At 35.6% G+C, this 72,089-nt stretch overlaps 1 protein-coding gene across 1 annotated transcript; it reads left to right on the top strand.

The window, feature by feature from the left end:
• Positions 1–13,106: 13,106 nt before the first annotated feature.
• On the top strand, positions 13,107–53,854 carry AHR (aryl hydrocarbon receptor). The gene is made up of 11 exons (XM_081079257.1): positions 13,107–13,290; positions 24,147–24,334; positions 38,378–38,481; positions 38,810–38,899; positions 40,982–41,105; positions 41,898–42,028; positions 43,850–44,052; positions 44,813–44,922; positions 45,610–45,751; positions 47,397–48,630; positions 51,088–53,854. Exons 1-11 carry the CDS (start codon positions 13,226–13,228, stop codon positions 51,229–51,231), a joined length of 2,535 nt encoding a protein of 844 aa, XP_080935383.1. The 5' UTR covers positions 13,107–13,225; the 3' UTR covers positions 51,232–53,854.
• Positions 53,855–72,089: the final 18,235 nt, after the last annotated feature.

The following is a 72,089-nucleotide window of genomic DNA, read 5'->3' as shown; positions in this document are numbered from 1 at the left end:
ATCCCATAAGCAGAGAGCTGGGGAATAATGCATGGGTCCTCAAGAATATCTGAACTAGTAACAAGGGAGATTTGCCTTTTAAGTCCTCTTTAAGTAGATAGCCATCTGATTCTACCACTTCTTAAAATAGATTTTTTTAAAAAGGTCAACTTTTAGCACTTGTGCTTTAACAGGTGCTTAAATAACAAGAACTTTAAGAGGGAAAAGCTGAAGGTGAAAGAAGGACCATTAGTGTGATCCTCAGCCATGTGCTAAGGGCAGTAATATCATGGTAGGTATAGGATGAGGAGGAACAATGCTAAAATAAATGCCTAAATTCTAGCCTTCTTGCTTATTGTTTTCTTTATTTTTTTTTCATTCTTCTAACGGAAGGTGTTCATATTATTTAAATGTCTGCTCATCTTGTAAACCTTGAATCTCTTACGTTCAAGCAAATGTCTAGCAAATGTTAGATTCTCAACAACAGCAGCAAAAATGTTAAATTGAATATGCTTTAAGGCCAAAGATTGTTTTTGTATATTCTATTTTTTCTCCTTTCAAATCAGTACCCATTACAAAATTACAGATCTACTTAAAGAGAACTGGAAAGTTCCAGAGTTAGCTGTCACACAGATACATTTTCAGGTTGGCATTTATTTGATCTAACATCATTTAGGCACCCTTTACAAATCTAGCTTTGACACATGACATTGCCAGTTTCCGAGCTCGTGCTTCACTATGGACACAGGTATTGCCAATTGTTGTAATGTTGATCAAGGCAGCTACTGACTGTATTTAGCAACTGTTCCAGTAAATCATTCTCCAGCTGTCTGGGAGTCACAATCCATAGTCTTAAATAGAGATATTCGTCATTGGTCTTATTAGCTTCAGGTTATATATGTCATCTGTTGGCTTTGGATGTATTCATTGGTATAGGCAAATGTTTTTCTCAAAATGTGTTTTTTAAAACAACACACAAATACCAATTCATATTTTGTTCTGCAAATGCAGAATTCACAAGCAATTTTGTATTTTAACTATCATCACAGTATCATATTTTCATTTTTGGATCACAGAGTCCAACTGAGACTATGAGAGATGTGTGGAAGTCTGTTTGCCCTGTATCGTGCCCTAGTCGTCTCTAAGCCATGTGCTCCATGGAAAGCTGCTATGGAAGATGGGAAAGCCTGTAGCTGTTGGGGAAACTGTAGCTGAGAGTCTATTTCCATGAAGTTGAGAGAACAAATGATTGGTTAATGTATATACAATCAACTTAATGGATTTGAAGCTGTTTTCACTCTAAGCACAGATATGGTAATTTAAATAGTTACAGAAAAGAAAGTGGAGAGGAGAAATGCTATATTGAGATCCCACACAAGGAAATTAATATGTAAGAGACAAATGTTAGTGCTGAGGTGGGGAAAAGGAAAAATATGATTACTTTCATTATTTGGAACGACTCTCAAATTAGGGCTCTCTAAGGAAAGTTAAAGATGAGTAGCCCGATCTGGATCTCTTAGCTCCGAATCAGCCAGAGCAGCTCCATATTCACCTGTTTCTCATATTGGGATAAAGCACGGGGCTTTAGACTGACCACAAACTGTATGACATTTTTTTATTCATTTGATAAATGACTCCTCTAATTTGAGGAATCATATAATTTGAAAGGAGAAATAATTCCCCTCCCCCCCCCCGGTTCAGAGTTTTGGGAGTAATTTTCAATTTATGGAATATTAGAAGAAAATACCAATTTTTCAGAAAAATACAAAAGCATATAAAGTGGCATGTTTATTTCTAAAATTGTTGGTCAGTGAAAGCCCATGGCATAACATGAAAGTGGGGTCCTGTAAAACAATTCCAAGTGAGGATGGATTGATATGATCTAGGCATGCAGTGTCTAGTAGTAAAACAATAGCTTATAGATTTAGAAGATTCATTATAATAAAGTTTTATTGTATAGTTTTTATTAGTTCGAGGGTTTATTTTCTTAATGTATTTATTTTTGAAAAGATAATGTAGGGGACAAATCCTAAGAACTACAAAAGGCATACTGAAAAATAAGTCTCTACCTCCATTAACCTCTCTTGACATAACCAGTCTTACTAGTAGTTACTCATGCTCCCTTCTAGAATATATTGTGTATATATATGTGTGTGTGTGTGTGTGTGTGTGTGTGTGTGTGTGTATGTGCTTATAATGGAGATTTTTTTAACTAGGAAAGAATATTCCTTGAATAGAGGATACAATTATATGACTTGTATAGATTCTTTATTCTTGAGGGTCTTAAAAACTGTGAAGCAATAACATATTTTCTGGCTCTCCAAAATCAAACAAAACAGTGATCTGTTGTGGTTGAATGCAAGGTAAAGCCCCTCTGTAAATCCTTGTCTGGGTGAGACAAAGAGATTAAGGTTATAAAACATGGAAAATATCTTTAAATTAGAAAGATAGAAATACATACATTTTAGGAAGATAGAAATACATGCATTTTAGGAAGATTTTTCTACCACTGTATCTACATAAACCACTGTGTCTAAATATGATTTTCCAATAAACTTAGGAAACAACATCATTGGGCATTCTATGGGCTAGTCATTTTAATGGTAATGAGAAACATGCATTTAAAAAATAACATGGATACAGTATACTTTGCCTAATGTCACCTCTTAGTATTTGAGTAGTATATTTGGAGAAAATCTATGAAATGTTTAACCATAAAATTGTCAACACTGCAAGAAGCTTTTCCTTGTCCAATTTAAGATTGCCAGATAATTGGTTTGAACTTGGTTATACGGATAAATAAGGACTTTTATCCAAATGCTGGCCATTTTCCATATAGAGGTTCCAGACTGGGTATCCAGGGATGTTTCCAGAACACTGCAGAACAAACCTATTGGAGAATTATTCTGTTTCAGTCAGAAAGGTGAGGAATCCACAAGTCACTACTACAGAATTTATTGAGTTCAAAAACACACCGCTGTCTTTACAAGGGACGGGAAAACCACCATTGCTGCCACTGCTTAAAACCCTTGACCTTGTATGCTGGAATTTACTACACAAGTCATGTCTTCACAAGCTCAATCTTAGTAGCAGAAAACTGCTCTCTAAAATATTTGCTATAAGGCAAGCAGCAGGAAGATGGCTTCCACTTGACCTCTGCCTTGCAAATTTCAACAAGTGCACTTAATTGGCTGACCCTAATTTGCATCTGCAACTTTAAAAGCACAGGAATCTGGGAAATGAAGTTTTTAGCCTTCCAGCATCTGCAGCACAGAAATGCACACTCTGAAGAGAATGGTTGCCAATTGGCCACATCCACCATACTGCCATTCAAAGACTAGTCATTTCTTATCCAAGGTTACAGAACTAGTGAGTGCTAGAGCAACAAACTTGAATTCAAAGATTTTTGGCTCCTTGCCCAGTTTTCTTTCCACTACATCAGTCTACAGCACTGAATACTCTCTGAAGACATTTGCCAAAGGAGACATGTTTTCAAATCTTGTCCTAATTATATTTCTCACTGAACCATTAATTCAGGCATCTGTGAATATTGTTACCATTTAGTTTTCTGTCAAATCTAGCTCTTTTTCGAAACTCAGACTTAATCTTATTTTACAGTACTTACAGTTAAACCAACACTGCAAGGGTTTAATACCTTGGAGTATTTTTCTCAGCAGGCTTGCTGCTTAATCCATTTAATGTCAGAACAACACAAACCTTATTAAAACGAGGGAAAGGACATTATTTGAAACTACATTAGTGGCTTGCTTTCTGCTGGATAAAACCTGCCAATATAACAATATTTGTACCCTATCTTTATTTTAATTTGTGTTTTCTGCTAAAGATATATGGGGAAAAAAAACATTAAAAAAAAAAGAGTTGGGGGATGTCAAATCCTCTTGAATTTTAACCATGCATAGAAGAATGAAAATTCTCTTAGGGAAATCTATATAAGTTTGTACTTCTGTATGAAAATAAAAATATGAAATATACAAATATTTGGATATAAGTGGAAAAAATTTAATATATTTGGATATAAGTGAAAATATTTGGATATAAGTGAAAAAATTTTAATGTATCAGTAATCAGTAGTACTCATATCTCACTAATATTAATTAAATATTAACTTTAGTTCCAAATGCATTTTAAAGCATCTTTGATAATATATTTTTATGTGCCCATTTAATAACCTAAGTACAGAAATTCTTTATACATACATTGAAGAATATAAATTACCGGATACATTTCTGTTTAGACTTATCAACAGTACTTTGTTATAATTAAATAAGTTAAATTCATGTTACTATATAAAAAATTCAGTTCTTGCTGAAGTTAACATTTGACTGAGCTGTTCAAGAATAACTACAAAGAGTCCAAGGTTGCTTTTAAATCTTTCATATACTTTCCATAAACTATCAAACCACTCTAGCAGGATTTAGGTTGGTGTTTTTCTTAATATAGGTTTATGGTGACTTTTTTGTTTCCTTTGGTGGTGGTTGGAGTGGTGTGGTGATTTGGCTCAGAGAATCATGTAAAAACTTGGCATCAATCTGTGCATTCATAAAAACCTGAGCTTACATGAGTAAATATGGAAAAATGCAATATCTAATAAATGTTTGAAAACGCTGGTTTCTGAAGAGTTTAGCTAAGAATTATTTACATTATAAAATAATCTAGTTGGTATTTCTCTAAATACCAATGTACTCCAAAATAACTATTTGATTTCCATGCTTTTTGTTCAGAAACACATTTACTTTATGGGATTATTTATAGACTCAGATAACCAGGTTGGATTCAACCCAAAGCAGGGACTGAAAGAATGTAAGAAATTTGTCCAAAAACTGGGAATAAATGGAATCTTTCTAACCCATTTCCATCAGGACTCCTTGCCTCTGCAACGGCAGATGGGAAGTCAATCTATGTCCAGGCCGGAAAGCAACTGAACTAAATTTTACAAGGGAAATTCTTCCACCATTCCTTGGGAGGGAAGGGTGGAGAACAGGACACTCCACCCTCAGCAATATCCCCTTGGTTAATAATGTAACCAGATCTTCTCTATCGTTATCAACTTACCAATCAGGTAATGGCAGGTTTTTCCAATGCTTTATATAGAGTTTAATTGAGGAGGGTCCTAAGATCCTTACTTATCAAAGATTTTCAAAAAACGGTTATTTTAAGCGTGCATGCCTTACAGATATAAATCATGACTGCTGATGTACTATCAAGCCTTACACAAATCAGGGAGTATATGCAAGAAGGTGGATAAAGAAGAAATTCCAAATTTATACTATAAGAACATGTGAAACATATTTGTGAGGTATTAGAAGCTATTAGTATTTTAGTATATGTGACTGGTGCATACAACAAAATGAATAATTTGTGGTTAACATAAGCCAGCTAAATTCTTGAAATGCACAACTAACTATGCAGATATCTCTCAGCCCACAGATACTGCAAAGTAGGGGTCTGGGCTTCTAAGTTTGCTCTTAAACTGGAGAAGTGAAGACATTTCATTTGAGTCTTTTTTCACTTATCTTCCATCTGTTTCCTGGAATAACAAGAGTTAGAGCAACCTCTAAAGCTTTATCTTATGTAAGAGCTGGGTGATTAATATGTCAGTCGTGGCCTCACCTCTCACTGAAACAGTTATCAGGCTTCAGATAATTATTCTGTCTCTGAATTTTAAACTTTAGGTTAAATTGCTATTTGTTTTTACTCTTATTTTTTCTCTTTTTATTGTGAAAATTTTCAACATATGGAAAAGTCAAAAGAACAATGCAACAAATACCTATATACCCTTCACAATTTTGTGTTTATGCATATATATTATACATATAACGTATATATGCCGGACCGTTCTCAGGTTGCAGATGCAAATAAGTAAACATGAAAAAATATACTTAAATGTTGCCACATGAATTTCCTGAGAATAAGGATCTTTTCCTACATGACGACAATTAACTATTATCCTTAAACATCCTGATACCCAGGCCGCGCCTACATTAACTAAATTAAATCAGATGTTTTAAAGCTCCCAGGTGATTACAATGTATATAAAAAGTTGAGACCCCGGTCTACAGATTGATTAAATTCAAGTTAAACATTTTCAAGAAAGAATGCATTGTTTTTCTTTTTTAATATGCATAAGAATGAGCTAGCCTTTAAAGTTTAGCAGATCTGAATTATAGATTTTAAATCAGTGTCACAATAATTTACATCTCCTTAAATTTTATCACGTTAATGTCATTTTCTCTTAAAATATTTCTTTAAATATACTTGACATTTATTTCACTTTCTTCCACATCATTATTTAAAATGCATAAAATACTATTGTTATGTAGATCCCAAATGTGTATGTATGTGTGTGTATATATATATATATATATATATATATATATATGTATATGTATATATACACAAAGCTAAATGTCTCAAAACAAAAAAATTTATACATATATCTTATTCGATAAAATGTTTAATAATTCATCTTAGCATATGAAACATTAAAGCTTCTTCATAATATTTCTCATAATCAAATTTCACATGTATAAGAATAAAAGGACCAGCAAGGAAAATCAAAATCTAAACCTAATACATATTAATATTTTGACAGATTATGTTAAAAATCTTCATGTTTCTTACAACAAAGAATTATCCCCAAGTACATAAAAATAATTTTGACTGATAACAAATTTTCCCTACATTTTATTGTAGTTTCCTTCTCAGTGTTAAGATTAGCATTAGTCTAAAAGGTATTTCCAAAATTCTTCAACACCTATCAATTACTTTTTTTTTTGGCTTCAACTATGACATTGTTGTAGAATAGAATATCCAAGCTAGGAAAGAAAGCATCAAGCATTAAGAAATAGCCTTTAGATATGTATGTCTATTTTTTAGGATTAGAGTCAAATTAAGCTATTCATGAACTGAATATTTTTAAGTGAATCAAACCAGTTCAGTGTAAATTACATATTTTTGACTGGAATTGAAGCCACAAGACCTGAATTCTAGACTGTGATGAGAGGGGACTTTTTTTCTCTGGGACTCAGGTGTCTCATCTGTTAAATGCAGGGTTTAGCTATTCTGAAGATTCCCAAACTTTCCCAGTTCATGGCACTCATAGTATCTCAGTAATTTTTCATGGTGTTGCATGTTAAAAAACAAATAAACAGAAAACCATAATAATTCCATTTATTAACTAATTATGTCCAAACTTATTATGTACGTATGTTATAACAACTTAGCTGCTTAAAATAATAATGCGCATACTTAAAAAAGTGCACATCCTAATAGGACATGCACATCTGTTGGGCACTTTACAATTTCTCAAACCTTGGAATTGGATTGGAAACTACTATCCTCATTTCCTGTTCCACAGTCATTTTCCCATGGACCTTCCTTATGTTTTATAACAGCAACTTACAAAAACCCAGCGTCATGAAGGTTTGATGCTATCCAAAGGAATGAGCATGAATTAATGCTGAAGTTCTGAACTACCTGAAGCTAATGGTTTACATGGTGTCCAACTGATGTTACTGGGTCGGCCTCCAAAATTTTAAATATCACATGATGATGCCCCTTTGAGCTTGTTTCAGTACCCTTGGAGTGCTTCTGTAGTTTGCCATGCACGGTATGCTCTCTAAAATATTTGCTATAACTGTAATGTGTGATCTAAGATGTAAATGCAGAACGTGAGGGAAATAAATCATTCTGAGGGACTGGGGTAAGTTACTATGGGATTGAAGAGGAGATAAAAATTGTGATAAATGTTCTATTTGTATGGAATGCCCTCCCCTCCCCACTTCACCTACAAAATGCCTAACCATGTCTCAATTCAGCTCAAACTTCTTCAGGACCACCTCCCCTAACCAAGTCAAATTCAACTATTACACATTCTGAAAGTACTCATTTTCTAGCACTTGTCACAGTTGCAATTATACATGCATTTGTAAAACTACTTGATTAATTCTTGTGTCTCCCATTACAACATAAGCTCTTAGAGGGTAGGAATATGTCTGATACCACAGTGGTTCCCACAGTGTCTAGTATATGATAGGAACTAAAACTTTGCTAAATGAAACTTTGCTAAATGAAATGCATGAATGCATGTACTGTGACAGAATAGGTATAGCATTCATTCTGATTGTATTTCTTTATTCTAGACAGCTATTTAAAACAGCATTGCTAAAATGTATTTCTTTTTTTCATAATATTTAGCAGGAATAAGGAACCCATAGACATACTTCGGCATCTGAAACCTCAGAAAGCAATCTCACCTCAACTAAATAAAAGGATAACATTGCTTTTGATAAGGCAAGTCAAATATTCTTAAACTTTTATAGACAAATTAATTGTTATAAGGAAAAAAACTCATGTTACTACATAAAAATTGCTAATAGAAAATTTAAAAATTTAGCGATGGCCACAAATCAAACCTCAAAAACTATGTTCTATAATTCTGATATTAGGAGCAGAGAGTGATAGTTTCTAGAAAGTGGCAAGTCACTATGCAACAAAGATTAATTTTATTGACACACTAAACAAAAATGTTAAGGGAAGTGTATGGTGTCACTATTAGAATAAAATGAATTCTAAAAATCTTATCAACATTCTATTTTAATCTTGGTTATACAAAGATTCATTACTTAACTAAGAATGGAATATAACAAAGCATTATATGATTTCTGGATAATGAAAATAATCTTAAAGTCAAACAGAATATAAGGGTATGTAAGTAGAACAAAATAAGATAATGATTGTACCAAATAACAAAAAACCTTTAAAAAGGTGGATTTAATCACAGTGGCCAAGATATGGAACCAACCAAAGTGTCCTTGGATAGATGACTGGATAAAGAAGATGTGGTATATACACAATAAAATACTATTCTGCCATCAGAAAAGATGAAATAGTACCATTTGCGACAACATGGATGGACGTTGAGATTATTATTCTAAGTGAAATAAATCAGACAGAAGAAGTTGAGAACCATATGATTTCACTGATATGTGGCATATAAAACTGAAAACAACAAAGGAACAAGACAAACAAATGAAGAAACAAAAACTCATAGACACTAAGAATAATTTAGTGGTTACCAGAGGGTAAGGGGGTGGGGGGTGGTAGATGATGGTAAACAGTATCAAATAAATGGTGATGGAAGGAGAACTGACTCTGGGTGGTGAATACACAATGTTATATATAGATGATGTAATTCAGAATTGTACACCTGAAATTATGTAACTTTACAAACACTTGTCACTCCAATAAATTTTAATTAAAAAAAGTGGATTTAAAAAAAAAGCAACAACACTTAATTATTATAAGGTTGATTGATGAGACCTCATACATACTAAAATCTGGCTCTCTCTGAGGCTATCATTTTCCTAAGAGTTCTCCCAAATGGTGCCTAATTATTTTCTCTCATCACACATCCAGGTTACAGGGTTGATGTCCACCTAGTTCCCCGTTGCCACTTCCCAGAACACTTTTACTTTATGGTCCTGTAAAATTAAAACAAAAACCATCAACCCATCAACCACAAAACACACTATTCCTTTGTAGCTCATGTTGTAATACCCTCCTCATCACATCTCCTTTATCTTTCTGATCCTAAATTACTAGCCTACTGCATCTCACCCACCATTCTCCTCTTCCCCAGCTTTTTCAGAGGAGTTCTCCTCAAACTTTACGTACATTTGAATCACCTAGGGGACCCTGTTAAATTTAGACTATGACTCAGTAAGAATACCCAGAGATTCTGCATTTCTTATCACTCCCATGAGAAGATATGGACCACTTTGAAGAGTAAAGCTCTAGAGAGGCTATTTCTGCTATTATCTAATCTACTATAATCCTAATTCCCTATTTCTTCTTTGGCGCTTATTCCCTCCTGTTTTTAATATCTATGGTTCCTTTACTGCTCCTTGTCTTTCTTACAGTCAGTCTCCTCTCTCTGAACTACTTAAGCATCACCCATTAAAAAAAAAAAAAAAATCTAGTTTAACTCTTTACTCCCCCTAGCTACCATCCTAGGTCTCGCTCTTTCACAGCCCAAATTTTCAAAAAAGAAATTGTGTTTGCCAATGTCATTTCATCTTCAATTCAATTCTGTACCCACTTCAGTCAGACTTGCAGGTCCATTAGTCCACCAACATAGTATTCCCAGAAGCCACCAATGACCCCATGTTGAGAAGCCAAAAAAGACATTTTCAGTTCTCATCTTATTTGAACCTCTCAACAGCATTCAATACTGTTAGCCACTCCTGACATTTCTCTACCTTTTCCTCCATGACACAATAGTCTCCTTCCTCTTCTGTTACCATTCTAGCAAATCTTTACAATCAGTTTTACAGGACCATCAACTTCTTCTATCCAGCTAATAGTACATATTTAAGTTCTTTGGGGTTCCATACTTCTTTTCCAGTATATATTCACACCCTACAATTTCCATGCTTTCAGCACCTAAATGCCAATGACTTCTGAATTTGTCTCAAGCTTATACATCTTTCAGTTACAAATCTGTATATTCTATGGTCTACTCAATATCTTCTCTTCGATGTCTCAAAGGTATCTCAAACATGAAATCCAAAGCTGTTAATTTCCCACTAGTACATGCCATTGTCACATAGCTAGATACATAATCCAGAAAACTATTATTATGTTTTTGACACGTCCTCTTCCCTCACTGTCATAAATACACTCCATTTTCGAAGACCTCCCAAATATCTATGGAATCTATTCAGTTTTCTCCATCTCCACAATCACCCATCCTAGTATCAATAATTGTCATCTCTCGGTTGGGCTACTGCAAATTGTTTCCTAAGGAGTGTTACTTTTATCCATTTCACTCTATTGCTCCCTCTTTAATTTGTTCTACACCCTGCACATATGGTGATATTTTTGAAACACAAATTTGATCATTTGTGCCTGTCTCCGCTGATCATCCTGAACTTATTTTAGTCCTTCATACCTGCCCTCCTTCTCGTTAAAGGGATGTTGCTTGTACTATTTCATTGGCTTGGAATGCTCTTGCTTTCCCTTCCCTTCTCCTAGTATAGCCTACTTTATCCTTCAGACCTCAGCTCTATCATCATTTTTTAAGGGAAAGCCTACCTTTGTTTCAATGAGTAGGTCAGATTTATCTACTAGAAAGTCATACTGAATCATGTACTTCTCCATTACAGTACTCCCCAAGAGCATGGTAAACTTCTGGTTTGTTCACCATGGTCTCCCCAGTACTAGCACAATTCCTGGCACATTGGAGTTACCCTCCCAAACATCTATTGATTGAATTAATGTGTAGAGGGGATATCAGTTGAGGAATCCTGAATGGTATGGCATTTGAGCTGGTATTATTGAAGAATAAGGTGGAGGGAAATTAATTAGGGATATTGCAAATAACAAAATTTAATAGTTTTTGCTGGGATATTTAGATATAAGTGGTAGCAGAATTGAAAATGATTCATGGGTTGATCAGGAAAATGGTAGAGCCAATGAAAAAGTTTCAGCTAAAGAAAATGATGAGTTAATTTATTGATGCACTGAATTTGCAGTAACAAACTGACCAGGTGGAAATGGCTTGAAGACATTTTAAAATGTAGGAATGGATGTGGTATAAGATGTCACCCAGATATCTTGATCTGGATGCCTTTCTGCTCCTGACAAGCAAATATACAGTTAACCGCACAGAAAGAGTCAGAAATCCTGGAAAATTTTGAGATTACTCTCTGTTCCCCTATTTACTTATCCTTTTCTTTCATCTGTATTTTCTCTCTTTTCTCCACCCCACTGCCACTTCCCTGGACTTGCACTGGATTATTTCAACAAGCTCCTAACTACTCTCACTGCATCAAATCTTGATCTCCTTGTTTGCAGTTTCCTCCCAGGGTGACTTTTCCAAGACACCAGAAAGTCAATCTCCTAGTAAGTGTCTTTAAAAGGCTTTCATTACCTACAGAATAAAATATAGACTCTTTACCAAGGCTTTATGGTTCGATCCTAAATTCCTGAACTTCACTTCTAGCTCCTCTGTCCAACCATACCAGACTACTTATTATCTTCCAATGCCTCACGCTTCCCTTCTTCCTTGCTTCCTTCTTTTCAACCTAATTGAAACAAAGTTATTCCGGCTAGGAAAAAGATATTGTCTAGTATAGAGACCAAAAAAAAAAAAAAAAGGAAAAGAAGAAAAAGAAAAAGCCAAGGAAACTGCCAGCTTTCAAATTCCAACTCAAATGTGCACTTCTGTAGCCTTCCCCTCTAGGAAAATTGAGGCCCACAGGTTATGTACCAGTTTACTGCAAATCCTAGCCAAAAGTTAGCTGAGTCACTGCTAACTTATAGGTGAAGTTAAGCTCACTATTTGGCATGTCTACCCTTCAGACAGTATAGCTAGGAAGAATTTGGCTATATGTAATTTGTTGTCACATTTCTTTCCAGGCTAGAATTGTGGCCACAGAATCCTCCCCTTGACCTCAAGAAGATGGCTACGGAGAGACATCGTTACGTCTCACGTCACTACGTGCTGGGAAGGTGGGGCTCTCAAGGGAGGGGCGAAGGGCGGGGCCAAGCAGGGTGGGGCGGGGCTAGAAGGGGCTGGGCGGCTCTAGAGAGCGAGAGGTCGGGGGCACTTCTGCAATTAAGCTGGCGCGCGCAGCGATAGGAGGACCCGCCGGGAAGGGCCACTCGACGTTCTGTCCCGGGCGCGTGCCCGGGACCACCGGCTCAGACCAGGCGCAGCGGCATAGCCGAGCGGAAGCTGGTGGCACCGGGAGTGGCGGCCAGAGCCCGAGCTCCACAGGCGGGAAGCACCCAGGATTGGGGAAGCCCCTGGAGCCGCGCGGCGGCGCCTCCCTGACCCAAGGACCCGCGACGACGGTCCCGGGGCGCGGCGCCACCGTGCGCGACCCAGGCCGGCATTCCAAACAGGCGACCCGGGCTCCTCCTCGACCCGGCCCGCCTCACCTGCGGGCAGCGCCGCGCCGCCTCCGCGGGTGTAGACGGCACCTGCGCTGCCTCTCTCACCGGCCTCCGCCCGTCGTCCCCCCGGCGCCAGGCCCGGGCCGCGCACCTGGACGCGCGGGGCCGCGGGAGCCGAGGCTCAGAGGGCGGAGGGCGGTGTCTCCCCACCGCTCCGGGACGACGCAGGTGAGGCGGGCGCGGCGGCCGTCGCAGCCGCAGGCGGGTCCCGGAGCCCCGGCCGTGTGCGCCCGCTCCCGGGGAGGAGCCGCCGCGGTTGGGCACCATGAACGGCAACGGCGCCAACATCACCTACGCCAGTCGCAAGCGGCGGAAGCCCGTGCAGAAAACGTGAGTGTCCGCAGCGCGTCCTCGGTGCGGGGCCTGGCGCTCAGGCGCGCGGGTGCGAGAGGCGGCCCCACCCCGCCCCCAAGTCCCCGAGGCCTGGGGATTAGGGCCCTTCCTGACACCGGCGGTGGAATCGAGACTTGGGGGCGGGTCGAGCGACCCAGGCCTTAGATTCCCCCCCCCCCAGGTTTTATTGTATTTTAAAAAATGATCCCCGTCGCCCGTGCCCACGAACCCTCTCCCCCCCCAGCCATTTGCAGCTGTTCTCTGTGGTCCTAATTTGTTGACAGCTCTGGTCTGCCCGGTGGGGCTGGTGGATGATTTAGCATACACTCCTCTTGAAATCCCTTTCCGTGTTTAATAACCTCTTCGGTTAGAGGACGGTCATACTTCTCATTCCTGGTAAGGCGAGGTGTTCTAAAGAGCTGAACGTGTGCCGCTGCAAGAAGGGAGCCTCTGAAGGTATTTCTTGGTCCGGTGGAATTGGCTTTTCGTTGCCCTTTTATTTACTAATTTGGCAGTAATTTTGCAGTGCTCAAGATGGTCGTCTCCGTAAAATGTATAGAGATGGTAGCAGGTGTGAGTGAGTCTGGTGGGCAAGGTCCAGTGGGGGGATTTGATTTTGCAGCTGTCTTTTTGGGGAGTTACCGCTTTTGCGGTGGTTTTAGGGTCTGTACAGTACATAACAGATTTGGAACTGGACTCAGTGAAACAGACGTTTTCATTCTTGATATCTTTCTCTAATTCCCCTTTCCCCCTACTTCAAAGTTTGGCCAATTCTAATGGAGCGATTACAGACAGAATTTTTTGTTTGTCTTGGTGGGATATTTGTGTGAGATAGCCAATACTTTAAAATATTTTTTTTTCAGAAAAATAAATCCTGGTTGAGACAAATTTACTTTTGTGAGTTGGCTGTATTCATGTGTTTATTCCCTGTTATCTCTGACTTACTTTACTTCACATTTTTCAAATTTTCATAAACAATTTTAAGAACACATTAAAGATTTACTCAGAGCAAACTAGAAGTGTGCATTTCGCTTAAAATTTAACTTAGACCACTAATCCAAACCAGAAAAGTAGTTTAAGCTTTATATTTAAATCCACTAACTGGTGTAAAAGTTTAATTATTCTGGAGTTTTAACTTTCTTTTAGAATTTCAATATGAAGAGCATATTGAAGAACATTCAGGTCTAGACTTGGCGTTAACAGAGGATATTCATCTATAAAATCGACTGATTAAAATTTAGAAGTCTTATGCTGCAGAGTGGCTGACAGGAATACTGCCGAGTCAGCAATTTTCTGTCTTGGCAGTTCTGGGACATTGATTTACGAACTAGCAAAAGTAGAGTGATTTGTCTAATTTGACTTTGTCCTTGATGGCTAAAGTTGAGAGGTATTGCAAATGCCTATTCTATGTATTTATTAATACAATAGTACACTTACCATAATTTATAATAGAGACATCATGGGCTTTTTTTACATATAGTCAGAAAACTTGAAGAGCTCCCTAGTGGATTTTTAAGTTACTGATTTTTTTTGTCCTGTGTTACAAAAAGGCTTAGATGGCTTAAAAAAAAAAAAAAAAGTCATATACCTTATTTTTGTATTCATTTTTATAAAGTTTAACATTTTTGGCTTATAGATAACATTTTATTAAAGATCTTCCCTTTAAACATACTGCATTTTCCTTTTATTTTTATGTAAGCTGTATCTTTTATTTTATCTTAATATTTTAATATACTTCCTAAGACTTTAATATAGTTGCATGTAATAATCTCTTGTAATACAGTGTTGCTAAAGCATTTTCCACATTACCCCTATTTTATTTAGTATAGATGTTTATCAGATATTTATTGTGCACCATGCATTGCTTCTAATCATATAAATGCCTTAAAATGTCACTTTATTGCTCCATAAGAAAAGCCTAGTGCTGGCATTTACAGAATCACTTGAAATTGTTTACAAATTATTTTTTCCTGAGTGAAAAACGGTTAGCTTTATAATGCAGTTAATTAAAGTTCATTTTAGGAATATGGCCATAAAATCTAATATTAAGTTTAATGTGGATATTTTTAAGTTAAATTACTATTTGTAGCTAATGGGGTCTAAAATAATGCCAACATTGTCAGAAAAACACATCTTTGCACTGAAAATGCTTTTGAGATTTAACTTTGACCTCTTAAGTGAAAGCCATTTTATTTTACTTAAAGAGAAAATATGTTGTAGCATAATTATAGAGCTGTTGATAAGACAGCTATCTAAATATACAGTTCCATAAAATTTTGGAATCAAGTCGGTTACATAATTTTAACCTGAAGCTCTTCCAGTCAATCTTCAATTTAATTAATTAAACAAGATAAACTCCCTCTAGTGGCAAGTCTAACATTGAGAATTATCTTCGTTAGTAGGAAATACATCTTAAATATGTTAAATTTAATCCCACTAAAGTATGTTGTATATAGTAGACACTCAGCAAATGTTTCCTTTGTCTGGGAGTAATAAAAGGAAATTAAAGGATCTGAAGCAACCTTGCATCTGATCCGTGTTCTTTCCTACCTTCAAGAAGACATTTTCAAAGATAACGTTAGGAATAGATTCTATTATAACTTTCCTTAAAATGTGGTTCTATACTTACACACTCTACCCAAAACAAAAAACAATTTTTTTTTCTTAAACCGTGTTCTTATTTTGTTTTCTTTGGAGATGATAGCGTTTTTGTTAATTTGTTTAGTAATATTGTCTGATGAAGATAGGTGAAAAGTGCACTGTTGAATTAAGTAGAATCTGTTTTTCTCTAGCGATAATAACTTTGGATATAGTTTTGTATTTTTGAAGTTTTATTAATACAAAGTTTTAGTGGTACCTCACCATATTTCTAGAAAGTTAGTACTGAATATTTGCAAATAATAGGTGTTGAGTAAATGACTTCTACACTTAGAAATGATAGGAGCAGTAGTGGTTGGTGATCAAGCTAGCAATCATAAAGTATCAGAACTGGAAATAACTTCTGAGCCTTAACTAATCCTTTTCACTTTATTAACCTGCTAATGATGATAATATAATATAAAAGCATTGTCTTCTTGCTATTTTTGCTTAGTTGCTATTCATTCTATTTAAATCTAGGAACCTCATTTATATAATACCTACTTAGAATAAAATTATGCAATGTTTTTACGGAAATGTTGCGTATGAATATAGTGTGATACCATTTTCCAAATAGCTTCTAAAATAAAAGGATAGGTCATTTCAGTTACATAATTATTTCTTCACCATTATTTTTCTTTCACATATGTAGATAGCTTATACATAGTGATTATAAAGGCTCTTACATATTGGTACTATAAAATGAGTAAGTGAAAATGTATAGTTATCGGTAACATTTATAAAGAATAGATGGCAAAAGAGGAAACAGTGAGTTATAAATTGAAAGAGCACTAGGTCTAAACTAAAAGATGAGGTCTAGTTTCCTTGCCTTTTTAGATCTGGGCAAATTCTTGACCATTTTAGCAGGACAGTCAATTCTTACACTGCCACTCTCGCAACTAAAATGAGTAGAACAAAAGCATTTTATAAACTGTAAAGACTGCTGAAGATATAATGAAGCAGAAACATAAATTGTATTCTTTTCATAATTTTCGCTTAACATTATCTCAGAACAGTCAATTCTCCTGTGAAACAGTAAGAGGCAGTATGTGATTATATTCTCAGTTATGAGTACAGCTGAAATGTGCTACTTCCCTGAATAAACTTACATAGTACATGCGAATTGGTGTATGTAATTAAGACAGTTACTTAGAAATAAACACCATGCAGATCTTTACCAGTAGTACTTTTTTACTTCCACACTTCTTTAAAATGGATTTTTTTGTGTGGTTTAATAAATATAACAAAAATTGTTCATTAGACTTACTATGATACAGGCAGGCACTGTGCTTTGCATACATCACTTTATTTCATTTTTCTAATACTACTATTGAAAGGTAAGTTTATTTCAGTTTTATAGACAGGGGCCTGAGGTCAGATTCAAAATTGTCAAGTAGGAAATTAAAACGCTGAGTTTGAATATCAGATCCTAGGCTTTCTTACCAACTTCATAGTACTGTCCACGTGAGGAAGTTCAGCAGTGCATATGGTACATCCATGTCTTAGGAATTTCCTATTGTCCACTGTTTGTTCTCAAATAGTTAATGTTCTTAAATATGTTATTTACTGCTTCCCAAACATGATTTTAATATTTTCTCCACATTTGCATTTATGTCCTTTCCTCTAAGTCTTTTCCTTCTTTCTTTCTGATTTGCTCCCTCCCTTCCCTCCTTTAAAACATTGCTTCTGATAGCTGCATAATACTCCATTCTGTTAGTGGTCAAATTTATTTAACTGTTTTTTATTTTAATGGAAAATTCTGTCATTTCCAACCTTTTAGTATTTCAACTAGTTTTTCAGAGAATACCGTTGAGATATGTGAATTTCTATGCAAATTCTTAGTCATTTCCTTAGGAAAAATTCCTGTACATGGAATTTGTGTACATGGAGGGTACACAGGTATGTATACTTTGAAGATTGAGCAAAACATTATGCTCTGAAACATAGTGTCACATTGCTCTGCAGTAAGTTTACATTCCCATTGGTAGTCTGTCCTTGCATTTTTCCTTAAAAATGTTAATTTTGACAGTTGACTTTCATAGATAAAAAATGATGGAGTAGGTAATTGAACTTATTATAGGGGTTGTGTGTGTGTAGAGTAGTAGTGTGGTGTTTGCAGATTTTTCTGCCTGATTTGCTTTGTGTTATATACTATTTTTCAGTTGTTTTCACTTTACTCCTTTTTTATGATTGATACGTTGTTTTGAAAAGTATTCCTATTAAATAATACGTGCACATTAAAAAATTCAATAATATGTATGTAATGCTGCAGTTTAGCGTGTTAGGTATGATCTGTTTATGTTTTATTGTGAGAGTTAGGGTTATTAGTGCTATTTCATCTCTTCTTCATCTTTGTTCATCCTCCCAATGTAATGTTATCACAATTTTAAATTCACTTTCAGTGTTTCATTATTTTTTTAAACTGTAAATGTTGCTTACTACTGAGCTAAGTAATACTATGATTACACTTTCCCTCCTGTTCTATGTTGTCATTGATTTCTACCCATTTTCCATCTTCATATTTATTTGCATCTGGGTTTAGCTGTCTCAGGTTTATTGAAGACAGACTGTGTTTCTGTCTCTTGTTTTCCTTGTTTGGCATGATTTTCTGAAAGAGAAGGGTGCATGAAGACAGCTGTGTTCTCTGACATAAAATCAGAAGTGACTTAAATGTCTTTAAGATCTACCTGATGTCAATGCCGCATCGCCATGAAACCTTCCCTCATTACGCTACCTGAACTCTTGAGCGTCACTCTTGTAGCACCTATGTTATTGAGCAATACATTATGTTTGATTTTGTCTTGTTACAGAATGTATCTCCTCCTAGTGGAAAATGTAAGCTCTTTTAAGACAGGACTGTCTTTTGTTTTTTTATCTACCAGCGCTTCCTAGTACCATGCACATAGTAGGTATTTGAGAGTTACTTACTCATGTAACAACTGACCACTACTTAAGACTTTTCTGCTAATGTTTTATAGTAGATAACTTTTATGTGGGTTTAAAGAAAAATGCTTTAAAACACTGTATGTTCATAAAAGAGGAAAAAGGGAACATTCTTAATGATTTATTTTTTCAGGATTGCGGAAGTGACAGTGATTTCTAGGGCATATTTCACGTTTCAGGTTTTCACTGCTCAAGTCTTGTGCTAGAGATTCTATGTTGTTAGTATCGCGTCACCTCTCCTTAGATAAAGAGGGAAAGGGCATAACCCATCACAAGCGCAGAGGAGCAGCAGAAGAGTGGCTGTAGAATTCTGACTCATTGAAAGTGACATCCAGCCAGGATTCTCAGAAGTTTTTGTAAATTTTCCCCTCCCCTCACATGGGGAAGTGAAATATCCAGCTGTATTCAGCCTAACAGGAAACTGTAATGTTACTTGTGCCACAGATCACCTTTCCAATATTCTATTAAGAAAATTATTTATGACTATAAACATTCAACATTTACATTCAGAGATGAATACGTATGCACTAAATCTGTGTGGAGGAAATGAAGAATTGGTGGGTTTAAAAGTTGGGCTTACTTGGGTGTAGTTGGTATGATAAAGAGATTTATTGACGAATACTTCAATTTCCAGCTGTGGGATGGAGAGTAATATCATATTAGATGCAGAGAAGGGGTTGCCTAAGTTCTGAGAAATATGAATGAGCGGAGATCCGGGTATAGGAGCTGGAAATAAAGATAAACAAGTTACTGGTAAATAGAATGATGCAGTGGGACTGGATGAGGTCGCTCAGAGGAGAAAGCTGATAGAGCAGGCATGGTGCTGTGTAGGTAATCTCTTGTTAGACAATGTTACTTTAATCTCATAGGATGACTGAAACTATATCTTTGCATGTCATTTGATGTTTTCTGATAAATGTCATGAAATACAAATATTTACAATTACAGTAACTTACGATTAAACTAGGTTGTTAAATTTTTCAACTTTGTTTCAAACACTGGATACAAGTGATGAACCTAACATACATTTTAGACTGGAGTATTAAAAATTAAGGCTTGAAACATAATATTCAAACTGGAGTCAGACGTGCTGTTGGGCCTGTCACCACCAGTACTCACAGAGTTTAGGGCTTCTAACACGGAAGCATGGCATGCAGTCAGCTGGAGTCATGATTTCACAACAATCCTGATTACAGGTTGAGGCAAGATTTTTGAGGTTAAGGTTTGAAAAATCATAAATTTTTCCTTTGCCTGATCAACATCTTTCAGGAAATGTCTGAACTTCAGAGCTCCCAAATTCAATCTTACTGGGACATTTGTGTACATTTCAAATGTAGTCTTTTATTTAAATAGATGAGGCTCGGCTGTGTATTTTGGCATAGATTTGAAGACAAAACCAAAGTAAAAGTACTAGCATAATCTAAGTCAAGTGTAATTGATATAAGATTCCTCTCTATTTTTAAGTATTCTGTGCATTTTCAGTATGTGTAGATGAGTATGAAATATTTTCACAAAATAGTTCTGAATATTTCTCACAAAATCAGTGAAAAAGTATAGACTCATTACTTTAGTTTTAACAATGTTGGATTTGAAATGCCAGGTCCAATGGGTACTTCTTAATCCTGACCTTAATTCATCTGAGCATTTTTTGTTCTCAAAAATATTCTACCCTGGTTCTTTTTCTGTCTGGCGTATCAGTTCTCCCCTCTTGTCTTTGCCTATGTCTCTTCCTCAGCCTTGCACCTAAGTGTTGGTAAACAAAGATAGAAAGACAAGTCTCTTTTCTTTTTGTTTGGTTACCTTCCATTAGGAAATATAGTTGTTATCCGAAGCTACAAACCTCAGTCCTTTGCAACCTCGCCTCACTCAATGTTTTCCTCTCCCTTACTTCCTATACCTCGTTGGTCAGCAGGTCAGTTTAATTCAGTGGATGTTTGAGTCTGGCTATGATAGCACAAAGTGATGTGTTTAAATATCTCAAGCTGGTCTTCACTTACTGTCCCTACTGTTAACTACCTTAGGCTCCTGTCATTTCTTTTCTGGACATTTCTGGTCAGCAAACATTAATTGAGAGTCCACTCTATGTTAAGTACTATGTTAAGTACTTGTGTTAAGTACTATGCTGAGTACTATGTTAAGTACTCTATGTTAAGTACTATGCTGAGCAGTGAGGATACAAAAATGATTAAGTTTTCATAGTAATAAGAGCAACAATTATGTATGTGGAATATAGGTTACATAACGTGGGAGATTTGATCTCCTGTGCAACATTCCTGAAGGTGCATCCTACCTCGGAGCTGTGAACTGTTTTGCGTTGCGTAAAGCAGCAGTGTTTTCTAGTGCAGCGTTCACTATTGCAAAGAGCCAGCACATAATAGGCAGCAGTCCCACACGGAGGAATAGTTTGAAGCCTCTTTCTCACACTGTGGTTCTTTCTCCCTGTGTCCTATCAGCTTGTCTCGCTTCAGTGTTTGTGTGACTCTTCTCCCTGGTGTTTTATAATCATTACTGGAGAGCTACCAAGAGTGCAGGACTGAATTTCATTTTTAATTTATGGGAAGTGTTATCTGCACATAATTTTCCTTAATGGAATGGTTGTGTAATACATTTACATAAGACACTTAAGGTACAGAAGTCACACTGGAGGAGTCCATTGTGATTAGGTCAGGGAAAACTACAAAAGTGATGTAATCCAGCAGGGCTTTGAAGCTGGTGAGACAGAGCAGGGGAGAGGCATATATGAAAGCACCAAAGTACATACTGCTAAGTAATTTCTTAGCTTGGGAATATAATGGACAAGGAAGGCTTTGGCTGGAGGCAGTGAGGCCAGGAAATAGGGGTCACAGAAAGATCAAGAAACGTTTGTTTGCTAGGCTAAGGAACGTGGACTGTGGAGCTACTGAAAGGCTTGAATCAGAGGAGTGACTTGGATCTGTATTTTAGGGAGAAATGGAAGCTTCAGGGAGTTCTGCCCGCATTCCAGCCTCTCCATCACCAGAGGCAGCTTCGTAAAACACAGGACCAACTAACTGGTCACGGAGTCCTAGCAGAAAGCTTAGGATGACTCCCAGACACCACGTCCAATTCTTGTACCGTTTCTATGCGGAAGTGTGCTGTGTCCCCTACCTTGGACATTTTGTCACCAGACATCCACATGACTCACTCCTTTGTCATATTCACGTCTATGCTGAAACATCACATCAGGGAGAACTCCCCTGGCTGTCAAATCCAGCACCCCTGTCACCCTTAGTTCCTTCTCTTGCTTTATTTTTCTCCTTTACACTTACCAGCCCCCACACGTAAGTGTTTCTGTATGTGTCGGTCCTCCTGCTGGAATGCAAGCTGCATGAGAACTGGGGCTTTAGTATGTTTTGGTCACTGCTGAGTGGTCTGTGCTTGGCATGTGGTGCGTGGTCAATATTTGTTGTGAGCATGTGGTTCCAGTCAACTTCCTTTCCTCTTCACTCTCTTGCACCCCACGCTTCCCACTTCAGACAGGGGGCTTCCAACAGTTCACCTTCCCTCAGGCATGCCTCCTGTTAAAGTCTTGTGCCTCTTTCAAGGTCCATCTCAGGCACCACCGTTTTGTAAAACTCTTTAAAGCAGTTGTTACGTGTACTTAGCTCCCGTAACACCTTTTCAATATGTAGAAGAGTGTTTTCCTGGACTACCCAGGGTATAACAGGTGCAAGTAAATATTTGTGTTAACAAGTGATTAGCCAATAGAGACTTACTCAATGAGATAGACATGCATTATAGTAAAAGGTAAAATTCAGTTGATTAATTGGAGAAATGCAGTCATTAGGTGTGACTTGAATTTATATTAATAGATGCAATATCATTAGAGAAAATAGCTAGAGAAATAGTCAACAATTTTAATTAGGTATATAATTATATACAGTCTGGAAATAGTATTTACTGACTTATTTTGTATGTTTCACATTTTACCAATTTGCTACTCTTTTGGAGAAATAACATGAACTGTAAAAATAGAATAGCCAAGTTCTGAAGCAATTACTTGTTAGGGAGAGTATAAATACATGTTAACATTTCATATTTACTTTTTATCATCTTTGTGCCTGCAGTATTACTTCTTTATGTATAACATTGAAAACATGAATTATCTAGAAATGCTCTGGTTGAATCAAATTAATATCACTATGCTCAGGCTAATTTCTACTTTTTAAAGATACTATAATTTAATGAGAATTATCAAACACGTCTTTGTCTTCTCAATAAAACTGGAAAAATGTCTTTATTATAAAAATACTCCGCATAAATCTTTATTTTTCTGGCAAATGGAAAGGTGCAGAGACATGATCTAAAAATGACTTTGTTTGGTTTTTTAATATCTTCTCTGTATTTCAGCATAGGTGTCTGATGATCTATCTGTAAATTCACTTTAATGCATCTCTGCTGTGAAACCCTGGCTGAGGCCTTTGTGTGAAGTAGTCCAATTTCTCATTTCTGAACTCAAGTTCTACTCAAGTTCACCTTTTATCTCAGATGAAAAAATTATACTAAATGTTGGTGGTTCATTGAATTTTCTAATTGAATCACAAACTATGAATGCTAATAAGTAGAACTACTGACCAGTCAATCATAAAAGCAAAATTTGCCAGTAATTGTAGTTAACCTCTAGTATTTGTCAGTTAACAAATATAAATAACTAAAGTCAAATTTTTTTGTTTTAATATTGGAGGACCCCATTAGATGGCAGTAGGACCATCTGGAGGTTGCCAGAGTGCTTTAAGAAATTGTCACTGACAGGATGAAAGTGTTAAATATAGGAAGCTGGGAATGATGAAGATGAGATTTTATTTCAGGTTGCTTTCATTTATTTACAGCATAATGATACCAAGATGATGCTTCTTGTGGAAGATAGCAAAGGAAGCATAATTTTCACATAATTTATTATAGATTTTTTTTTTCTTTTCCTTACAATGGCTGTGTTTGAGGGGGAAAGAAATCCTAGTAGATTTGTTAATTGGGAATCACTATACCACAAATGTATGAAGTGTATAAGATGTACTCAGCATTTTCCTCTGATGGGTTCATAAGCTTTTAATAAAACATTATGAAGAATTTTACCCATCCTCTTGTTTTGTTTAATTAAGATATGAAAGGAACGTTCTGAAAGGATTTCTATACACTTCAAGTAGATTTTAGATATTTGTTTTATTAGTGAAATATTTGAAGCGATCCTATAATGCAGTAGAAATTTTTGCTTTATATACTTTAAAGTATTTTGTGGCATTTTGTTTGTTTTGCAGTGTCAAGCTAACCCCGGCTGAAGGAATCAAGTCTAATCCTTCCAAGCGACACAGAGACCGACTTAACACAGAGCTGGACCGTTTGGCCAGCCTGCTGCCTTTCCCACAAGATGTTATTAATAAGCTGGACAAACTTTCCGTTCTTAGGCTCAGTGTCAGTTACCTAAGAGCCAAGAGCTTCTTTGATGGTAAGACAAAAGGGTTTCATTTTTCTATAATCACTTATAAAATGCTTAGATTGAATATGGCTGTTTCTGCTTCTGTTCTGAAAACAGCAAAAATTAGCCATATGTGAAAAGTTTTGCTTATTGCTATATAGTAATGCTTAAGTAGAAAAGCCAAATTTCTTAATATTTCAGAAAAATAGTTTTCTGATTCATTCGTCAAATAGATGTTGCCACTAAGTGATATGTGGTGTCATTGTTTGAAAATTATATATTTGGATGTTATGCTCATGTTAAGTATGTCAGTTTCCAGTTCTCCTACCAATTCAGTTTTTTAAAGTATCTCTTTTTTTAATGAAAAGATTAAAATGTATATTAACTACTATGATATATTTTTGCTGGATTTCCTTAGGTATGTTTTTATAGATAGGTCATTTCATTTATCTTTTCAAAATTATGTATACTTCTACTGCTTTATATTAACTGTATGTTTACTCCATGAAAATGTAATGTTTTTTCTTTTCCATCAAAAAGAGCATTTCATTATAAGTTTGTAGAATTGGATTTGTCTCCATTGTGCCACTGACAAACTATTTGACTTTAACCGAACCAGTTAGCGTCCCCGTATCTCAGTCCGCTGTAAAGTTTGGGATTTGAGCGAGGTGATATTTGTTACCTTGTAATCACACATATTTCCTGGCATAAAGTAATTTAAATGGAACTTTTGTTTGAAAAAAACGTGTTTCAATATGTCTTCTCATGTAAAATAATTTTTTGATTTCTCTTTTTATCTATTTATATGTCAGAAATAGATTTTCTTTTCAGGAATCATTCAGTCTTAAATATATCATGTTATGTTGCAAATGGTATAAAGAAGTAATCATAAAATCTCAGTGGCCTCGCTCAGTGCTTCTCAAACTTTCATGTGCTTACAAATCACATAGGGATCTTGTTAAGATGAAGGTTTTTATGCGGTAGGTGTCGATGTGGCCAGAGACTGCTTTTCTAACAAGCTCTGAGGGGGTGCTCATACTGCTGCCCTCGACACTTTTACAGGTACTCGAGTTTGTGATTTGTGTTTAGAATATTGCAAAACAGTTATTTCCGTTTAAGTTTATATTTAGGTGGCTTGATGTGTTTAGTCTGAGCATCTTTTATGTTTTTGTTCGTTTGCTTGCTGTATGTTCTGTATTTTGGATAAAAGCTATATATTTAAATAGTTGTGATCTGGGCAGTAAATACTGAGTTGAGGGTAATAATTCAGGGGTTCATAGTAGACCCTTAAATTTTCTCTGGTCTACATAAAAAGTCTTTGGATTTTCCATTTTTCATCTGTACCAGACTCTTCATCTTTTAGATACGTTAGGGATATTCACTGGTGTGTGTGTCTTTTATCAGCTGTGTAGTCGTTCTATGATAGAGCTGGGGCTAGAACCCAGGTTTCCAGATTCCTTATATTATTTTTCCTGACCATATCTCAGTTACTTCTCTTTTCTGGGAACCACTTACATAGCAAACCTGAGTACTTTTCCCTAGATCCACGATTCTTAAAGTCCAGTTCCCAGACAAGCAGCATTAGCGTCGCCTGGGAACTGGGAGGCATGCCAGATCTTGGGCCCCATCCTACACCTACAGAATCATCAAGTCTGGTGTTGGTGCTACATGCATGATGTGTAGGAGCCGTTGTGGTGGATGGTGACCTCAAGCTCACCCCCAGCATCATGGAATGCTGTCCTGATCCTCAGCATTTATTCACTTGCTGAGCTTACTGCTTGACCTTGTGCTGGGGAGTGGCGTGGGGGGGTTCTATGACATGTGAGATGTGCTCTCTGCCCTTAGAGCGTTCACAGTCTGGAAGCCGTGGAGGCGTAAGTTTTTGACTCTGGTAAAGATGTATTCACGTGAGTCATTTTGCTTTTCTGTTTCCTCTATAATGAGAAATCAAACTATGTATCTTAAAAAGAGGGGGAAAAACATATGGGTTGTTCCCTGTTGAGAAGTGGTGGAGTAGAACTGAAGCTGTTTAGATAGTGTGTAGCCAGTGTGCCACGTTAGTAATTAGTAACATAATTACTGCTTTCTAAGCTGTGTGTGTGTGTGTGTGTGTGTGTGTGTGTATAAAGTATTTTCTTTGCTCTTCATTGATGAATTTGTTCACCTTTTGTTCTGGTTTTGTGTATTTGACAGTAGGATCTTTTTACCCTATTTGCATCGTCCTTTATCAATTATATTGTCTTAAACTTCAGTTTCTTTGCATTACTAGGTTTTAAACTTCAGTGTGCATCAGAAACCTGAAAAAGCTTGTTAAAATGCACATTCAAAGGCATGCCCCTTTTATGCTGATGCTAAGTAGGTTCTATGTAGAACCCAGGAATCTGCATTTTTAATAAGCATCCTAGATGAGTCTGAGGCAGTGATTTAACTTGGCCTTGATTATGCCCTGAATTACTGTTTTTAAAAATTGTTGTTTTTTTTTTTGCCTTCAGAAAGACAAATCCAAATGTACAAAGTTTAGGAAGACTATAAATGTGTCTGCTTGGATTTCAGTGGAGTGTGTACCCTAAGCAGTTTCTTGGGTTGTTCAATACAAGAACACAGAGGTAGATGGAAGGTGAGGGAAATAATAAGTAAAAAAAAATCCCAAAGTCTTGTCCAGACCACCTGTGGTCTAGGAAGGCAATGCAACCCTTTGAGTGAATAAAGAGAATAAAATTTCTAAAGTAATCGTCGTCACCTGAAGAAATACTGAATGCGATCAAGGAGACTTGGAGCGAGCCCTCAGTGATGAGGGCTTTGGTGCGCAGTTAACACTATCAGGGAAACAGCACAGTGAAGGGAAGGGAAGCTCCTAGTGAATAACAGGATGCAAACAGGGGGTGTGTGAATTCCTGCGGAAAGAACAATATAAACGATCTAACAATCTTGTTAGAAAGGAAACTCGTTTTACTGTAACAATAGATATTTTTCCAAGAAAATACATCTATTTATTGCGAGTTTAAATAACCCAACTTGGATGGATCTTCTTAAACTTTGGAGCCATGACTGTACTCCTTGAGCAATACTTACGTTTTTAAGTACATTAATATTTATCCATTTCTAATTAATTAAAACACTCTAAAATATAACTTTGAAGTGCTTGAGCAAGACTTAACTGTTTACCATAACTGAAAAATGGCTTCTTTGACACTATTACATTGAAATTATTTTATAATAGATCTTGTACCTCAAGATGGGGCTTTATTCTAAACACTGCAGGTTCTGAATTCACAAAGAAACAGAGGGGAAAAAACATGTATGCCCTCAAACAGCTCAAGGTCTGGTGTCTCAGAAACTGCAACTACAGTATGTGAAATTCTTTAAAAATGTACATATTAAATATTTTTAATGCAACATTCCAGGAGCATTTTCAAGGGAAGTAAAAAGATTAGAAGTTTTGTTATTAGTTTTGTTTACAACTGACAAATAATTGAAGGAATGTTTGAATGTTTTAATCCTTGAAAACTCTTGAACTACATATATTCTAGACAGTAAAACTCAGAGAATTGTTTTTCAGTTTGTACTCTTTGTTTATGTTACAGATGAAATATATTATACAAATTTTTATAATATAGTACTTTATTTGGGGGGTGCATTTAAACATGCCATGCATTGCCTATTTCTCTCACTAGAATGGACGTTCCTTGAGAGTATTTGTTGTGTTTACTGTTATGTCTTAAACACTTAAAACAATGCCTATCCCATGGTAGGCACTTGGTAAATATATATTAACTTTGTTTCACTAACTTACGTCTGAAAAACAATGTAAAATTCATGTTGAATATTCTAGATGATATGTTTAGAAATACATTTCTGGGGCGTGGTTTAATATGTTAATTTTTTACTATTTTCAGATAATCTTTCTGTTAACAGCCAGTTTGCAGTTATTGGTTACATGAGTTCTTTTATTCTCTCTCTATAAATACCCAGATCCAAGAAATGATTTGTTTTATTGAATTGTAGCAGTAAGAAAATTTTTACATCGTTTCTGATTTGATGGATCATACAGTGAAACATGTAGAAGTATTTAAGGACTCAACTGTCAAAGCTATGTACGTCGTTTATGAACCAAGTAGTATCACTGCACCTTTCTCTGTGCTTGTAGTACTTGTTGCCCTTTGCTTCCTGGAGCCTCACTCTGCTCGCTTTACAATTATCGTCTTGTTCCTGGGCCACTGCTCCTTTTCTTTTTTGCTGGATGTTTCTTTTTGTATGTCCCAGCAGTCTGGCAATCTTGTCACATTTTTATTTTTGTCAGTGTCTGTGGGGTGTACAACTACAACTCTGGCTTTTAAAAAAATCACTCCATTTGTAAATTTGATAGATGAACAGTCCCAGGATAAGGCAATACTTTATTTTTCATTTCTACACAATGGACACACTTAGACATGTTTTAAGATTAATAATATATTAATAATAGAAATAATAGATGAATTAAAACAGTAGAAGCCGTTTAAGTTCTGTTCAGTTTCTTTAGTACCGCTGATCTTCTGTGTTACCTTCTATGCTTCGTTGCTTATTTTTAGTTTTTAAAGGCTTTTCTAAATTACGTTACTTTTGAAGACTTTCTGGAGAGCCTTTTCTGTTCTTAGCAAATAAGTAGCAAAAATCCAAAATGGCTGTTTTCGGATGTTAGCAATTAAACGTGGTCAAGTGTAATTTTTACCTCTCAAGATAGATTAAATCCAACTAGCAGGAAGCCTGAGGACAGCTAAGTGGTCCAGTGGACCTATGACCTAACAAGTCAATGTGCATTTCTGTTCTGAAATACATACTGAGAGTCTCTAAAATCCTTAACATTATGTTCAAACTTTTTCACCAATTACCAGAAAGTTAAGATGAAACTATCCTTTTTTTTTAAATTAAAGAAAAGTGGAACATAAAAGGAAGAAACAAATCACAAAATGAGTATTAAACTCAAATATCATTTTACCTTTGAGATTTAATTAGTTTAAATAACTTAACGACTGCTATCAATAAATCATTCATTAAGGGAGATTAGGATTTGAGTGGTTACAACCCAACCTTTGAAATTGGTTGATGTTCCTATATTGTGTCTCTTAGTGCTAGGATCAAACAGTGGGCATGGGGCTTGTTTACCACTCTGAAACAGTTTGATAATGTTTTATTCTTAATAAGAATAATTTCTGCATATAAAAAATTTGAATTAGATTTCATTATCACCTTTTAAAATACTCATCATCATGTGTTTAAGTTATTCTCCTTTTTGACAGCAACACCCAAAATTAAAAATTTCGGAATGACTAGTCCATGTTCTCTGTCGAGACACAGGTAGCTAATGAGGTAAAAAAAACAGAAACATTTTCTTTCTGTGAGACAGTAGGAGGAGTCAATGGCGTGCATTATTTGATAATTCAGTAAAGTATTCATAGTAAATATTACACCATTTAAAATATAATCATGCACTGTGAAATCTTTTACATCTTTCATTCTGTCTGAGTCATGGGTTATTATTTATGACTTTTTAATAATTGAGAGGTATAAATTTAATTTGTGGAAAGGCAAACTTAGAGATAAGAAAAAGATGATTTTTATCTAGGTTATACTAAGCCTGACAGACGTTCTGAATTTGCAGTTGTCATAGGGAATAGTTATCTGGTTATTTTACAAACTAGGTAATGCAGGGGGAAATCTGAGTCTTGAATCATTATACATGCTTAAAATAATCACCATTTTATAAAGTGTAGTATCATGTACATATTAGAATGTTGTAAATCTCATGAAGCTTAAAAATGCCATGGGAGGAGAGGGTGAAGGTATAACTTATATTATGTATGATCTAACATTTATTCAACCTTCTTGTTTACTGTGGATCTTTGTTGACTATTTTAAATTAAAAATTACATGTACTGCCGTCTTAGTCTTCCTTTGTTAAGTGCTTTAACAGATCATTTCCAGTTCATTAGGTTTTTAAAGAGAGCCATTGTGTTTATTCATTTTTAGCTTGCATGTTTCTCTGGATTTTAATCCTGTTCTGGTATCTGTGTAACCAGAACATTATCTTGAAAAACAAATATATATGCAGGTATAGATGCCAAGAATGAACTTGAACAAGCAGTAAAAATGAATTAAGTAAAAAGCCTTTTGAAGGGTTGATGTTTTATAAAGTCTAATGGGTTTGTATCTGTCACTGTACAAAGTTGTTACCATATTCCCTATACTGTACAATAATATATCCCTGTGCTTTATTTATTTTATAACTGGAAGTTTGTATCTCTTATTCTGCTAATTCTAGAAATGTTCAAAGTCAGTTTGCTTGCCTAAAATATCAGCATATTTGAAATCATTAGTGTTCAGTTTTATTTACCCATGGTATTATACATCTTAGATTGTGTACATCTTAGATTGTATTTTTCCTTTCCACAATTCACATTCTAAAACTTGAAACTCTAATTATAACATTCACAACATCTTCTATAATTAAAATTATAAAATTCAGAGATTCTTTTAAATTTTAATTTATGAACTTTAATCAAATCCTTGCAAATAGAAACATGGATGAATAAATAGAATAGTAGAACATTCTTACTGAGTCAGGTTGAAGTATTCAAATCTTGGCTCTTACATTTAATAATGACCTCTTTGGATCTGGAATTTAATCTCTTTTCCTCACATATTCTAGCTTACAGTATGAAATTCATTAGATTCTATGATTAAATTTAATACAATATTTATATAGGACATTCATCTCTGAGTGTTTTTGTTCGCTTTGACAAGCATTTAAAAAAAACAAAAAACAGTGAAAAATACATACCAGATTCAAACTGTAATTCAAACTCATAACAAACTCCTTTATTATACGTTTTGCTTCTTTCCTGTCTCTTTTAAATTTACTGCTTTAATGGTTTTTTTCTTTGATCATTACTAGTGTAATATGACTCTAGGATCCTTAATTGCTTGGCTGTGAACAGGTCCAGTTGGTCATAAATTTATGCCTTTAACTTTCTTTTTTAAAGGAAGATTACCATTGGGATAATATTAAAGCCAGCTTATTTTCAGCAATTTTTTCCTTTTCTGTCTTTTCCAAATACAGGTTTTAAATGTCTATAATTAAATCATTTTATTTTTGTGTGAGGCTGGTTAATGAAAATCAACATCTTCATGTTATAGTGTTTTAGAAACTATATTCACATGTGATATAAAATGAATCATTATAAGGTCTATAATGAAACACAACTAATCATTTTTGTTTAATCTTGTTTAATTTTATGTGTTATTTTTAAATGCTGCTCTTTTACAGCCTTTTGACTTTTTTGATCCACCAGTTCTAATCAGAAACTCAAATTTCTTTATTTGTTCATAGCTGAGACTTATAGTATAGTTGGAATAATATTTTAAACCATGAAAGTGAATAAAATATTCCAGGGGAAAGTATGTAGAATAAGAGGAAAAAATACCAAAGATGAGATGTTTTAAGGATGGGCAGAGGTGGAAGAAAGCAAATCTGTGTGTGTGTGGAGTATGAAACTATGTGAAGGTGATAATGAGTTCACTTTAAAGATGCCTTAATTTGGTGTTTTAAGTTCTAAATTAGAAGGTGAAAGAGAAAATTGCACATGAAAGTGTGAACAAAAATGGAATTAAAGTCCATACAGAAAAATAATAAATACTAGAGGAGATAATTTTGGGTTTGTGTTTTCCATAAAAGCTGTATAGCCATTCAGGGGTCAGCAGTGAGTGGATGAGAGGTGATGAGTTGTCAAATTGGATTGAGTTAATGAACCTAAAATTGTCTGTATTGAATTCTTTCAGTTTGCTCTAGCCTTAGATCTGTCCACATGATGTGGGGTGCTTTTTATGGTCAGTTTTACAGAATATTCCAGTGTCGATTAGATTATTGATAGTGTCTAATTTCAAGTGTTTATGTTATGGAGACAGGATTCGCACGCTCTCATGGTGACGGGAGGTTGTGTCATGTGACCAAAGCACTGGCAGCCAGGAGACATGGAGACTGGTTGTTAACTGATCTTGTGGCCTGAGATGAGACCTTTAACCTCACTGCTCCACGTAGTCTTCATCTTCTCAGCATGAATAATAAGCATGCTTGCCTGTCTGGTGTTTTAAGTTTGTAGTGCATTTATCCTGAAAAGAAGAGAAGGAAAATTTGTGAAGGAAAATTTGTGATTAAAATTGTTATATAAATTGTAATTGTTTCTTGCAGAATACTGCTATTTTGCTTCCTTTAATGGAGAATTTTGTTGTTGTTGAACATGCATAGAGGTCTTAAGGGACCTGATATTAATATCATCTGAGAATCCCTTAGTTGAATTAATTTTGTATTTTGATTTAGAGGTAGAAATTTGCTAATAAACGCTTTTCAGCCTTTTGATAGACTATGCAATAATTTATTTCCCCATATCGTTTTCATTTTTAGAAGTGGCACACACTCAAATCTAGACTCTTTGTTCAGGGAAAAGTGACATAGCTTGATTTGGCGAGCATATATAAACTATGGATATGGCATGCTTACTACTTGTTGTGTTTGTATACATATAGAATTTTTCATCATTGCCCTATGTTTCAGGCTTAAATTACATGCTTCTGTTTTCGTTATAAAATTGGGATTACAATTATTTCCTGAAGACATTCATATTAATAAGTGCACTCTTTAAACAGAGGAATGGTAGTTTTAGAAAATATGAGGGAATGAGATCCAGAACATTTATGTTACTTCTTTAATCCTGATGTTTTAAGTCACTGGTTTTCAACATGTGGCACCTGGTCCTCAGGCTCACTTGGAAACTTGTTAGCAATGCAAAATGTGGGACCCCATTCTAGATTCCGGAGGGTGGAGTTCAGCAATGTGTTTTAATAGCCTTCCAGGTCATTCTTGTGTCTATGAAAGTTTGAGAATCACTGCTCTCATGGATTAAATTCTGCTGGTTAGAATGCTGGTTTGAATTCCACTCTTGTATTTGTGAAAAGCGAAATGCAACTCAGTTCCCCACTGAAAAGGTAAATTAATTTCTCTTGTTGGTTGTATTAATTCAGAGACCTAATATATAGTTACAGTAGAATTTCATATAACTAAAGGTAAAGCTGGAAAAAACGTTAACTAACATCTTTGGAAGTTAGTTTCCACTTCATTGAAAGTAGGAATAGGTCTAAATTTTAAGGACTTTTTCAGCTTCCGAATGATGTTTTTTAGATTTGCTAAAAAGACAGTAACTACCAGTTATGTAACCTGTATCCATTCATAAAAATATAAACTAACATTCACATTTTAAAAACCTGAATTTACTTTATTCTTTTTTTCTACCTAGAAATGTCTAATATATCAGCATCATCAGAAAGCACTGAACTGTACTAGCCCTAATCATTGTCTCCTGGAAACTTGTAACAGTTCTAATTTCAGTTTGCTGCTTCTTTCCCTCAAAATAACACTTCATTTAAAAAAGAAAATTTCACATTTTGAAATGAAATACCTTTTGCCTCAAAGTATATAGAAGAAACTCTTAGGTACACTTAATATATTATTTGGAAATTATTTAGAAATACTGATCCATACCAGACTAAACTGGGGATGTTTTCCTTATATTTAAGGAATATACAGCATTACTTAACCCTATCTAATTTATAAAAATTTATGTAGTTGGTTGAATTTTATAATAAGTGATAGCTTTGCCCTCTTTTATGCTTATATCAATGTGGGAATGAATTTTTAACTTTTCCTGCCAAAAGTAATAAAAGGGATGGCAAATAATACTATAAAATAAATTGAATTTATGTCAACAATTAGAGATTTAAAAGGTTTATGCTTTTCCCTGCCAAGACATTTATCTGTCATCTTTCTTTTTAAATGCAAACTATAATAACAAAATACGAAATATATTTTACCACATGCCAATATTTCTTCCTCCTGAATTTCTCTCTTGAGCAATTTCACAGCATGTTTTTTGAAGAGAAAATATTTGACTTGTAGGGAGAAATGGAAATCTGAGCTTAGATGTATAAGGAAGAAAAGTGCCATATTAGGAAATATGGATATGTTTACATGCATGTGGGGATAAGATTTGAATCACTCTGAAATATGACAGTTTGATAACGCTATGATATATTTGTACTTAAATTCCATCATCAAGTTAAAATTTTACTTGTAGAATTGCTTCATCAACCTTTTAGTGAGGAAATAGTTGAAATGTTTTGGCAGTTTAATATCTTAATATTCCACTGAATGCTTAAAGTCACATCTTTACACTTTGGAAAGTGCGGTATTTCCACAAATTAGGGGGATTTTAACAAATGTCTATTCAGTACAGCAAATGCTCTCCAAATATCCCCAGTATCTTTTTCAGATACTATATTTTGTTTCTCTAAACTGTCATGTGGTGTAATGTTTAAAATATCCTCTGTATCTAATTTTTTTAAAATTAAAGTTTATTGGGGTAACAATTATTAGTTACATAGATTTCATATAAGTTTTTTAATTAAAGTTTATTGGGGTGACAATTATTATTAAAGTTACATAGATTTCAGGTAACTTTAATAATATATAACAAATCTGTAATAAATCATCTATATCTCATTGTATGTTCACCACATGCATATAATTTTTATAATAATTTACAGTTTTGATGTACTTACAAATCTCTGTTGTAGATGCATTGTAGGCATCATAGCAGTGCTATTAGATACTCATTAATGCTTCCTCTTTACAGATGAGAAAACACACAATTATTCCTGGTGTGCACTTTTAGTGTCAGCCTTCCATTATGGTTTGAGGGTGTGTAAACTGAGCATATGGCCCATTATCTCTGTCCTTGACTGTCAGTTATAGATTCCGGGCATTACCCAGGTACTTCATATGTTATTTTAGCACTCACAAGAATTTGTCTCCAGAGGTATCACTGTTGTCATTTAAAATGAGGAAAGTAGAGGTCAAAGATAGTTAGCATGGGGGAGAAGTCTGGTAGGTGGTTAATAAAGCTCATACACTTAGGTCAGGCTACCTAGGATTTGCTCTAGCTTATACCGCTTAAAGCTCTGTGTCTCTGGGGAAGAGTCTTAACCTACCTAAGTCTCAGTTTCCTAATATACTGAAAGGACAATAATTTCCAGTCTCATATGTCTATTATGAATATTAAATGAGATATAACACATGGAAAGGGCTTGGCATACAAAGTGTGTTCAGTACGTATCACATCTTATTACTAAGGAAATTATTTAAGGCCACTCAGATACTGCTAACAAGTAGCGCTGGTGACAGTGCTCCAGGTCACTGTCTTACTCGTCTATTGCTTTGTTATCAAGGCAAGAAATGTATGTGTGACAGTGAGTAGTGTTAATACAGCTTCTCGTAATTCTAAGAAGGGGGAGGTGGTGGGTATGAGATCAAGAAGGAGAGGACAAACTTCATGGAAGGCAAAAATTACGTAGTTTGAGTCAAGAGGCCAAGACATAAGATAGATTTTCCAAAAAACTCACATTGGTATTTTTTTTAGATGAGGATGGAAAGGGAGTCACCCTTCTGGACTCATTTACTTAAATTGTTTTACTGAATATTAACCTTAAACATGAAGGCAACAGAAATATTTCTTTATTTTGGGAAAAAACCTTCAGTGATCCTTTCCCAAAATGCAGTTGTCACTTTTCCTACTTAAGCAGTAGTTATACATATTACATATTATCTTTCCAACATTTAGAATTGTAAGCAGTATTGTTTAGAAAGTTTGTTCTTTTTTATTTTTTTTCCCTCTCTTTCAAGTTCCTGAAATACTTTAATTAAATCCCATCCTGGTACTGAATATTTTTGACATTCTTTTCTAGTCCTTTATTTCCATAGCTTATATGCCCTACTTAATGGCAGTCTGTCTAATGTCTAATTACATTGGCTAATATCCCCAGTACAAGGCCAGAAACAAATTGTAAATTGCTTTGAGATGAATGGTCTCTTTCATTTCTTATTCAGCTTCTCAGTGGTTGATTAACTCTAGTTGGAACTGACATCAATTGCATTGATCAAAAATTAATTTTGAAAGGTTCCTAATAAGATCATTTAGAGATTTTAAGTTCGACACTGTTAATGTCTATTCATTTTCAAGATTACTTTGCTCCTTTCAAAATGTAAAGGTTTTGATATTGCTGTTGTTTCAGTAGCAAATCTTATTCATATTTGGTATAACTCTTAAATAGTGCCTCATACTGGAGATTTTGGAAAAGTAGTGGAGTGTGGTTAACCCTGACCTTGTAAGGTTTTATTGCGTTCAAGCAGATTTGGCCATTAGAAAGCAAGCAGCAACAACGAAACAACAGAATAGAAAGGGAGAAAAGGACTTTCTCTCTTCTGGTTTTCAAAGAGAAAAGGTTAAGCATTTCATTTGGTCATGGTTAACTTGGTTAGATCAATTAATTTACCTCAAACTATTTTTTGGCCTAAGGAAATCTGTTCTCTGGCCTGTTGCAATTGTTATACTCAGAGGCCAAGCTTTTGTCCTCTACTTTCAGAGATAGGTTTTCAAGTTCTGCAGAGGCAAGAATATCGCATAAGAGTCCAGTGTGACACATGCAATTGACGATTTACCACAATGTACACTTCAAACATGAACATGTTTTATATGTGGTGCTTTGTTCAAACTCAGAGAAAATTTGGTTATTCGTAAGTCTCCAGTTTGCCCCCAAACCCCATTATCTTTCTCACATAAATCTAATGAAATAACTCTTAAGAATAATGTCAAAGTCAGTTTTGTTTAGTGGTTTCTCTCATTTAAATATCACAAGTTAAAAAAAAGATCAGAAAGATAATATAATTGTATCTAAAAGGTTATATTTTATAACCAGGCAAGCCATTAGCTATGGGAAATGTGGCTAATCATTAAAGCTACCATTTATTGAACTACTCTTGAGCTGCTATATGTCAGGAGCTTCACATGTATTCACATTATTCTTCACAACAGTCCTGCAGGATGGTTTATTTGTTTGTTTCAGTTACCACTTGACATACGAGTATTAGGAAACAGCCATAAGAGCTCACACATTTATTAAGTGGTAGAGCTAAGATTCGAACTTATTTCTGTCAGATCCCAATATTCAAATGCTTTTACATAAGATAATATTGAGAGTGCTTGGTAGAATTCTCAGTAAATGACAGCTATTATTTCTTTTCTGCTGTGTTGCCTCCTAGACTACTAGTATACACACACACGCACACACACATACACATGCACGATGAGTGAGAGACATGGAAGGGGAGGAGACAGGAGAGATGGCATTACAACATGCTCCTTCCAGCAGTAAGCATCCCACCCACCATGCTGTCAGCCTTTCCTTCATATGTATTATCCACAAGCAGTTAGAAGATAGAAATGAAGGAGAAGCCACTTTACAAGATGTCTAACATCTAGGAATAAATATAAAAATTAATGTGTGTATCTTTTTTGTGGATAACCTGAAAACACTAGTGGGACCAAAAGTACAAATTTGAACAAATGGAAAAACACACATATACTTAGATAGAATTATTCACCATCATAAAGATGTTAATTCTCCATGAATTAACTTATAAATTTAACATGAACCTAGTAATAATACTACTAACAATTTTTTACCTTACAACTGGACAAAAGGATTCTAAACTTAATGGAAGTATATTTCTTAATAAAGCATTTGGTTGATTCTTTCTCCCCACCACGACTAATTGACTGATACTTATATAACTATGTATAGATATTAAAATTTTTTTATAGGTTATGTGCTGAGGAAACTTATTCTCGTAAATAAGTAGATAGGAGTGGGAGGAGTGTTTATAGCAGCGCCATGCAATTCTTTGAAACTTTTAAGTTATATGCCAAAAATCATATAGTGGACTGATCAAAAATTGTTTTAGGAATCTGTCAGCTGAATTGGAAGTCACCTGTTGGCATAGGATCATTAGTCATTATAGTGCTAGTAGACACCCATGTTTCAAATTGTTTTTTTGTTTGGTGTACACAGATTTCCCAACAAAGACGATTTAAATTGCTTATTTTTAAACCTATCTACTGTATCAGTTTTTCCTTTTTTTTCCCCCTGTAGTTGCATTAAAATCCTCCCCAGCTGACAGAAATGAGGTCCAGGATAACTGCGGAACAAAATTCGGAGAAGGCCTGAACTTGCAAGAAGGAGAATTCTTATTACAGGTAAATTTTAGTAAAGATGTAATGCCTTATAATTAGGATAATTGTAAATGGAGAATTAGTCAATCGGTCTTTTAATTACTTCCAGTTTATTTAGAATTAGAACTCACCCAGTGTTTCATGCCACTTTTGTCTGCACTGCGATAGTGGTGTAATGCTACACTCCATGGGTGTGCGGTATGTCTGTGTTTGTGAGGTGTGATCATTTTAACCATTTTAAAGAAAAGACTTTTTAGCAATAAAAGTAACAGCCTTAATTGAAGTAAATATTTATGAATGGCAATATGGTTATTTAGTCACATTACTAATTTTGTAACTTCTTTCCTTGTAGGCTCTGAATGGCTTTGTGTTGGTTGTCACTATAGATGCTTTGGTCTTCTATGCTTCTTCTACTATACAAGATTACCTGGGATTTCAGCAGGTAAATATATTTTTCTTAGGTTAAAAATATTGCTTTTAAAAATTAACTTTGTTTTTTATGTATGTTATATTTTAAGGACACAATTGATTATATGTATATATAAAGTTTCAATTAAAATATATGCAATAGAATAAAAATTATCTTTTTAGCTAATATATTTTTATGCTATTAATAATTTACTACATTGTAATTTCCTTAAATGTGTATGAGATTTATGGATATCGTGTGTCTTCTTTCACTTATTAAGGAACTCTTACATAAAAGACGATCAGGTTAGGGGTGGATAGGGCTTGGATGGAGGCAGGCAAGAGGATATTTGCCATCTAATTCGTGTGGCTATTGTAGGACATATGACAACTATGAAATGAATGAGGTGATATAGAAAGGTACAAGCAAAATACACTGGCTTATACCTTTAATTCTGATTTATGCATATTGTGGAAGCTTTCCTGAAGGAAATGGTATTTAAGCTAACCTAAAGAATGTGTAGGATTCAGGTGGGTGGACAGTTGTGGAGGAAACAGGGAAGAAAAGTCGGAAGGTACTATAAGCAGTAGACTGGAAGTCCTTAAAGGAGGCGAACATGTCTGGTTTGTTTAATGTTATTGAATGAATAGTGCATAAGTGGCGTGGTCAGTAAGGTGTTTGGCATATTTGAGGAGCAAGAACATCAGACGTGATGTGAAGACAGTTTGTAAGTACACTTGGAAGCCAGCTATCCTTATGTATCAGTAGTTCCTAATCTCTGATGTGCGTAAGACTCACTTGAAGAACTTGATAAAACTTCATAAGATGTTTGCACCTCAACCCCAGGTATTCTGGGGAAATGAATTTGCATTTCCTACAAGGTGATGTCAAAGCTGCTGGTTTGACTAGTGCCTTTTACACTGTTGTATGAACTGAAGCTTAATCTGGGGTAGGTACACAGTGGAGGTCACTGCAGGTTTTCGTTAAAGGGGTGCATATGCTCTCATCTGTGTTTCAGATGAAAACTCTGGCAATTGTGTAATGGCTGGCCCAGAGATGGTTTAACGCTAGACAGTCAAGTTTGTGGGGAGGTTTCTCTAGATAGCTGAGGTAGGGGCATCTGGCTGCTTACTGCTACAGTTTCTGAAGATACTCCTGAAGATAATTTTGCTGACCCAGACTTAGAATTGCTTTCAGCCTTTTTAAACTTTAAAGAAAATATACTAATATCTATAGGAAAGCCTTTTTGAAAGTTAATTACCTAATTATCTTAATTATTATTTAATAATGTGATTCCTATAACAGTTAAGAAATCAGAGATTAGCTATTTCCCAGTCTATGTTTTTTTTCTCATTGTACACGTAGCCTAGATATTCTTTAAGAAAACATTCACGTCTGACATGGGTGGTGGTTTAGGGACCATTTAACTGCAAGTTGTAACTCATTACTGGGTAATGAAGTTGATCGAGCGGGTCGGGTCACCGTTAACCAATTTTTTTAGTAGCTTAGAATAGACTAAAATAGAACACAAAGTATTATCACATATGAAGTGTTTTGTGAAACTTCTTTCCATCTGTGTATATGCACACACATGTGATGAATGGAAAATATATTTATTACCATGAGTTACAGTAAAAAATAGTTAGAAAAATGCTGGTGTGAAGGGCAAAGGTCTTGGCAATGTAGTAAATGCTGAGAGGCAGGAGGGAAAGGAAGGAGTCTGATCTGGTAAAGGTATCATCCCCTACTCTTAGGGAGTCTACTTTGAGTCATCTACTAATCTAACGAAAGCCATTAGAGAACAGTGAAAAAAGTACATAGCGAATACTATTAAGCTTAGAGAGAAGTCAAAGGCAACTAACTGGGTGTTCAGATAAGGTTTCATGGAAGAAGTAGGATTTAAAAGGTCAATAAGGGATAAAAAATAAACAGAACTTGATATGTTATGATTAAGGAATGGGGAGGTGATTTATTTGACTGAAAAACATAGGGCAATGATGGCAAATACCTTGTGGCTTACCCATTACAGTGCTCATCTCTTTCTAGCGTTTCCTATCTTGTATCTTGTTTTTAAAAAGTTAGTACTTTTTGTTTTCTTGTATCTTTTTTCCTTAGTCTGATGTCATACATCAGAGTGTATATGAACTTATCCATACTGAAGACCGAGCTGAATTTCAGCGTCAGCTACACTGGGCATTAACCCCTTCGCAGTGTACAGACTCTGCACAAAGTATTGATGGTAAGAATGTTTCTCAAAAGATAGTTTTAGTGTTTTTAACATAACTGTGGAAGGAGGCAGATAATCTTTAGGGGCATAGAATTCCATGGTAAAGGTAGGAAAGACGTGGAAAGCCGCGTGTGTGTAGTTGAAGGCCAGAGCCAGGTCCCAAAGAGGCTGATCTCAGGAATGTTTTGTGTTTTTCACTCCAAAAAAATGAATATTTTATTATTTATTTGGTTTAATTTTATTTATGTCATTTCATTTATTTTGCTATTTTATTTGATTATATAATTTGATATTAATCAAAAATGAATAAATCTAAGGAATATTTTGACAGATGATAGCCATTGATGACTTTCAAGTGAGAAAGTAGTAATATATTTAAAAAAAATAATTCATACTATTGTGAAAGATTTGAAGGAATGTACTAGGTTGATACCAGAATGTGTGTAAATTGTTCTGTTTAAAAGACACAAAATGAAAAAGCAAACTAATATATACAACTTTAAAAAAAATTTTCTCAATGAAAACTGTTTTCAGAAGTCCGTGAAAATGTTAAAAAGAAAAAAATGGTATTAGAAAATGTGGAAATTGTTGACACTGATAGGTCAATAGAAATAAAAACAAAACTAGGTAAAAGTGATATTCAGTAAGTTTTAATTTCTTTTCAATAGGTTTTTTTCTGAAAGTGATTATCTTTTTGTATTCAGACTCCATTTTACACATTAACACAAATTTCAGCTATCTGGATAGAACACTTAATTCTACAGCAAAATGGAAAGTAAATCTGAATTGCTATTATTTCCACAGAAACTAATGGCCTCCCACAGCCAGCAGTCTATTATAACCCAGACCAGCTTCCTCCCGAAAACTCTTCTTTTATGGAAAGGTGCTTCATATGCCGACTAAGGTGTCTGCTGGATAATTCTTCTGGTTTTCTGGTAAGGTGCAAAATCTTATGATCGTGGTAAAGGCATCATTTCTTACTTTTAGGGAGTCTACTCCCTATGTAGAAAATAAAAAAGAAAGATAAATGAAACCAATTTTCTTTGGTTTTAAAAATTTATCAAATAATTTGATAAAGGAAAGTAACTTTTTAAATCATTATTTCAGATTTTTGAATATTTCCTATAACTGGAAAACCCTATCCTTTAGGATGCAATTAGAAAGATTGAAATAACATAGAACCTTGTATCTTACCTACTTTCAGTACTTTTTAGGTACGTGATTGAGAACTATGTAGCCCTTCTTTAATAGCAGAATGCTTACCCTCTTCTGATTTAATGCCAGCTAGATAGAAAAATTATGGCTTTTTGTACATGGCTGGAATAACTGCCATATAGAAAAATGGTTGTATATTCATGATTGTAGAATCATCAGTGGTATGAGATGCTGTTGTATAGTCTCCACACCTGCGCAGGGAGAAGTTTAGGCAGGATACTGAGTGCAGGTGGTCCTTCTCTCCATTGTCTGCACCCTTATGGAAGGGTTTTTTTCTCATTCAAAAAAACAAGAAATAAGAAAGGAAACAAAAAGAGTAAGTGTTCAAATAAGCACTAAATAGGTGCTCGTCAGTTCTCAAATTTACATGGGTTTTCTTATGCAGGACTTTTCAGAGCCTTTGCAAAAGGGACATATTATGCTGTGATCCCCAGTGGAGAAGGTCACTGATCCCTTTGTCCTTAAGAGGCCTAGTCCCTCCTAGTTCCCCTTTGAGCTCTTCATCAAATTGTCATATTTGGCTTACTAGGCTGCTTCTCACACATGAAAGGAGCATGAAAATCTTTGTTAAACCCATTTTTCTTGAGTTTTTTATTTAGAAAATAAATGTCAGCATAGCTATGCCAAAGAGTACTCACCCTGTCCCCCCCACCAAATAAGAAAACGATAGTGCGCTCCAGCAGCACAGGAGAAAGAGACTACAAAGCATGTTGTATGCTACTTTTGTGAATTATCAGGACTTTGAAACAGATAATCAGTCAATTCTTAAACATTAGCAAACAGTGATTTTTGTTTGGGTATTTATTTCTGAAGATAATTTTGCTCTCTCAGAGTTAGAATTGCATTGAGATAGTTTTCTTAGTACTAATGAGCAATTAGTATGTATTTTTTGAGATGGATTCTGAGTATAATTGGGTCTTTTCTCCCTTGTGCTGTTATACTGATATTAAAATCATCCCTGGGCCTTTTTAATACTATTTTAAACAACTAAATTGATAACGTTCATGCTCAAATTGTCTTCATTCCTCTGTCTTCTAAAATTCTTTATCTCTAATAGAGCTCTGCATTCTTTGTGATTTCATGATGATTTCATTTTAGTGTTTAATAAAGTTGTATGTTATCTCTATATAAAAGATTACCATGAACTATGAAATATGCAGTGTATATTTGACAGTATGTACTTCATGAATTTATCCTATTCACTTAGTCAGGAACTATATATTGAGTGTGCACTGTGCAAGGAGCTGTGCTCAGTATGAATGATGGGGCAGTATAACCTTAAAAAATGGTACAGGTACTCTTGTTGGGACCATTAAAAAGCCAGGAGTGGTTCACGTATCAGCCACTGTAGGACAGTTCTCAGACTGCCTTTTGGGGGAGTTTTCATAGTCTTCCTGTGGAGTATGAAAGAAAGTAGCAGTTGTCTGCCTCAGGAACTTTTATGGAATTATCAAGAACCCTGGATGTGGCCCTGACTGAGCCTTTTAAAAAGGAATGATTTTAAACTGTTATTTTTAATGCACTGTTTTTGTTTTTTTAAGGCAATGAATTTCCAAGGGAGGTTAAAGTATCTTCATGGCCAGAACAAGAAAGGGAAAGATGGATCAATACTTCCCCCTCAGTTAGCTTTGTTTGCGATTGCTACCCCACTTCAACCACCATCCATTCTTGAAATCCGAACCAAAAATTTCATCTTTAGAACAAAACACAAACTAGACTTTACACCTACTGGTTGTGATGCCAAGTAAGTAAAAGTTTTTCAGTTTTATTTCATCAAATGTATATATGTTGTAGCAGTAAATCTCTTTTAGCATATAAAACATAGTGTAGATTAATAATAGTGTGTATTATATTAGCAACATTACTTCATAGTCTTTCAGTATACCCTTTTAAAATAAAACAATTTCATCGGGTTTTCAAATCGTCTTTCTATTTTACAATTTTTTTTTACAATACTTTCCCCAATTTCTGTATCATAATGATGGTATATTAGTAAGATTAAATATCCTAATGATATTTATTGTTGGTTTGTTTTACATTTTTAAATTGTACAAACTTTATTTGATGTTTAGCCCTAGAAGTTTAGTAATGTTCAGAAATTATGGAGTATGATATTAAGTATTCATATCATATCAAAACATCTCATTGCATTTCTCCTTTCTAACATGGAAACACAGAAAGGTTTGAAACCCTGCTCCTCAAAAATGGAGCATAAACATTCTAGATTTTTATTAAAGATTGTTTTTTCTATATAATCAACCCTGTTAGATTTATCTTTAGCCATAATAACTGTCATGGTCTTTATTCAGGAGAATAAAATAGTCTAAAACTGAAATTTGTAGCCATGAGGAAAAGAGAACAGTTACATAGAAGTCTACCTGCTAATGTAAAATTCTGAATGTCAGGGAAAACACATTGCAGAAAATAGCATATAATCAATGAACTTATGTTGGTTAATTTGTTAAATTTTAATTTCATTCTTATTTTACTTTTTTTTTTAACAGGGGAAAAATTGTTTTAGGCTATACTGAAGCAGAGCTGTGTATGAGAGGATCAGGATATCAGTTTATTCATGCTGCTGATATGCTTTATTGTGCGGAGTACCATATCCGGAGTAAGTTCCTTATGAACATGTCTGAAAAGATGGCATAGACTCTAGTACACGTTTCAACTTATTACATAATACAGTTACATAATACATTTTTTAAGGATACTTATTACATAATACAGTTTTTAAGGAAATTGGAGACACTCTACTTAGTATCATACCATTGTAATTAACCTGAGTTACACTCCACTCATTAACTGTTCTACAGCTACTACACAGGAATACAGTAGTTTAATTATTATAAAAATGACCATTTTGTCCCATGTTTTGCACAGGAATTTTTTAATAGCATTAATTCATAAATCTATGTTAATATCGATTATACTTTAAAATTTTAGGGTAAAATATTAAGCTATTGGAAACATTCCCTACTTAAAATCAAAATAATTTTTATCTTCTTACCCCACAACTATACTCTGTATAATTTCATGTGTTCCTAGAATTGTGTTGCTTAATCCTCACTTTAACCTTTTGAATAATAGTTTGAAATAGGAAAAAAGAACAACTCTGAAGAACTGTTTTCATTCATTTTAATATACTGTGTTTAAAAGTTGTCAAGATATTTATCATCTTTGATGATCAATGCATTATGTTTGGAAATATGTCGGGGAGGGGTGGTCTTTGTTTCAGAGAGATCTTCCTTAATATGTTGATTTTAAGGTTTGATATTTTTTAAATTTTATTTTATTTTAGTGATTAAGACCGGAGAGAGTGGCATGGTAGTGTTCAGGCTTCTTACCAAAGACAATCGGTGGACCTGGGTCCAGTCTAATGCACGCTTGGTTTATAAAAATGGAAGACCAGATTATATCATTGCAACCCAGAGACCTCTAACGTAAGCACAAAGAGTTAGAACGATTTTATTTTAATAACACTTAGGTTTATAAATCCTTTTACATGAAAACTTAAAAACAAATTCTAAGAAAATTTACTCTCTTAGAGTAAACTGCAAATAAAAATTGAGCAGTTAAGATAATATGTAAAGAAGGCATATTGAGAAAATAGAATTGACAGACTTTATTGAACAACTGAATAGGTAGAGCTATGGAAAGAGAATAAAGAAAACTCCAGGGTTTTATCCTGGGCGTATGCAGGAAAGATGAAAAGTTAGTGCCATCTGTAAAATAAAAATATAACAATGCTTTGTTTAGCATATGTTTTCTAAGCAAGCAGTGGTTTTTAAATTTTCTTACATATTCTGGAAATGAATATTTTGTTAAATAGTTGCATTGTAAATTTTTTTCTACTCTAGAGAATTGATTTTCGTATGTGGCTTAAATTAAGGTAATGATCAAGATCAATTATTTTCTCTTATGCCTGTTAAAGCCCTATAATATTTATGAAGCAGTGCCTCTAGCCATAACTTCTAGTTCCATAAAGTTTTATGTTTATATTTTATGTTGTAGTAGGAAATTTTTGCATGGGGAAATCATAAACATACCAAATTATCCATGATGAGTGCATCAATGGATTAGGATGCATTTTCAGGTTAAAATGAAACCTTATCCAATTTTTTAAGTTGGCAAAATAATAGATAAGTATATCCAATTGACCGGTAACATTTATTGAAAAGTCCATCTTTTCCCCCCTGGACTACATTTTGATCAGGTGACTGTGGTACTGTTTCTGGACTTTGTTAAGTTTCAATGTCTGGTTTATTTTTGCACTAACAGACATTGTCTTAATTACTCTGTATAGAATAAGTCTTCATATCTGAGCATATGCCCTCCATTTTGTGTGTTTAGGATTTTTTTTTTGTGTTCTCCTTCAAGATTACTTTGGCTCTTCTGGACCCGTTTACATTTCCACATACATTTTAGAAGTCAGTTGTCAAATCCCACTAGAAAGTTATATTTTACAGTGTAATCCCAACATCCCAAATCTATATATCGGATTACAGTGAAACTGTATAGCTCTTTTTGGGAGAATTAACATCTTTACAATACTTTAATCTCCCAAGCCATGTATGTATGTATGTACATATGCTTATGGGTATATGGTTAAGTCTTTATCTCAGTAATGGGTTGTATTTGTCTTACATGAGTCTTGTACATCTTTTATTCCTAGATATTTGATGTTTTGTGATGCTGTTTTAAATGCTGTGTATATATTTACACACATATATGATTTTCATATGGTCAATTATGCCAGTTTTTTCCTGTGTAACTTCTGGTTTTATGTTTTATTTTGACATGCCTCTGTTTTTATATTTGGATCTTTATTCCAATGGAATTTATTTTTTTCTGCAGTATGTCAGGTAGGGGCGTTAGTAACCTGAGTTTGAAAGTAGTAACTACTGTTTTTGGACAAATTTGTCTGAACAATTTTATGGCACCAGTAACGAGAAAAATTTGTCAAAATAGTGTGTGTTCCCTGCTGTCAATCACAGTGCATTTGCTTACTGTTTTTCATTAGTATTTTGTTTTGAAATGTTTATGATACAACTTACTCGATGCAGACTTTCTTATATGTGATTTTAGAGATGAAGAAGGAGCAGAACATTTACGAAAACGAAATATGAAGTTGCCTTTTATGTTTACCAGTGGAGAAGCTGTGTTGTATGAGATAGCCAACCCCTTTCCTCCCGTGATGGATCCCTTACCAGCAAGGACTAAAAGTGGAAAAGACTGTGCTCCCAAAGCGCCTCTAACTAAGGATTCTCTCCATCCCAGTTCCCTCCTGAGTGCCATAATGACACAAGATGAGTCTGTTTATCTCTGTCCTGCTTCAAGTAGTAGTACACCTTTTGAAACAAACTTTTTTGATGAACCCATGGTCACAGGCAATAGTTGGCAAGACAGTATTGCACCAGTGGGAAGTGATATCCTGAAACATGAGCCAATTGGTCAGTCTCAGGAAATGAACCCAACCCACTCTGAAGGCCATGGAGGACTCTTCCTAGATAGTAAAAATAATGACTTGTACGGCATTATGAAACACCTAGGCATTGATTTTGAAGATATCAAACACATGCAGCAGAATGAGGAATTTTTCAGAACCGACTTTTCTGGTGAGGATGACTTCAGAGACATTGACATAACAGATGAAATCCTGACTTTTGTCCAGGATTCCTTAAATAAGTCTGCCTTCGTGTGTTCAGGTTACCAACAGCAACAAGCCCCAGCTCTGGACTCAAGCTGCATGGTCCAGGAGCACCTACAGTTGGAACAGCAGCAGCTACCGCACCATCAAAAGCACATAGCGGGGGAGCAGCTGCAGCTGTGCCAGAAAATGAAGCATATGCAAGTTAATGGCATGTTTGCAAATTGGAACCCTAACCAATCTGTGCCTTTTAGTTGTCCTCAGCAAGACCTGCAACAGTATAACGTCTTCTCAGACTTACCTGGGACCAGTCAAGAGTTTCCCTACAAATCTGAGATTGATACTGTGCCTTATACACAGAACTTTATTCCCTGTAATCAGCCTGTGTTACCCCAGCATTCCAAGGGGACACAGTTAGACTTTCCCATAGGGAATTTTGAACCATCCTTATACCCCACTACTACTTCTAATTTAGAAGATTTTGTCCCATGTTTACAAGTTCCTGAAAGCCAAAAGCATGGGCTAAATCCACCGTCGACCCTTGTAACTCCGCAGACCTGTTATGCTGGGGCCATGTCCATGTACCAGTGTCAGCCCGAACCCCAGCAGAGCCATGCACCTCCGATGCAGTACAATCCAACAGTCCCAGGCCCACAGGCGTTTTTAAACAAGGTAAGGGTTTTATCAACCGCATAAACCCTCTCAGTGATTCTTCATACATTGTAAACATACAAGTTACATATTATTTATGTCAATGATGGATTTTAATCTATTAACATTCATATCAAAGAACATTTCTAATTAGGTCTGTGACTATTTTTTTTTAAGAAGCCAGTACTTTTCCAGTATGTTACTAATAATACAAGTCCACCATATTTACCTGAATTGTAAAGGAGAAAGAAACAAGGGCTAAAGTAACATGAATATGTCCTTCAGCCACCAGGTGGAATTAGTTAAAAGTAATTGTTTAGAATAGTGATTTTGGTTTATCTTTCTTAATTCTTTAAAAACTATATATATGGCCTTTTAGAAATTTAAACTTCAAAAATATATTTGAAGTTTTAAAAATAATTTTCTCAAAGCTCAACTTTTTAAAAACATGGTTGAAATTGGGTTGAAAGCAACGTAAGTATGCTTTGTTTGAATGTCTTTGCCCTAGATGATCCCTAAAATTTAGTCCTAGGCTCCTCAGAATTCTCTGGCAATCCTTCCATTATCTGCTGGATCCTCCTTTTATCCTTTAAGGTGAAATTTTTTTCCTGGTGTTCTTAAGAAAGCGGTAATTCAGCTGGCTTTCTCTCATGGGACACAAGCTTGATATTGTAATTTTATTGTTTAAATGCTTAAATAATCACTTAAAAAAGTTAACATAATGATGATATCTGTTCCCTGTGGCCACCCAGGAATATAACATGTTTGCATTTATGCCTTTCCATTAGAAAATATTTAGTTCATTTTGAAGTATATTTAATAGTGTAGTTTTGAAGAAAATCAAGGTCATTGGCCTCTATTTAAAAGTGTTACTTGGATATTTTATCCGAAATTGTTTTTTTCTGGCTTTTTTCATACATGTGGTTTGTCTGATTGCAAAATGGCAGTGAAGATTTTTCTTTTACTCATTCCTGACATCCTTTAATTATATTAAAATTTAATATTCAGTTACAGTCTATTTCATGACACTGCCTTGAAGTAAACACGGGTAGGTACCTAAACTCTTACACTCTTGAATAAATTGTAGAGAAGATATTTATGTAATAAGGACACTTTGAACAGGGCTTGAATTAGCACATGGGTTCTTTACAGTGATCCTTCCCACCCTGCTATTTGTGTTACTTCTTTATGAATAATAAGGCTTCTGTAGATCTCCACATCCAGGGCAGCCAATCTACATAAGACTAGTTTCAATTGAGAAGTGCTGTAAGTGTAAAATATACACTGTACACTGATTTTGAAGATTTAATTTAAAAACAATGTAAAATATCTTTTTTTTAATTTCATGTTGAAATGATACATTTTGGCAATCTAAAATTTCACTTTTTAAATGTGGCTACTAGAACAAATTATACATGTGGCTCATTATATTTCTGTTGAACAGTATTGCTCCAGACAATATATTTAAAAAGAAATGCTGGCATATATGATGTTATGACTGATGAGAGTAATTTATCTAAGACCTAACATTCTCTGGGCAAATAATATTACCTTCCATTTGAAAATGTGACAGAGTTGCTGTTCTTTGAAGATCTAGATATGTGGTTTTCACTACTGTATGTTTTGGAGGTTCTTTGAAGTAATCAACATTTTGATTACTGCAGCCTTATTTACATAGGCATGATTTTAATCTGTTTGAAAGTTTCCACAACTCTCGCTAACATTATGAAACCCTACAGAACTATCTCTCTATCCTTCCTTCCTTTTTTTTCCCCAGTAGCAGTTATAGAAACCACACTAATATAATTCTAAGACAGTAAGAAAGAGCATTTTATTTTAATAATTTGATTCTGTAATTAGGACAGTAATTATAGTGGTACTTACTAATTAAAAGTATAGTATAATTAAATAAGTTGTTTTAGGAAATCATACCCATGGTATAATATTTTAGGAATATTAAGAAACCTCTAGCAAATCACAACTGACCACTTTTGGAAAAGTCCTAAGTCATCTGCAGTTCCAATACCAATATAGTAATCGTGACTGCAGTTAAGTCCCCAGGTACCCAGAACTTGACTGAGATGAAATCTAGTCAAAGCAAACTTACTTACACAAAGAATATACAACTGTGATTTATGACTGCTACTCTTACTTACACAAAGAATATACAACTGTGATTTATGACTGCTACTCTTTGATTCATCAGTTCCTACCCACACTAAAGGTAACCCATTGATTAGATATCCTCCTGATGTATGGAATACAAAATCTGAAATGAGACAGTTGTATCACTCATCTGTACCATCTAATGGAGAAACCAAAAGGTTAAATGCAACTAATATATATAGGTGCTCAGTATGTCTTCATTGAATGATTTAAAATTTAGCAGCAGTAAAATAATTTGAAATTTATCGTATAGGGTGAAGATTTTAAAAATACAATACATTCTAATAAGTTGCATTGATATTTTTGTTGCAGTTCCAGGATGGAGTTTTAAATGAAATCTGTCCAGCTGATTTAAATACTATAAATAACACTCAGACTGCCACACAGCTTCAGTCCCTTCATCATCCATCAGAAGCCAGACCTTTCCCTGATTTGACATCCCGTGGATTCCTGTAATTCCAAGCCCAATTTTTACATTGGTTTTTGTTTAAGTTAGTTTGGAAAAGATCACAGAGTTACTAAAACTGTCATGTTGTATCTCAGCATATGTACATGGAGATATTGATGTATGTTGTTCTCACTGTTAATACCAAATCACATTTTTGTTTTTCAAAGAGAAGTTAAAAACATATCAAAATTACATATATTACAGTCGTTAAAAGTTTTTTGCGACAGACTAGTGAGATATCATCCACATCTCACATTCTGAGCATCACAAAATATACAAAACTTATTCAGGGAACTTTATGACTCTCTTGAGAAAATAAAATTTTCTCTATTGGAGTTATTTCTGTCATAATGAAATTGCTTTGAGGTTGCAACTTCTGAATTCTTAGTCCTCCAAATACAAAACTAAACTATTTCCTTATGGTTTTAGCTTCTGCATTTTATCTCAGATGTTAAAATAACTGGTTTGGTGCTTTTATAAAAAGATATTTCAAATGCTTTCCTCCTTCAATGTTAATGTAAGTGCCTCATGGTTTTTTCTACCTATAGCATTGTAGGATGTATATTTTATACAAACTATGCTTTTCTTTTTTAAATTAGTAACATTCTACCTGCAAATATTATTTGTATTTTTTAAATTCAATCATTTTTATTAATCCAGGCATGTTTTAACTGCACTACTCACCCACTTCAGGTAAAGGACAAACAATAATTGGAAAGATAATTATTTATTATATAATCTAGTTGCTTCTAGACTTTAAAATTTGCTATGTGCCTTACGTTGAAGAAATTTATTAAGATAGCACTAAAATTTCAAGTGTGTCCGGAAGAAACAGATACAACACCATGTACCTTTTTGAAAATCGCCACCATGGTATCTGAATGTTGCAATGTGAAAAATCTGCTGTTAAAGGCAACCGTGTTTATAACTTGCAACAAAGAGAAAAATCTGCATTCTTGGGTCATTAGTTAAATTAAAGCACCATTTCAATATATATAAATTCTTTACAAAACTGTTTTAGACCTGTAATTTTTTAAGATATAATATGTTGACTTTATAAATTTCACTTCTTAGACAGTGGAAACTATTTTTTTTCTCATATTTGAGGAGTGTTAAGATAATGTTTAATGCAAAGTATTGTTATGAGTTAAATGGTGCACTGTATACATTATAACGAACAAACTTATTTGTAAAATATTTTCAATATTTCATTTAAAAATAGTCCATGTTATATATGCATATTTGTTTTACATACGTTATCAGTCTTTTTAAGAAATCAAATAATGAACACAACTGCTTTTAAGTTGGGGTTAAGGAAAAGACAACCATTCAGTTCTATTAATTTCAAGTATTAGATTGTTTCTCTGATAGACTGACCTTTGTTATCAATAAGGCAAATTAATTACCCTACTAACTACTGTCCTCAGGTGTTTAAAAGAAGTGCCACCATCTGTCATTCTTTTATTCAACTATGACATCTGAAGGGTGTAAGACATGTTTTGCATGTATTATAAACATTATGGAATCCCAAACTGAGATGTAGTATTAAAATACATTTTCCTTCCTTTTTTTTAATGTACATAAGAGTGGCTTCAGATGGTGATATCTATGTCAGTTCTATATATTTTCAGTAAAAAATTTGACTGTAGAATCGATTTAAGTGTTGAAAACAACAAATTTGTCTAAAACATTTCATAATTTGTTCCAAGCATGAGGAGGTATCATTAAAAATATAGACCAGTGGTTTAGATTAATAATCCATTTTTACATTTAAATCTTTCATTAGAAGTCCTCATATAAACCATTTTGTGAGGGTCTCTCACATATTCTTGGATGAATTGTTTAGTGGAAAATAGACTTTTTAAATTGTGAATATGATGCCAATCAGTTATACACTTATAAAATTTAAAAATTTTAAAGCAATATTGTATATTTTTATCTATATAAAATAATGAAGTTTATCTAAGAATAATAAAATCACATTAAACCAAATACATGTTTGTCTGTATTGCTAAGTGCCAAAGAAAGCTTTGTGTACTGCTATGTTGAGGGATTTATTTTTAGATGATGTGTACTTCTAAGGATCTAGATATATTTGACCTTTTTGTATGCCAGGTTTCTCATACAGTACCTGATGATTTACCAGTGTTCTGATGCATTGTGAGGCTTTTAATGGTTACTATGCACAAACAGTGTTTTTCGGTATTACCGTGTTTCCCCAAAAATAAGACCTAGCCGGATAATCAGCTCTAATGTGCCTTTTGGAGCAAAAATTAATATAAGATCCGGTCTTATACTGTATAAGACCCAGTCTTACAGTAAAATAAGACCCGGTCTTACTATATTATATTGTATAAAACCTAGTCTTATAGTAAAATAACACTGGGTCTTACATTGATTTTTGCTCCAAAGGACGCATTAGAGTTGATTGTCCAGCTAGGTCTTATTTTTTGGGAAATACGGTACTCAATTTTAGATAAATATTTTCATGGCTTTTTGCTTTTCTTCAAAATGTTACTGCTTTACATAGGCCATGCATACGTTTTTGTTTAAAATATAATTTATAATATCCTCACTATTATCCAACAAAATTGTATATTGTATATGGTAATAAAGTAATCACCAAGTATGAAACAATGTTTTAATGTGAATGCTTCTTTCTAGTTCATGCAAAGGAAATTAGTATTTATAGTAAAAGACATTCTATAATGTTCAAGGATATGTTAAATCTGATTCTTACAGAGTTCTGCCCCTGGATATTTCTTACACCATATACAAAAATAAACTCAAAATGGATTGAAGACTTAAATGTTAGACCTGAAACCATAAAACTCCTAAAAGAAAACATAGGCAATAAACTCTTTAACATTGGTCTTAGCATTATCTTTTTGGATATATCTCCTTGAGCAAGGGAAACAAAAAAAAAATAAACAAGTGGGACTATGTTAAACTAAAAAGTTTTTGCACGGTGAAGGAGAACATTAACAAAATGCAAAGAGAACCTACTGAATGGGAGAATATATATTAGCAAATGATACATCAGCTAAGGAGTTAATATCCAAAATATGTAAAGAACTTATACAACTCAACATCAAAAAAACCAGTCCAATTGAAAAATTGGCAGCGGACCTGAAGAGACATTTCTCCAAAGTGGACATACAGATGGCCAAGAGACATGAAAAGATGCTCAACATCACTAATCGTCAGGGAAATGCAAATTAAAACCACAATGAGACATCACCTCACACCTGTCAGAATAACTATCATCAATAAATCAACAAATAAAGGCTAGCAAGGAGGTGGAGAAGAGGGATCCCTGGTACAATATTGCTGGGATTGTAAACTAGTGCAGACACGATGGACAACAGTATGGAGATTCTTCAAAAAATTTAAAATAGAGCTGCCATATGATCCAGTAATTCCACTTCGAAGTATTTGTTCAAAGACAACAAAAATAATTCAAAAAGATACATGCACTCCTACGTTCACTGCAGCGTTACTAATAATTGCCAAGTACCATTGTGACTGCACTAGTTTACAATCCCACCAATATTGTACCAGGGAAATAACCTAAATGTCCATCAATAGATGAATGGATAAAGAAGATGTAATAGATATATAGATATAGATAGATAATATTGATATTATTGAGCAATAAAAAAGGATGAAATCTTTCCATTTGCGACAACATGGATGGACCTACAGGGCAGTATGCTAAGTGATTAAGTCAGAGAAAGACAAATACCATATGATTTCACTTAAACAAATCTATAAAAAATAGATAAAATAGAAACAGACCCACAGATATACAGAACAAGCTGATGGTTACCAAAGGGAAGGGGTTGGGTGGGTAGGAATAAAAAATAAAATTTTTTATACCAAAATCATAGTCTGATGATTGCCATAGTAAGTACTCAATACGTGTCTGCCATTACTATTTCCCCGCGATATCTAAAGAACGTCTTTTCAGTTGGAGGTAAATCTGTACATTGACATCAGTCATTCTGTTTACTGTTCATTTGATGAATATCTTGGTTTTTAGCCTCCAGTTCAATATCTCCTTTCCACTTCGATCTGACATCGTCCTTTTCTATGACCCTTCTAGTCTTGCTTTCGTAACTCCTATACATCAACTGTAATAATGCGTTTTTCCATGCCAGATAAGTACAGCCACACCTCAGTCTTTAAGCAGTTGTAACTCTTACCCCTGTCAAATTGAAGGGTCCTCCTCTAATCACAGCCTTTTTCTACTTTCCCAATCCTTATTCCTTTGTTCAACTAGCTCTTCACCGTCATTGTCACTGCCAGACCACTGAGTGAGTACACATTCATTTTTCATTCCATTAGCCTAGACCTCAGTATCAGGATTTCACCAATAGGTTTGCTTATATTCTGGAATTGCCCACTTTCTTACTGGTAACAGCCAGTCCAATCTGTAGCTCTGACCCAACACTTTTCTGATAAATGATATTGCTAGAAAAAGTGACAAAAGTGAAATAATTGGCCTCACCACAAACTCACCCTTTCTATGGCACCAATATCATCTTCTATTCCTTCTTAGTAAGAGAATCCTAACTTTGGTCACACCGAGGATAAAAAGATTACATTTCCCATTCTCCTTTGTAGCTAGGTTGTAGCTAATATATATTCTGGCCAAATACATGAAAGGAAAACTTCTGGGTGACATTTCCAGAAGTCTGCTTAAAAAGATTGCAGCTGGAAGGGGTGTTTGTTTGTTTTGCCTTCCTGTGTTTCCTTTCTGGCCACTGTATGTGGATCTGACAGAGAATGAATAGCTATCTTGAACCGTAAAGACAGAACAGGATGATCCTGGGTCTCTAATGACTTGGAGCCACCAAACAAACCTTTCTAGCCTACATTTACTGCCTACCTCTGGACTTCTTTATAGAAGAGATAAACAGACGTGACTGAAAATAGTGGAACATAATCTGCAGTTCTCTACCTTTTGACTTTTACATTTCTTTCTGGCAACAGCCCTTTCAAATTTTCCTTATTTCTGCCTTTGTCTTGCACTTCAGTCATTTAATGCATTGGTTGCTTTAGTATATGAGCATAATCCATTATTTTCTAAGGAAAATAAGCTACCACTTCTTTCTTTTCCTGTTTTTATTTTCTTAATGATGTACATTTGAATAGAGTAGCTGGCTTACAATTGCTGTTTTTTCTTCTTACCAATTTCTTAAACCTTAGTCTGAATTTAACTGTTACCAATTTCAGGTGGACATTCTATTAAGGTAAGAAATCTTCTTTCCTTGGTATTTTCTTGCCTTGGTTTCTGTAACACTGGACTCTTCTAATTACTTTCCTGATTTTCAACTATTCTGTCCCTCTCCCTCCAAAACTAGACTTTTGTAAAGGTTCTTTTTGTGTCTGTTTTTCTCCTTCTGTATACCTCTCTGTATAACCTCACCTAATCATATCATTGTGTATAATTATTATGTAGCCTTGACCTTTCCTCTTAGTTCTTGGCCCAGATTTTCAATGGTTTATGTTTTATAATACATGCTATAGGGCATTTGTTAAAATATCCTACCTGTACCTTAAATTGTCTTTGAACAAAACTGAATCAATCATTTTCCCTCCTAAATCTAGTGATTCTTTTATTAATATTTCTTAAAATATCTCCATCCTCATGCTTCTAGAAGCCCAAACCCAAATCCTCATATCTGTCCCTCTCCATTACCACAGTAGTCCATTCCACTGGACAATAAAACCATCATTTGCTTCTCTATTTACAATCTGAGACCCTTTAGGGTTGAAGTTACAGTCAGGAACTCAGCAAGAATGAACCATCAACTCACAACAAGATGAGCCAGACTAGGGGAGAAGAAATTTCTCATTGGTAATAGGAGAGGAGTTTGTAGGAATGACATGGTTGTAGAGATTGAGATTTAGAACTGAATCTGAAATCTGTGCTTTTTAGATTCAGTTTAACAAATTCTGACTGAATATCTATTTTCAAGGTTGTTAATTTTCATTGTCTTTGACGACACCTCTCTTCTTATTTGGACCGTGTAGAAAATCCAGACTAGCTATCTTTGAATGTTGAGTAAGTCATTACACTTAGAAAAGAATGGAGAAGTTTACCTTTTTGTCAAGGACTCTGAAGAGTGTGAGATTTTACCCTATATTCAAGCTACGGAGTTAGACAGCCACAGTTTCATGGATACTGTCAAGATGTAAGACTCCTGGATAAGAGGCAAAGGACAGTTTATTATCACAACAATAGCAGTAGCCAGACTGTCAGCATTTGTACTGATTCCCTACAAGGCAAAACAAACATTTCACATGCAGTTGTAAGACTGGACCCTGAACTTAAGGAAGCCAAATCTTTTATAATGGGCAGTACACATTCCTGAACCATTGCTCTGAAAGGACACACTATCTCTAAGGCCATTGATGAAGCATCCTTGAAACAATCGTTCAGAACAAAAGTGGTCACTGCCTCTGCTCACAAATTAGGTGGAAACACAAAAGGCCTATGGAGAATTGTTTTCAACACTTTCCATGATTGGTCTGCTAGTCTTTCAAGTAAAATTTTCACTCTTATTCTCTTGACTGCTTCCTTGTTCTTGACGGCAGAGACAACTGTTTTTGAGAGGAATAGCATGGGAAACCTAAAAAATTCTCTATCTCCAAATGACATTATTCTGACCTTCCACGGAAATATCTCTGAAACCCTGACTTGAATACTCTGCTGTAAATCCTGGTAAAAGGCAATAATACACCATGGTGTTTAGATTCAGGGTACACTGGGTTTGAACTCTGGCTCTGCTTGTTCCCTTACTAGATGTTTGATCTGGGGAGCTGCTTTAACCTTCCTGTGCTTTAGTTCCCTCCCCTGTAAACAGAACATAAGGACTCTACCTTATAAAATCTGTATAAGAACCAAATGAGATAATGCATCCAAAGTATTCAGCACAGTAACTGGCATGACAATAAGTGTTAAAAAAATTGTTAGAGCTTTTTATTGTTATTTTTGAGTCTTATTAGAGTAAAGGCCAAGGTGATATAATAAAGAGACCAAAAAATGCATTGTTTCAAAAGTAGACATTTGTCTTATGTAAGTGTTCTCTGTTTCACAAAGACATCCGTGCTGGTGGGGCAACACTTCCACCCTCAGTGTGCTTCTAACACTGCCTTTCCCAGCCAGGAGGAGGAAAAGGAACTGACATGTCCAAGCCAAGGATCTTTGAGGGAATAAGTCAGAAATTACACATATCACTTCTGCTCAACATTTTGTACCCTGAATTTAGTCACATGGCCCCACCCGGCTGCAACCATCTGCCCAGTTACAATTCTATTTCTTTGGAAAAAGAAGAAATAGATTTTGGTGGATAGCTTAAAGATCCCAATACAAAATAAATGGCATCTCCCTTTTCCATTTGAATTTTGACGCTATTGAGAAATAAGGAAAAAGTGGAAACAGAAAAAAATATGTTGTCACTAGAAACCATAACATAGCACAAGAGTCCAATGGGGATTGCCCACTCCATTCTCTAGTCTCCAATCTAGAACTCAGAAGAGACTATTCTGGGATATTTTGAGTGGGCCGAGCCGGCCTACTTTTCTATGTAACTGCCTCTTTCAGTTCCAGATAGAGGAAAAAATGAAAAAGAAATAAAATTCCTCATGTTCAAGACCATCGATAGATTTGCTTCATGTATTTGAGGAATGTGGAGAGTGACTGTCATCCCTCCTTTCTACCACAGAGAGACTTAAAGGGGAAGGCTCAGAGTGCTCATCCTTTCTTCTGGAAACTTGAGCAATGGGAAAAAGGTTTTTCTGTCCAAAACATCACCACGACCACCACCATCATTGTCATTATAAAGCAACACAATTTGAGACCTTTCCAGACATACAGAAGCTGAGGGAATTTTCTAATGCACGACCTGCACTACAAGAAATACTAAAGGAGGTTAAATACTATTCAACCACCATCAACAGGGACAATTTGTGGCAACCAAAACATAAAAAGGGGGAGAGTAAAGGCCTGAACCGGAATATAGGAATGGAGAAAGTAAGCGTGCTGAAGAAAATGGAATACTCTAAATATCAAACTTTCTTTTACATAATCTTAAGGGTAACCACTCAAAAAAAAATCCAGAACTGAAATATATGCTGTAATAAAAGAAGAAACAGAGGGAAACATCATAGAATACCACCACACAGAAATAATAGACAACAACAAAAAGGCAAAGAAACCATGGAGACACAGCCTTACCAGAAAACTACAGATAGAATGACAGGAAATCCTCACATATCAATAATCACCCTAAATGTAAATGGACTGAACTCACCAATAAAAAGGCACAGAGTAGCAGATTGGATCAAAAAACTAAACCCAACCATATGCTATCTCCAAGAGACACATCTCAGCTACAAGGACAAGCATAGACTCAAAGTGAAAGGGTGGAAATTGACACTCCAAGCAAATGGTACCGAGAGAAAATCAGGTGTAGCCATAATGATATCAGATGAAACAGACTTCAGGGTGAAAAAGATAACAAGAGACAAAGATGGACATTTCATAATGGTAAAGGGGACTATACAACAAGAAGACATAACAGTCATCAATATTTATGCCCCCAATCAGGGAGCACCGAAATATACAAAGCAACTACTAACAGAACTAAAGGGAGAAATTGACCAAAACACAATTATACTCGGGGACTTAAATACATCATTGACAGCTATGGATAGATCATCCAAACAGAAGATAAATAACGAAATAGCAGCCCTAAATGACACATTAGATGAAATGGACATCATTGACATATATAGAGCACTTCATCCTAAAACATCAGACTATACATTCTTTTCGAGTGTACATGGAACATTCTCAAGGATAGACCATATATTGGGGCATAAAAGCAGCCTCAGAAAATTTAAGAAGATTGAAATCATACCAAGCATATTCTCTGATCACAAGGCTTTGAAATTGGGTATCAACTGCGAAAAGAAAGCAGGGAAAAAGACAAATACATGGAGATTAAACCACATACTTTTAAAGAACAACTGTGTCGAAGAAATTAGAGGAGAGATCAAAAGATACATAGAAACAAATGACAATGAAGATGCATCCTACCAAAATTTTTGGGATGCAGCAAAAGCAGTTTTAAGAGGGAAATATATATAGTTACAGGCCTATCTCAAGAAACAAGAAAAATCCCAAATAAATAACCTCATGTTACACCTTAAAGAACTAGAAAAAGAAGAACAAGTGAAACCCAAGGTCAGCAGAAGAAAGGAAATAACAAAAATCAGAGCAGAGCTCAATGAAATAGAGAACAAAAAGACAATAGAAAAAATTAATGTGACAAAGAGCTGGTTCGTTGAAAATATTAATAAAATCGACAAACTCTTGGCTAGACTCACTAAGATAAAAAGAGAGAAGACACTAATTAACAAAATCAGAAATGAAAAAGGGGAAGTTATCACGGACACCACAGAAATACAAAGGATCATTTAAGAATACTATGAAGGACTATATGCCACCAAATTCAATAACCTAGAAGAAATGGACAAGTTCTTACAAACATATAGCCTTCTAAGGCTGAACCATGAAGAACTGGAAAATCTAAACAGACCGATCACCAGAAAAGAAATTGAATCAGTCATCCAAAACCTTCCCCAAAGCAAAAGTCCGGGATCAGATGGTTTCACTAGTGAATTCTACCAAACCTTCAAACAGGATCTACTACCAATCCTGCTCAAACTCTTCCAAAAAATTGAAGAAGAGTCAGTAATCCCTAACTCATTTTATGAGGCCAACATTACCCTGATACCAAAACCTGGTAAGGACAACACAAAAAAAGAAAACTACAGACCTATATCTCTGATGAATACTGATGCAAAAATCCTAAACAAAATTTTAGCAAATTGAATACAACAATGTATTAAAAAGATTATTCATCATGACCAAGTGGGGTTCATCCCTGGGGCACAAGGATGGTTCAACATCCGCAAATCCATCAATGTGATACATCACATAAACAAAATAAAGGACAAAAATCATATGATTATATCAATTGATGCAGAAAAAGCATTTGACAAGATACAACATCCATTTATGATAAAAACACTTAATAAAATAGGTATAGAAGGAAAATACCTTAACATAATAAAGGCCATCTATGACAAGCCCTCAGCTAATCTCATAATTAATGGTGAAAAACTGAAGCCCTTTGCTCTACGCTCAGGAACACGACAGAGCTGTCCCCTATCACCTCTGCTTTTCAACATAGTGTTGGAAGTCCTTGCCAGAGCCATCAGGCAAGAGAAAGAAATAAAAGGCATCCAAATTGGGAATGAAGAAGTTAAAATATCACTCTTTGCAGATGACATGATGCTATATATAGAAAACCCTAAAGACTCCACCAAAAAGCTGTTAGAAACAATCAATGAATACAGTAAAGTTGCTGGCTACAAAATCAACGTACAGAAGTCCATTGCGTTCCTATATGCTAACAATGAAATCTCAGAAAAAGAAATACAAAAAAACAATTCCCTTTGCAATTGCAGCAAAAAGAATAAAATACCTAGGAATAAACTTAACCAAGGATGTGAAGGATTTATATGCTGAAAACTGTAAGGCATTTTTGAAAGAAATTGAAGATGATACAAAGAAATGGAAAGACATTCCATGCTCATGGATTGGAAGAATCAACATAGTTAAAATGGCCATATTACCCAAAGCAATATACAGATTTAATGCAATCCCCATCAAAACCCCAATGGCATTTTTTAAAGAAATAGAACAAAAAATCATCAGATTTGTTTGGAACCACAAAACACCCCGAATTGCAAAAGCAATCTTAAGAAAAAAGAACAATGCTGGAGGTATCACACTGCCTGACTTTAGCTTATACTTCAGGGCTACAATAATCAAAACAGCATGGTATTGGCAGAAAAACACATAGACACATAGACCAATGGAATAGAATTGAGAACCCAGAAATAAGACCACATAAATATGGACAGATAATTTTTGACAAAGAAGCTAAAAACATACAATGGAGGAAAGACAGCCTCTTCAATAAATGGTGCTGGGAGAATTCGATAGCCACGTGCAAAAGAATGAAACTGGACTGTTATCTGTCACCATGTACCAAAATTAATTCAAAATGGATCAAAGACTTAAGCATAAGACCTGACACAATAAACTGCATAGAAGAAAACATAGGTACTAAACTTATGGACGTTGGGTTCAAAGAGCATTTTATGAATTTGACTCCAAAAGCAATGGAAGTAAAAGCTAAAATAAACAAATGGGACTATATGAAACTTAAAAGTTTCTGCACAGCAAAAGAAACCATCAACAAAATAAAGAAGCAACCGACTGAATGGGAGAAGATTTTTGCAAACAGTTCCTCTGATAAGGGTCTAATATCCAAAATATACAAGGAACTCATGAAACTCAACAACAAAAAAAACAAACAACCCAATTGAAAAATGGGCAGAGGACCTGAAGAGACATTTCTCCAAAGAGGACTTACAAATGGCAAATAGACATATGAAAAAATGCTCAACATCACTTATCATCAGAGAAATGCAAATAAAAGCACAATGAGATATCACCTCACCCCAGTCAGAATGGCTATCATCAACAAGACAAATAGCAACAAGTGTTGGAGAGGCTGTGGAGAAAAAGGAACCCTCATACACTGTTGGTGGGAATGCAGACTGGTGCAGCCACTATGGAGGGCAGTGTGGAGGTCCCTCAAAAAATTAAGAATAGAATTACCACATGACCCAGCAATCCCTCTCCTGAGTATCTACCCAAAGAATTTGAAATCATTTATCCATAAAGACATGTGTGCTCCAATGTTCATTGCAGCTTTGTTTACGGTGGCAAAGACATGGAAACAACCAAAATGTCCTTCGATAGATGGATGGATAAAGAAGTTGTGGTATATATACACAATGGAATACTATTCGGCATTAAGGAAAGATGATATAGGAACATTTGTGACAACATGGATGGATCTTGAGAAATAAGTCAGACAGAAAAAGCAGAGAACCCTATGATTTCCCTGATATGTGGTATATAAACCAAAAACAACAAAAGAACAAGACAAACAAATGAGAAACAAAAACTCACAGACACAGACAATAGTTTAGTGGTTACCTGAGGGTAAGGGGGGTGGCGGGAGGAACAGGAGGATAAGGGGTATCAAATATATGGTGATGGAAGTAGAACTGACTCTGGGTGGTGAACACACAATGGGATTTATAGATGATGTAATACAGAATTGTACACCTGAAATTATGTAATTTCATTAACAATTGTCACCCCAATAAATTAAGAAAAAAAAAAAGCAACACGATTTGGTACTGAACTTCTGTTAATGGCCCTTTCCATTGTCCATTATTTTGTTCAATGGGTTCTATGAGATGCAGAGCTAAGAGTTTCGACTTAGAAAAAGATTTGCTTCATCTGGCAAAGCACTACATTTATTTCATTTCCCTCTTTGCGCTGCCAGGAAGCAGAGTTCAGGTTTGTACATAGATTCAATAGTTTCCCTCTGCTTTTATTTCAGCAAAGTGACTAGTGCTTCTGCCTTACTACTACCTCTACTTCATTTGTTACCTCCCTCTTGATAGCATCGGTTTTTTTTCTTTTTTTAAGTTTTCATGTAAGTTGCCACAATTCTCTTAAGGTAGCATATAAATTATTTTTATAAATATGCAGGCGGTAAATACAGTGATGTAGAGAAAACGTGGAAGAGACATATGCTATCCATGAGTGCTTCTAGATAAAACATTGGCAAATAAAACTTAGGAGCATTTTCAGGAGATAGATTGGCTCCGTGTAGAAGCAGCACCTTAAGATACAGGAAAAATGACTACAAATAATGGTTTCAATCCTGTCTGCCTTTCCAGAAGCTGTCACATTTTTTCCATGATCATTCTCTTTGTTGCTGATAACGTAAAACTATTTTAAATGTCCATGAAATTATTTGCTTTTTAGCTCCTCTAATAGTCCCAATCATAGTTGTTGTACATCTACTATTTCCTCTCCTTCATATCTGTTTTCTTTGCTGGACCAGAGTAAATAAACCAAAGGGTTCCAGAGTGGAAAGACTTGAGAGGGGTTATGTATGGGTACATGTGAAACACCTCCTTAATACTCCTATACATAAGTGGGTGAGACTGTGGAGCGGTTGAAAAAATTCTTTCTTTTGCAGGTGACGTCATATTGAAACTTGAGTCATTAGTGCCAATTCTCACAGGCTGATAGGAAACTCAAGTGACACACGAGTGATGAGGAAATTGAGGCCAAAGAGGCAAAGTAGCCTGTCAGGTCACACAGGCAGCAGTGGAAACAGAATCTAAGTTTTCATCTCTGTTCAAAGAGTAAGTCTTCTAACAGCCACCATGCAAGTGCTTTGCTGTGGCTTAATCCAGGTTGTATTTACCTCTAGTTTACACGTGACGAAACTGTGCTTTAAAAAGCAATCCATTAATGGTTATGGTAGACAGAGTAACGGCCCCTCAAAGATGTTCATATTCTAATCCCCAGATTAGAAGCAAAAGGGTCCTCTCAGATGCTATTAACGGTAAGGACCTTGAGATGGGAAGGTCGTCCTGGGTTACGTCAGCAGACCCAGTGCAATCACAAGAGTCCTTATAAGCTAAGGCAAGAGTGTCAGAGTCAAAGAAGGGGATGTGATGACAGTAGCAGTGGGGACACATGCAGAGAGAGGGAGAGGGAGAGGGAGAGGGAGAGGGAGAGGGAGAGGGAGAGGGAGAGGGAGAGGGAGAGGGAGAGGGAGAGGGAGAGGGAGAGGGAGAGGGAGAGGGAGAGGGAGAGGGAGAGGGAGAGGGAGAGGGAGAGGGAGAGGGAGAGGGAGAGGGAGAGGGGTAGAGAGGGAGAGGGGTAGAGAGGGAGAGGGGTAGAGAGGGAGAGGGGTAGAGAGGGAGAGGGGTAGAGAGGGAGAGGGGTAGAGAGGGAGAGAGGGAGATTTGAATATACTCTGCTGCTGGTTTTGAAGATGATTAGGGAACATGTAGATGCTGGAAAAACAAGGAAGTAATTCTCCCTTAATGCCTTCTGAAGGAATGCAGCCCTGCTGACATCTTGATTTTAGGGCTGCTGACCTCCAGAACTGTAAGATTATAATAACTTAGTATTGTTTTAAGTCACTAAGTTTGTGGTGACTTGTTACAGCAGCAATAGGAAATGGATACAGTGGTTTTAACATTTAAGCATTTAGCATTTAAGAAGACAAGGGAGGCATTTGGGAAGAAAACATTTACTCCTCCATTATAATCACTTCTAAAGAATAAAAGAACTGGCCTCTGTACCTCTCCCTGGCCATTCTGGGAGGGAGGACCAGGAAGGTCTGGCAGTATTCCCCCTGCCTCCTCTTTACACTCCCCTACAGCTGGGCCTCTAAAAGAACCTCCACTTTATGAAATGACAGTGGTGCCTGATGGGCTCCAGCCTTGCCTTGGCAGTGCGAAGTGTGGAAGAACACAGCCAACTCAGTTTCATTACAGCTTTGCCTTTCCAGATGTTTTGCTTATGTCAGAAGCCAGGAAATACATTGCTTACAGCCCCACATGTGCTTCTGAAGAAGGGTCTTGATAAACGTGTCTGGTCTTTGTAAATAACCCTATTTTTTTTTCTGGAAATAAATGATTCGTAGAAAAAAATGGCTTTACTACAATAAGTTAGACATGGCACAAGCAGGGTCAGTATACATCTTTAGGTGTTTGTTCTGCACTTAAAATTAACAAAACTGTTTTGAGGATGCTTTTTGCTCCTATGTATCTAAATGCTTGTGTATGAAAGAAAATAATAAATGTGTACCTATACTATGATGTTATCACCTAGTAGAGTCTAAGGAAAGACCATTAAAAGAGAGTAAGTGGCCCAAAACTGTCAGAAAAGCTTTTCTTGTTTGAATACAGCGCGGCATACATTGCTTCAATGCTTTATTTGCACAGCAATTCACATCCATTTCTGGAATTGATTCTGACTACGACACTACACGAGTGAATTGAGTTTTTATGGAAAAGGAAGAATCCAAGAAGATTGTTCCCCACCACCTGGGTAGTAACTGGTGGCATCAAAGATTGCACTTAAGTTATCTGACTTCCAAGTTCAAACTTTTTTTTAAAAAATATTTCAGGATGGTCTTCAATAGGCTACAACAAGACTAGAATCATTGGATTAACTACATGCAGTTAACTATAAGCAGTTGCAATTTCCCTTGAAGTTCAGATGCTAAACTGTGGGTTAATCTTCAGCTAGGAAGGCAGGATTACTGTTGTGGGATGTACTGAGGAATTACAATTGAGGAATTACTATTCCTACGGTACACGAAATGGAGACTAGAATATGAGATAATTAATGCTTGTTCTACCTAAAATGCCCCTCTCATTTGTCTAGTAAATTAATATAACCATTTGACTGACCACTCTTTTAGAAGGTTTCTCTCCTTGATTCATGTGAGATATGAAATTAATGTCTTCCACTGTACATCCACAATCAGCTAGGATATTCCAACTCACTCTGTGCTCTTGGCAGAATTTCGTCTTTCCTGGAAAATTAATATGTACTCTGCACAAAGGCCATTTACAAAATTTATCATTACATTTAAGTATGTATCACAGAAAAGTCTTAACTGAAAATTAGACATTTAAAAAGTTATGATAATACCTCAGTTTAAAACAAAAATATGAAAATACTTAGATAATAGACTCTCATATTATTCTTGATTTCACAAACTACAGCATTTAAAAATTCATTTAACAATCAAGTAACCAAAAGAGTTTTATAGTATAGAAAGGAACTTTGACTTCCGATTATCTTTCATGTTCTATATATTCAACATGTACATTTCACTAGCCTTTTCCGGTTTTGAGGAAGCTATACTTCCATTATAAAATATAAACTTGTTTAAAGTGGATTCTGGCGATGGGTGTTCAAGAGCTTTGAGTTAATGTCTACTGTTTTGTTTCCTAGAACATTTTTTACAATAACATTTTTAAAGTGATTTTAATCTGAATAACACATTGAGTCAGTGTCTTTAGAAACTACAAAGTGTTTTTCAATGTGCTTTTTATAGAATATTAGTCACACATGATATTAACCTGTGGACCTGGTGATCAAATAAGTTTGATTATCTTTTCTTTCCCTAGTGTTTCCCAGATTCCTTTACTGTAGATCTCTAAGGTGCTACTATGCATCATACTTTTCTAAAAGACAGACCTGGTATGCAATATTTTCCAAACTTCTTTGACCCTGGAACCATTTCCAGAGCTCATCACATGATGTTACTGTTCCAACGAACGTACTTTGAGAAAATCTGATCTATGGTGAAACATCCCAGGTTCTTTTCCTGGATTGCTCCTATTGCTCAGAGTCCTTATTTTATACATATGATTTGGAATAACTATGATATGCCCATACACATTGAACTTATCTGCCATTTTACTGCCTAAGCACACAGATTCCTCAATCTAGCTTGTTGCTATGTGGAATAATTTAATTTCCAAACCTGAAGTACTCACTATGTGGTCTCTTCTCTATATCATCTATAAACACATTCTAATTTTTTTTCTTTTGATTAAATTTGACCAACAAGAAACTCTTTGTAGTTCAGTCATAGTTTTTTGACCATCTGCAGAAGGAGTTTCACTGGGTTTCATTTTAGTGTTTTTGGTCTCAGTTTTGTTGAGGGGTACTAGGAAAAGCAGCCTTATGAGCTATGTCATGGCATTTACTGTAGGGATTACATTTAAGTCCCTTAGAAAAGAACCATATGCTTTTTTAGAGTTAGAACTTGGAGAACAGCATGTTTCAGCCTCATCAAACTGTAATTGACGCTCTTCATTTTGAACACCAGAAAGCTTAAAACCAAATCAGGGCACAACTAGAGCAATGATTTATGCCCCTACAGACTGCACATGTGTGTTATATTTTCACCTCTCCCTTACTTGCGTTGACCTCTTACTCTGACATTTTCTCTGCTGTTATTTTGCATTTATTTTTCTGTTCATGCGATACTACTTTGTGTGTTCTTGTTTTAATCAAATTTACTTTTCTGTTTTGGAATATTTGAAAAAAGAGCAAAACAAAAAATGTAAAAAAAAAGGAAGAAAAATAATTCTGTTTCCAACCTGATTACCAGAAGCTGTTGTGGATCCTGAGAAGAAAGATTCATTTGATGTGAATGCCAAGAAGGAATATATTTGCTGAGATGGACTCCCCATAGTCAACCAATGGTCCAAATTTTATTAATAATAAGAACCTAGTGACCGTTTGCTGATGGGCTTCTCAAGTACTCTATAAGAAGAAGAACCTCAGACTAAACTCTCGGCTTCCCACACTTTGCCTTGCTTGTTTACACTATCTGAGTCAACCATTGCAGGGAAACCCTGGTTTCGTCTTTCTAACAACTGTCTGAGACCTGCCCTGTCCGATCAGTACTGCATGATTTGGATACCTTACTTAACATAAAATGGACCTAATTGAGAACCTGGGTGGCAACTTTCACTATAAAAGGTGACCTCCCCTGTCTCAAAGGAACTCAATGTAGGTTGCTACCTGAATCTGGGTCTTCTGGACTACAGCTCCTTTTTCCTCAAATAAATGCTTCTATTTCTTTATTACAGTCTAAAATTAATTTTTGTTTATACTGTGGTACCAGCTCTAACTGATGCTGGGACAGCATTTACCATTCATGGTTCCATTTGGAATACATGTCAACAAAGTTCATGGTAGCTGATTTTTTTCTGGCTTTATTATGGTGCCAGTATACACATTAGAGGATTGAAATTCTTTAATTCTCCTTAATTATTTCAGGTTAAAAAAAAATCCATGAATGTCTGAAGGTTTGAAATAAACCATCAACATAGTTATGAACAGGGAGTCAGGCAAAATGGCAACATAGGAGGCTCCTGAATTCCCTTCCCACAGACGCATAGAATCTGCTGATACATACAAAGCAATTACCAGTGAAAGAAATTCAGAAACTAGCCGCTGACTCCTATATATCAGGCAAATGAGAAAATACCCACATGGTCAACATGGGTAGGAAAGGCTGAGCCACACTCTCACCATAAACTCCACTTGCAGCACAGCACCTTACAAGTGGGAGGGAATTCCCAACTTCCGGATTTTCCCTGAGGAGCAAAGGGTTTGGACCCAACATTTAGTACCCCCAATTTTAAGACTCCCAACTGAGAGACAGGCCCCCGAAACATCTAGTTCTTAAAGCCAGTGAGGCTTATGTCCACAAGACTACAGCAAACAAAGGAGCAGTTGTTAACCGGCATGCAAGCACTTGCCACAGAACTGACTATTGCAGAGGAAACAGGCAAAATCGCCAGTCTCCTAGTCTTTTCCTGAACAAAAGCCCATGTGCGTACTTTGAAAGCTGCTGCCTGAGGGTCAGGCTTCTAATTTGGCACACACAGAGGGGCTGGGTGCAATCATGCCTGGAGACCAGGTCAACTGGTAGACACCTCTCCCACTGAATCCTCGGAGCCTGCTCTAAGTCACCAGCATCTTCCTTGAAGGGGCTGGTACACAAGTCTGTATCCAGGCTTTTGCAGCGGCTGCCCAAGAGATGAGTCCCTGGTATGCCTGGCTCTCATAGCCAGTGGGGCCTCCATTCACAAGTTCAACAAAGATGTCCCCCTTGCAGCTCTACACCTGGGCCTGTTACACAAGAAACAGTTTCTCCCTGAAAGGGATTTAACTACATACATTTCCAGCTGCTGCATGAGGGTTCAGCTTCCATTTAGCCTGTAGCTAGGCACTGAATGGGATCTCCTTTGGGACACTGATTGCTCTTGATACCCTCAACTTCTGGGAGTCCCTAACAAAGAAGCAGCTTGGGAAACCAGGAGCTCAGGCTGGGATGAATGACAAGATTCATCTCCTACGTGAGACCACTCTGTCAAGACTGTTTTTTCAAATCATGGAAACCAACACAGAGAGTCAAGAAAATGAAAAATAGGAATATGTTCCAAACAAAAGAAAAAGATAAATCTCCAGAAGTAGATCTTACTGAGACAGATATAAGTAATATATCTGATACAGAGTTCAAAATAATGGGCATAAGAATGCTCACCAAGGTTAGGAGAGCAGTGCATGAACAAAGTGAAAATTTCAACAAAGACTGTTCAACACTGCTGGTGGCAATGTAAAGGTGACGGTGTACTTTTCAAGATTTAAAAATGCAGTGTTTTTCTGTTTTTTCTTTTCCTCCTACCTGATTTCATAACTTTGTTTTCTGGAATCTATATGCATACCTCATTAATTGGATTAATCAGCAGAACACTGACTTGAAAGCAACTAGTTCATTCAGTCCTCAGACATCTGGACGCCAGCAACTAGACTGGAGTTCTAGACTGCAGTTTTGTCAGATGACATATGAAACACCTCTATATCCAGGTTTCAGATAACTAAGGTCTGAACAAACTAGACCCCCGGAGAAGTTCTCCTGGACATCAGCACTAAGGAGTCACTTGACTAACTCCCTCTTTCCTTTGTTCTGTCTCTTCTTCTGCACCTATAAAACCCCTTGACATTCCAGGAAAAGGAAGGTGGGCTTTCTGACGGCAGTCGCCATCTTCCTGGAATGCCAGCATTTTGAATAAACCTACTTTTCTTTCCGCCAACCCTTTTCTCTCGATCATTGGCTCACAAGTGGCAAGCAGTCAAACCTGAGTTTGGTAACAGAAATGTAAACTGGTTCAGCCATTTTGTAAAATACAATGGAGTCTTATCAAGAAATTAAAAATAAAACTACCATATGATCCAGCAACCCCACTTCTGGGTATATGTCCAAAGCATATGAAACCATTATCTTGAAAAGTTATCTATACTTCCTTATACATTGCAGCATTGATCACAATAGCTAAGGAATAGAAACAACCAAAGCATTCACTGATGGATGAATGGATCCAGAAACTATGGTGTGTGTGTGTGCACACATACATACATTCATGCACATACACACACATACACGCAATTAGTATTCAGCCTTAAAGAAGAAGGAAATCCTGTCATTTGTCAACATGAATGAACTTGGAGGGCAACATGGATGAACTTGGAGGGCATTATGCTAAGTGAAACAAGCCAGGCAGAGAATGACAAATATTGCATAGTATCATTTATACATTGAATCTAAAAAAGAAAAGCTCATAGAAACAAGAGAGTAGAAAAGTGGTTGCAGTAGCTGGGGTGTGAAAGAAATAGAGGGAGGATGGTAAAAGGTCACAAAATTTAAGCTGTAAGATGAATAAGATCTGAGAATCTAAAGTACAACATGCTGACTAGAGTTGATAGCACTGTATTGTACAACTGAAATTTGCTAATAGAACTTAAATGTTCTCACCAAAAAATAAAATGGAGGGGGGTAAATATGTGAGGTGATTGATGCTAATTAATTTGATGGGGGGAATCTTTCACAGTGTTTATGTATATCAAATCCTAAAGTATAGTATGCTTTATCTTACAATTTTATTTATAAATTATACCTCAGTAAAGCTGGTAAACAAAAATAGTTATGAATGGTAGAAGCTGGCTTTATGAGGTAAGCACAGAGATTCCCCACCAGCATAAAGGAATGCCTTTTTGTGTCATGATGTGGAGCAGGGTTTCTCATTCAGGCCACTACTGACATTCTGGGACAGATAATCCTTCCTTGTGGGGAGGGCTTTCCTGTGCATTATAAGATGCTTAGCATCATGCCTGAACTCTACTTACTAGATGCCAGCAACAGCCCCACCTCTAGGTGTAACAACCAAAAATTTCTCCAGATATTGTCCAAAGCCTCCTGGGATGGGGACAGGGAATCGCCCTTGGTTGAAAACAACTAAT

Source organism: Rhinolophus hipposideros (genome assembly GCF_964194185.1).
Source record: "Rhinolophus hipposideros genome assembly, chromosome: 18".
NCBI classification, from domain to species: domain Eukaryota; kingdom Metazoa; phylum Chordata; class Mammalia; order Chiroptera; family Rhinolophidae; genus Rhinolophus; species Rhinolophus hipposideros.
This window is presented reverse-complemented; position numbering and strand designations above follow the sequence as displayed.

What these genes read in the sequence shown, in the direction of transcription:
- AHR (XM_081079257.1), top strand. Translation starts at nt 13,226, where the DNA reads ATGAACGGCAACGGCGCCAACATCACCTACGCCAGTCGCAAGCGGCGG. An exon ending in ATAATTCTTCTGGTTTTCTG is followed by an intron (nt 42,029 to 43,849) that starts GTAAGGTGCAAA and finishes TGTTTTTTTAAG; the next exon opens with GCAATGAATTTCCAAGGGAG. An exon ending in TGCGGAGTACCATATCCGGA is followed by an intron (nt 44,923 to 45,609) that starts GTAAGTTCCTTA and finishes ATTTTATTTTAG; the next exon opens with TGATTAAGACCGGAGAGAGT.